The sequence below is a fragment of the Cornus florida genome, unplaced genomic scaffold (assembly GCF_030987335.1).
Source record: "Cornus florida cultivar Cherokee Brave unplaced genomic scaffold, ASM3098733v1 CherokeeBrave_3.0.0_Hap2_Chr08, whole genome shotgun sequence".
Taxonomy (NCBI): domain Eukaryota; kingdom Viridiplantae; phylum Streptophyta; class Magnoliopsida; order Cornales; family Cornaceae; genus Cornus; species Cornus florida.
Window position 1 is genome coordinate 3715186 of NW_026775578.1, and position 60930 is coordinate 3776115.

General features: G+C 35.2%; 4 protein-coding genes, 1 long non-coding RNA gene and 1 pseudogene across 5 annotated transcripts in view; 3 read left to right on the forward strand and 3 right to left on the reverse strand.

Moving 5' to 3' along the window:
* Nucleotides 1-657: 657 nt before the first annotated feature.
* Nucleotides 658-3571, forward strand: LOC132268959 (small ribosomal subunit protein uS13z/uS13y/uS13x-like). The gene is made up of 4 exons (XM_059769902.1): nucleotides 658-802; nucleotides 934-1094; nucleotides 2272-2460; nucleotides 3262-3571. Exons 1-4 carry the CDS (start codon nucleotides 800-802, stop codon nucleotides 3365-3367), a joined length of 459 nt encoding a protein of 152 aa, XP_059625885.1. The 5' UTR covers nucleotides 658-799; the 3' UTR covers nucleotides 3368-3571.
* A 4710-nt stretch (nucleotides 3572-8281) lies between these two features.
* Nucleotides 8282-9506, reverse strand: LOC132268960 (transcription repressor OFP12-like). Its single transcript, XM_059769903.1, has one exon. The coding sequence runs from the start codon at nucleotides 9194-9196 to the stop codon at nucleotides 8459-8461; it is 738 nt and encodes a 245-aa protein (XP_059625886.1). The 5' UTR covers nucleotides 9197-9506; the 3' UTR covers nucleotides 8282-8458.
* Nucleotides 9507-14552: 5046 nt separating this feature from the next.
* Nucleotides 14553-24229, reverse strand: LOC132268338 (late embryogenesis abundant protein D-34-like; annotated as a pseudogene).
* A 4796-nt stretch (nucleotides 24230-29025) lies between these two features.
* LOC132268573 (cellular nucleic acid-binding protein homolog) lies at nucleotides 29026-29409 on the forward strand. Its single transcript, XM_059769404.1, has one exon. The coding sequence runs from the start codon at nucleotides 29026-29028 to the stop codon at nucleotides 29407-29409; it is 384 nt and encodes a 127-aa protein (XP_059625387.1).
* Nucleotides 29410-41473: 12064 nt separating this feature from the next.
* On the reverse strand, nucleotides 41474-42360 carry LOC132268961 (uncharacterized). Its single transcript, XM_059769904.1, has one exon. The coding sequence runs from the start codon at nucleotides 42091-42093 to the stop codon at nucleotides 41581-41583; it is 513 nt and encodes a 170-aa protein (XP_059625887.1). The 5' UTR covers nucleotides 42094-42360; the 3' UTR covers nucleotides 41474-41580.
* Nucleotides 42361-58722: 16362 nt separating this feature from the next.
* The window catches only part of LOC132268962 (uncharacterized), a 2734-nt gene continuing 526 nt past the window's right edge, over nucleotides 58723-60930 (forward strand). Inside the window, exons 1-2 of the long non-coding RNA XR_009469398.1 lie at nucleotides 58723-58861; nucleotides 59054-60930. The exon at nucleotides 59054-60930 is cut by the window's right edge and continues 141 nt beyond it. This is a non-coding gene — a long non-coding RNA (uncharacterized LOC132268962). The remainder of the gene's footprint in view (nucleotides 58862-59053) is intronic.

Here is a 60930-nt window from a genome sequence, read left to right on the forward strand (position 1 = left end):
AAATATTTTTTTTTTTGTCATTGAAAAGTTACTCTTAAAGGATATGAAACTATTATTTTAAATATTGTAAAATCATGTAATTTTAATGGAGTGTCGTCGTGATCTTGATCCTTACGGGCCTCTTGAATCTTCTCTTTTCCTATATTTTTTTTTTGTTTTTGTGTGTAATGTGGCTTTACTCTTGTTTTCTTTATTATTAATAGGAATTCTCTTATTAAGACCCTATGAATAGATTAAAACTTCATATTCATACTAGAACCACAATGATTCAATAAAAATCCTAAACTAATCCCAAGGATTCCCTAAGTAAGAACCATTGGATCATCACTTATTACATGAATAGATACAATGACTAAAAATTCAAAGAAATATTTGTCTTTTCGTCAAAATAAGCATATCCTCATGTTTCAGAGTGCAACTAAATAAAAAAACTTTTTTAAATCAAGAATGTAAACATTATAACAACATAAAATCGAATATTTTCTATATTTTAAGCAATATCTTATATGATTTTTACAGATTTTATATTTCATTGTTTATATGTGAAATTTTATTTTACAAAAAATGGAATATTTTATTTTACTACGTTGTTAATATATATATATATATTAAATTCTTTACTACGAGTCCAAGAATAATTTTTTTCAGGCCCAAATCTTCAAGGCTTGGGCTGAAATAGATACCCAGAGGATACGCCCATAAATATAGCTTATACATCACCCTAAGATTAGGGTTTAGTTTTCTCTCTTCTGCCGCAGTTAGAAGCCATCTCTCACTGAGAACGAGCTTCATCGAAGACATGGTCAGCCAGTTGAAAATTTCTCTCTTTTTTTTCAATTCATATTCTCTCTCTCTTTCTACATACATATATATATATGCACAGACTTTGATTTTCTAGTAATCTATCTTGTTTCTGTTGTTGGATATTTGCAGTCGCTGGTGGCCGGTGAAGAGTTTCAGCACATTCTTCGTGTGCAGAACACGAATGTCGATGGCAAACAGAAGATTATGTTTGCACTCACCTCCATCAAAGGTATCGGCCGTCGTTTCGCCAACATCGTCTGCAAGAAAGCCGATATCGACATGAACAAAAGGTTTCTCTCTCCTTTTTAATTTTACCCCATACGATTCTATCTTAAGGTTTTTACCGATTTATCTTATGTACTCTTAGTCCTTGATTCTATTATTTATGTCATTTTATGATTGTGACCGACCTGCTAATTGTATGTTGTGACGCATTAATCCTGGATTTTTTACTCTAAACCTCTCCTTAGTGTTCAGTTAAATATTATTTTTCTATTTCTATTTCTATTTCTTGATCTTTACCATTTGGTTTTGTTGATTTTTGTGCTTGTGCTCAATTTTTGTCATGTTTTGATTTTGATTATCAATCATATGTTCTGATTCTGTGATAATTTTCGCTTAGATTTAGTTTCTATAATTTTAATGGCAAAAGAAGTTGAGCTAGTAACTGTAAGGAAAACACAAGTCGAAAAGAAGCTTATGAAAACAGAAACTATATATATGATTCACTAGTAGAAGCTGTTTATGTGGTCCATAATGGGGTTTAGGCCTTTAATTTGGTTTTCTTGGTAAGAATGAAGGAAAAACAATTCAAGTAAGCTGTCTCCTTTTCTGAGCCATTCTATCAAATATAGGCGGATGTTGTGATGTCAATCTTTGGCTACCTTAAAATGGAGAACATATTGAGTGATCCGGTATATCATGTGATTGGTATGCCCACCCAAGCAACAAGCTCCATTCATTGGGATTGATCCCACTTAGATAGAATAACTGCTCTCAACAAATAAAAATGGTGGATGTTTATTGCGTGGGCATAACAATGACGACTCACCAACAATCTACTACTTCAAATGGCCTACGTTTTTTCACCAGAATTTGCCAGATTACTGCCATATTTTGCAGTTTCTCATTCATGATGGGGTGTTCTACGTGGTCCACCTTCCAAGGCTATGTAAGAAAACAAAATGGACTTTATCCCACCCTCTAAAAAAAAAATGCAATGGAGCCATTCTATTCTGCTGAGTTGTCTAAAGTCATTCTTTCTTCTTCTTATGCATATAGGTTCTCAATTTAAGTGTTTTTTTTATTTATTATTATTTTAAATATGATAATAAATCTTTTCCCTGGCCCCCTTGTTATTTTATGTTTTTTTAGTTATTGTATAGTGGATAATCTGAAGTAGTAGCAAGCATGGTATTGTCTGGATTCATATGATTTTTCTAATTTTATCTACATTAATTCTTGTAGGGCTGGTGAACTTTCAGCAGCAGAAATCGATGGCCTGATGACCATTGTTGCAAATCCTCGCCAGTTTAAAATCCCTGATTGGTTTCTGAACAGGAAGAAGGATTATAAGGATGGAAAGTATTCTCAGGTCACATCCAATGCCCTGGACATGAAGCTGAGGGATGATCTTGAGCGGTTGAAAAAGATCAGGTTTGCTTCTTTTTATTATTTTTTTGTCTCAACATAAAATTTTGTGGCTATAGTTAGATGGGTTTTTCTTTTTTTCTCAATATTCTAATATGACATAACTTTTAAAAAATAAAATACCCATGTAGCATAGAAATGGACACCAAAAAAATAGCTCACCTAGGTAGCAAAGAAATGGACATCTTGCACGAACACAATACAAAACGAATGCTTCAGAATAACGATTGTATCCTCAAGGAATAGGATATGACATGGTGTGAGTAGAAGAATATATAAATATAATTTTTAATGTGTATGCATTTATTATTTAAAAAATTAAAGAATTTTAATTATTTCTAATTTTAAAATATGAATTGAATTATGGAATAATGATTGTGTCCTTAAGTGTTTGCTGTAGACTTGATTTGTGGTCTACATACGTACAGTGTCATATTTTCTTTATGGAAGAAAGATTGGACTATACGGAGTGTGTTCATCTTGTTTCTAAGATTATCGAAGGTGTTTCCTTCTAAGACATGTTTCTGCTACATAAATTTTCTGGTATGTCTTGGTCAAGTGTTCAAAATAATGAAAGTAGTTTTGATATTATGGCCCTGTTAACGAGGTGTCCAGTAGGTGTCTTTTAATGTTATGCTAAGTGCAGTGTCTAATGTGTGTTCTCTGTGATCATGTCACCTTCACAGAAGTGTATGTGCTTCTTAGGTGTCAAGCAAGTAACGTGAAGTCTTGTCATTGAATTTGTATTGTTTCTTCAGATTATTTGCTAGTGTAGTCTTGACTGCTTATTGTTTCACATTGGGACAGGAACCACCGTGGTCTACGTCACTACTGGGGTCTTCGAGTTCGTGGGCAGCACACCAAGACTACTGGCCGCAGGGGAAAGACTGTTGGTGTTTCTAAGAAGCGATAATCTGGTTTCCCATTTATGTTGTTCTTGCTACTAGTTTCATTGTGCTTCAAACTTTTATCAAATTTTAGTATGTCTTGATAATTTGGCCCGTTGCTTTATTGTATCTCTTTACCGATTTTGGTTTTTCTATGCAACTCATCAATATTTTCTGTTTTGACAATATTACGACTTCTGGGCAATTTATTAGTGTTCTATTTTCTATAATTTGATTTGAAGAGTTTTGATATCTAGAGCACTTAAGATATCGAGTATTCAGAAGAGTTGATGACATGTTATTATGGGTTTTTCTTGATTCGTTACATTTTGTAGTGTTGTGCGGCATCTGCTCTCTGTAAGCTTGAGCATATCTATCTTACAATTGTGTCATTAACTTTCAAGCTTTAATTCTTTTTATTTGATATTTGAAATGGTATTTTCATAGATTCTATTTCTCTACATGATGATATAATAGACTGAACGGGGCTGTTCAGAATGAATTGAATGATTTTACCAGTTTTGTAGATTCACCTAGTTTTTGGGTTAGTAGTTGCTTGTTCTCTTGAATTTTGTAGCTTCTTTCTATTTATGCAGTTGTGAGTCATGCTATTTAGGTGAGTATAATTATTTCCTGTAATGGAATTGTTTGTTAATAACCATTTTCGGGGTCTGGGGTTGGACAGATATTTGAGCCATGCCATTTTTGTTTTGTCAGAGTTAGCCCTCCTGGAGTATGATTCTTTCTTTTTTTTTTTTTTTTTTTGGGGGTTTCAGGTCACAGTTTGAAGTAGTATATATATATTTTGCAGACTTTAAATAGTGCTCGTAATTGATGACATATACTATAGAGGGGGTGTTATTTTGTCATTCTTTGTTTGTTTGCTTAACTGCTCAAATTGATGTAGATACATCTTCTTCTTTTTTTTTTACTGGATCATATGCGATTTACATTTCACCTTGCTGGATTCCTTTTTCTCCCTATAAATGCACAGGTGGGAATAGGCTTCTTTTCCAAATGAATTGCCTTTTGATTGCTTTGCTGTTCTTTATTTCACTTTTACGTTTGTAGTTTTTGGCCTTAACATTACATCTGTAAATGCTGTGGATGGGCGGTGCTATCTAAAGCCAGATTTGGGTCAAGTTGCTTCCTAGAAGGCCTTTGCTTTGCCGGTGTAGGTGTAGTGAGTTAAACCTGTATTTTTCAATTTTAGGCTCATTTTGCAACCCAGACCTGGTTTTGGAAATGCAATAGTTGCCTGACTCGGGGTATTTAAAAGTAGAAAGAGATATAATGTTGTGGATTTGGTGGTGTTATTTCTATCTATGGTTGCTCCTGTAGTCCTGTTTTGTGTGATTACTTGTTGTCGAGTTGAGAATTGAAGCCAAGAATGCATACCAGAAATCGAAGCCAGAGATCCAAAGGATTACCCAAGATCACCATTGAGGGAGAAAATAGACAGATGGAAGTTGCAGGAGCAAGAGAAGGATGACAGATGGGAGAGACTGCTATGTTAAAGCTTATATAGAGTTGTACCAGAGATAAAAGGTAGAATGGAAAATAACACATAATCACATCATATAGAGCAGTATAGAAGTGGATCCTTTGAAGAATTATTGTAAAAGTCACCGCTCTTGCTCATGAAAGTAATAAGTAATAATTTGAGGGGAGGGGATGGGGTTTGGTTGGTGAAGGACACAACGAACAGTAGAAACCCTAGATCCGTGTGGAGGTTGATGCCTTAATGGTGGGGTGCATTGGGGAGAGAGATCCACATCCTCTCCTGCATATATATATATATATTAGTTTTCTTGTACGTATTTATCTATAGCTTGAGAACAAAAGAGATCATAGCTTGGTCTCTTTTTACAAACACATATATATAATACTCTTGCTAGATGCCGCTGAGGATTTGAGTTCATGTCTAATATATTTTTGGTAAGAATTTAAGCACCCAATATTACTGATATGTGGAAAAAGATATAAAGGAAAGAATCTCAAAGGAGAATTCAATTTTTTTAAAAGCTGACAAGCAAAGTACGTACCTATATATTACAAAAATTTCAAAAAATCATTACAGAAATATGTTTAATCTGACAATGTATGTTATTTAGTACATAATGCCCAGGACAAGTGGTACATTATGAACTAAACAGTATCACGAATGAATTGTATATATGAGTTACGCTTTAGAGTATGAAACTTGCCGTGGCTCCATCGTTTTGAGTTGATGTACTATCTATATGAACAGCTTGCTCCACAATGACCTTTTATATATTATGTATTTGGTAAATTAGGCATATCTCACATGGGTACTTTGACTTCCTTGAGACTATAAAAAGTAAATTATTTCCTTATATATATTATAATATATTATAAATTTTTTTAAAAAGTAATTATTATATCTCATCTCTCTTATTACTTTCTTTGCCCTTTCTACCGGTTAGTCTCTCCTAACAAAATCTTATAAATAAATATAAAAATCTTATAAATAAGGATAACTTGGTCATTTTATGAATTTTTTTTTACAAATTTTGATGAAAAGGGGATTGTTGAGCATACATCCAAATTAAATTTTAAGAGGGATGTAATAAATATTAAATATTGTCATATTTGTCCAAACCACACCGAAGGTCAATAATTTACCCAATAAGCATCAACTTGGATCTTTAAGCATCATTAAGCATCAACTTGGATCTTTAATATCAATTTTTGTGCCCAAACAAGTCATCACTGATCAGTGGCATGATTCTTATATGTGACTTATCCCAAGTCGTCTATATAACTCTTAATATTTATTCAAAAAAAAAAAAAAAAAAAAGACAAAATCAAGATTCCACCGATCTTGTCTGTGGTGGGCTTATTTTAATTGTTGAGTTGATCCAAAGTTTGGCCTCATCTTAATCCAGATATTGTCTGGACTCAAAGATGCTGTCCAATCAAATATAGATAAAACAGTATATTTTATATGTACACACATATAACTACAAAAATCATCAATTTATTTATTTTTATTGTACAGTATAGGTTGGTCAATAATCAAAATTATTATAGTTGTCGATGTATGACTGGCCCGAACTGCCATGAGTTTACGCAACTTGTTTCAGTGTTTCTAAGAAACAATAAGCCCACAGGTTTTGTTGTTTGGTGGTGTTTTTTAAATGTGAATTGTAATTGTCTTTGGGATGGAGCCATAAAAGAAGCTACTGAAAAAGTAAGAGGGATATGCAAAAAGAGACAAATATAAAGAGTGCTGCAATATTTTATTCAATTTAAAGTGATTACCACTACCGGAGAAATTAAATTAAAGACGACTACGAGACTTGGCCGAATCTTCTATTTCTATTGTAGCGTCTTTTTTTTTTTTTTTTTTTTTTTTTTCTTTTTTTTTTTTTTTTTTTTGGGTGATGATAGAGAAACTGAATAAAAATACCAAATAAACACCGAATAATGACCTATCTAGGTCACGTTTTAGGCTACCAACTTTCCAAAAAAAATAACTTAGCTGATAAATATAAAGACAAATCTATCTTCAACGTTTAGCCTTAACTTCATTTTATACCCATTACTTTCTCTCTCTACCAGATTACGATTACTTAGAAATTTTATTCACTTTTTCTATTCCAAAATTTAGCCATATGTATCTCTCTCAAATTCTCATCATTTTCTCTCTCCAAGATTTGAATAAGAAATTACTTTGAAAATTCTATTTTAACTTTTCCTCTCTCTAAAAATGTATATACATGTCTCTCTCTCAAATTTTATTCAGTTTCTTTTTAAAATTTGTGTCTGAATTATCTCCTCTAAAATTCTTTTGAACTTTTTCTGCCTAAAAATTTTCAGATCTGGCTCTCAAATTCTCTTTACCTTTTCTCTTTAAGATTTGGATTTGACTTTCTTTTTCATTTCCATGTATTTGTTTTCCCCACCATTCATTTGTTTTTCGTCTCACATCTACCCCTAAAAACCTTCAAATTTGTCTCCATGACTTTATTAGGCTTTCTCCTGTACCTCTCTTTCTTCCATAAACCCTAATATCCAAACTTTATTAAAATGGGTTTATTGTTGATTGGTGACTTGTTAACTTGATAAGAAACAAGACAATAGAAAAAGAATAAGTTCTTAAAAAGAAAGAAAAACTTAAAGAGTCTGGAAAATGGTGGCCTCTATAGAAGATGGAGGAGAGAGAATTTGAAAAGAGAGAAAAATTGAAGAGTGTGAAAAATGGTGGCCTCTACGGGAAGATGGAGGAGAGAGAAATTGAAGAGTCTGGAAAAAAGATAAGTATAAAATCTAGAGAGAGACTAGTCATAATTACAGTAAGAAAAGGAAGGAAGAATATATGACATGGCAAAAAAATGTCAAGTTTCGGTGTTAATTCGGCAATTACTGTATCATTTTTCAATTGTAGCCCTTTATACTATAACATTTTTCAAGTACTTAACATTTATTTTATATTTTCACATATTCTAAACAGCCATTTTTCTTGTTAAAATGAAACAACCATCCTAATTATAAGCAATTGGCAAAAGAAAAAAATGAAATAGATTCTTGATAAAATGTTTATTTGCAATTATTTTAGTAAAAAATGCACCAATATATGGTATTAATGACTTGGAGTAAAGTTTCCTAGTTTAGGAATTATCAAACATTAATCCATAAAATCATCTTGAATGCAACATTACTTGTTACTATGAACAACAAAAATATTAAACTTGCACGCAATGCCCTAAAGAATAGATAGATCATTGGTTTCCTGTCACAATATGGGTCACACTCCACCCAATCATGGCTGGATACACACACACACACACACACACACACACATATATTCAAGAAAACACAACTCAAGAGCGAAATACTAGTGTCAGTGGAAATAGCAAATAGCTAGCCTACTTGGAAATGCATGTATAGGTTCAAATTAAACGAGGACCAGAAGGTACTGTCAAGGATAAGATGAAATTATAATTGAGGACAGAAGGGGACCAAAATTGAATATCCCCACATCTTTTTATAATTTCCAAATATATATATTTTTATATATTTTAGAAATTAAAAGAAGAAAAAAAGATTTGGTGATCATAAATCTAACCAGCTAGCACTACTGCTTTAATTTATTATATTACATGGTTAGAACCTCCGCCGGCCAAGTCAGATTCCCGGTCACCACCAGCTGGCTGCTGCGACGTCATAAGACTAACAAGAAGGTCTGCGAAAGCTCCGACGATGAACTTGTGAGTGCTCTTGGGGTTCAGCGCAAGATAGCACAGCAGAAGCTCATGCAAGTAGTCCCAATTGGCTCTAACGTCCATCAACTCACGCGCCTCCACCATCTCCTGCATAGATCGCCGGAAGTCCTTATATGGGTCCGGCGAGTACGTGGGGATGGCAATGCTACCGCGGACAAGTGCGTCACATCCCGGCGGGTCACCCGGCGATGACGACGAAGAGGCGGCGGATGAGTCGATGATGGAGTTGGAGCGGCCAGGAGAGGAGAAGAAGAAGCGGTGGGAGGCGAAGACGGCGGCGAAGTCGGGGGTCGGGGAGTCGGCGTCAGATTCCGATGAGGAGTGGTCTTCGGATGAGTGGGTGAGGAGGGACTTGGAGTTGGAGGTGGAATCGAAGTTGAGTTCGTAGAGAGAGTTGAAGTTCTTGACAAGATCAATTGATGATGATGTGTTGGTGGTGGTGGTGGTGTACTTATCATGATCAGAAGTGGAGTTTGGTAATGGACGGTTGTGATCATCTTCTAGGGTTAATGGGGCAGGAGATGATGATGATGATGATTTTGGTGATGTTGGGCATTTGATCTTTGGGAAGCAGAGATGTAGGTTTCTCCCAATAGTGCTCGCCATCTCCCTAGCTAGCTCCTCCTGTAACTGATCTGATATGCTGAAAAGCTGTGTGTGTGTGTGTGTGTGAGAGAGAGAGAGAGAGAGGGCAAGTTATATTCAACTTGAAAGGTTAAACTATATTTATATGCACATGTTTAGAGAGAGAGAGATAGAGGGATGTAAACTATGACTGAGGATGGCAACCCATGGTGGTTATGTGTGTTAATTAACTTGTAGAGAGAGAGAGAGAGAGAGAGAGAGCAGCATCACCTACACCTACACCTACATGTATATTCAAGGGAGAGAGAGAGTCCCGTCATCGTTGATGGTGCTGTTTTTGTAGTTTGCAGTTTGTACTATGGATTCAACGGCGACTGGACACACTAGACAGGCGTAAAAGACTGTCAAAAGTTAAAATAAATTTTAATAATAATGACTTTGTTGATCCCCACGCTCACTACTTATGTGATCACATCACGTACAATCATCTACATCCGCATGTTGTGCGCGGTTGCTTTGCACGCAAGGTAAGTGCGCGTGAAGAGAAGGTTTAGATGGTCATTGTTTAGGATTTAAGCAAAGTGCACATGCAAAGGCCTGGGTTGCTGCATGCATAATATATAAGATATTTGAATTGTGTGTGTGTGTGTGTGTGAGAAATACAGACTTAATTTGAGTGGTCATGATATGAGAAAGTGAAAGATGGGATGGACATGATTGTCTCTACCACTTTTACCAGTCCTTGCTTGGGTCCCACTACTTTCACATCTTTGTGTACCAGGGGATTTTGATTCTTCAAGAATCACTTCATTGTTTTTCGCTAAAGAAGATATGTAATAATTAGATACTTACACCAATCAGCTAACAAAACTCATTTCGACTTTATGGCTAAATAATGCTGCACATTTTTTTTTTTTTTTTTACACACTCATTAAACAGATAATTCCATTTTTGACATCCTCTAAATCCTCATATCATAAAGGCAAAAAAAAAAAGAAAAAAAAGAAAAAAAAGAGTAAAAATATATAGAGTTTGCTTAGCTTGTAACTGAATTGTTTTCAATAATTTAGAAAATAAAAAACAATTTTCAAAGAATAATAAAAGAAAGTTATCTAAAAATAGACCTTTTTAAAATTGAATTTTTTGAAAACCGAGCCAAACAGAGTTTTCTATACAGTTTTTTTTTATTTTAAGTTTTCTGAAAAAGTAAAATTATTCTCAAAGTTACAAATCAAGCAAGGTCATAGTAGGTATTTTCTTACTTTCCATGATCTCCGTGGCAACTTTATGCCACATGTACACGAAAAGACTACCATAAAGTCATTTCTCATATACTTGGAATGATATACATATTTTGTCCGAGTTATTGGAATAATATTTTCTTCTAATTTATAAGAATTATTTTTTAAAATTATTTTTCTTTTTTACTTGTTTTAAATATTATAAAAAGATACTAATATAATTACACATTATCACTTCAAAGGAGGATATTCCTCCTTATATATGGAGGGGAAAGTATTCTTCATGTTCTTTTATCTTATAGAAATATACTACTTCCATTTCATATTTCGAAAATTTTGACTCGTAATTACTTTTTATTTTTGAGTCATTTGAGGTCATTTTTAGTCATATTCTTTTTATATATTCATATATTATCTATATCTCAAATTAAATGTCTATTTCAATAACTTTGACTCACAAAAATTATAAGTCATAATTTTGTAATGAACAATTAATATGAAATGAAGGTAATATATATATATACTTGAACCAAATTGTCTTGTAAACGAATTATTATAGATCCTATCATTACAGAATAGGAAGACTCTAAACAAAATTTGATTTTAATTTGTGTATTTGAATAAGGCATTTCACCTTAAAAATTGGCTTTACTTAGTTGCATGGCATTTCTATTTGTAGAAAAGCTTATGATTTACGTTGAAATGGAAGAAAATGGTAAGAAAAAACAAGGATGGTCCAACCAATTAACATTATTACTACGTTACAGGGGCAACAACAATCACATCACATCACATGATGGGTAGCCTAACCGTATACCAATGCAACTACCATTTTGCTTCGCTTCATATTAGAACTATGTCTATCAATATTATTAATTTCATACCACTCCACTTGTTAAATCATGTGCTTTATTCCCAATAAATCTAAACAATCTTTTCTTTTGTTATACGCTAACATTTTTGTAACAGTAAAACGAAAAACACCTTAATTTTTTCTTTTTTTTGTTTTTATCCTGAGAAGAAAAGCAACGAACCACGTAAAATAGCAAATAACAAAAACTAGTAATAACAAAACTAATACCTTTTATAGTCAAGATCACATTCTTGCTGATATATATAAAAAAATAAAACTAAAAATAAAATCAAGACAAATTATTTATTTTGTCTATAACATCCTGTTATTCAGTTATTCTCATATTTTAGACCATTATTTTGTAATATACATATAAATTAATTATTTAATTTGTCCACAACATATATATATTTATATATATATATATACATATCTTTCATCATGGTATTCTTCAACCCAAATGACAAGAACAGGACATTGTTTTCTTTTGACCTGCGGGCAATTGATCATTGACAATGGCCAACAATTAATTTGAAACAACCATTTACTTACAACATTGCCAATCCAGGAGAAACAAATGAGGTTACTGTCTAGGCATTTCATTATTGTGATGCCATACATATATACAAGGGTTTGATATATATAACTAGAAGAAAAAAAAATGTCGACCATATATTGTTTCAAAACTGGTGGTAACAAAATAAAGTTCGTTAATTGAAGTTAGTGTCACGTGGTGTCAATTGCAAGGACCATGTATTTTATAAGTATATTATGTCCACATGGCACTCCGTGAGACAACAGATAAAGTAACTTGTGAGAGATCAACATCAACTGCATTGATTCTTATTATATCTCTGCATCATTGTCCTCCTCCAATTAATTAAGCCCCTTTCTTTTTATTTATTTCAACCAAAAAAAAAATAGCCCTAAAAATCACCAGACCATCCTACCATATCTGAAAAAACTCATAAAATACATGTCTGGAATTTGGTGAAAATTTGGCCCTATCATTTTATTTTTTTATTTTTATTTTAAAAAAGCATTTTCATGTGCATTATTCTAAATTGATATTTGCAAAATAATGAAAATATGTGTGATACTAATTTTAAGATATTTGGAATAACATTGACATTTTTGAATCAATCACATTCATAAAAATGCCTTTAACCAGTTTTAGCTAGCATATATTGTCTTGTGCATTATTCTGATAGTATCTTTAATTTTCAGTCCAGCTCCATTAATAATGGCGATGATAATAATATATATTTATATATAGCAACAATTTATTATATAATGCCTTGTTGTTTCAAGTACAGCGGTCCACATAATTAATTATCAATAATAGAAGAAGATCCAGAAGTTCGATCGTAAGGTTACAATGGGACAGGAAGAGTTCTTTTATTTGGATAAATTACAGTGGTACAAGAGGTTTATCTAAACGTTTGTCGGACTCATTTTAGTATACTAGTCATTTCTGCATTAAATACATGTATGTATGTATTGGTCTTATATGCATTTTTCAAAAATTCCTTTCTAACCAACATTCCACAGAGTGAAGCTGTGCACAATGAAGAGGGAGAAATTATTATATGGTCGGTGATTTCTGTTAATTATACATTTTTATACAATTAAATATATTTATTAATTTATAATTCACCTTAATCATGTAATAATTTCTCGAAACTCACACCTTATAAATTAAAGACTAAAAAGGCTTTCTTTTTACACTTTCGATGGGTAGGAAGTTGCGGTACAAATCAGTACCCCAAACAAACAATTAGGAAATTATTTGATAGGAAATCTTAGATCATAGCTGTTCAAGTTGTCTTTGTTGGGGAGTCTATGAACATACACTTACCAGCCAAGCTGTTTGCAGCACTATGGGACACTGACACTAGTCACACTACCCCTTCAATAATAGTCTCTCTCTATGTTTTGAAGACAATGATTCATAATATATTTAATTTAAAATACAACACTCTACTTTCATTATAACTGGGCTAGTATGATAAGCACTTTACTAGTATAATAACCGGGCTACTTTATTTTTAGAGTGAAATGCTTTGACATCTTTGAGGTTTTTTTTTATTGCTCGTAAATTATACTTGTGCAAAAATTACCCTGACACCCCTATTCAAAGTTAACATCGGTTTGTTTTTTTTGACCTTTATAATTATATCTTTCTTTATTTAATCAAATGCATGTTGAGGGACGACAATGGGTTTGGGACGGAGATCTTATTCCTCAAGCCTTTTTTCTATTTAATTTTTTAACTCCCAAAACTTATTAGGTTTTTCAAAACCGCCCCTATTTCCGTTCTCATTTACATAATTGGTTCATCAAAATCACGGGACCCGCCAGGATGGAGATTTTTGCCATCCCTACTCGTGACTCTTTTTTTAATAAAATTTAAGACAAGAAACGAAATGATAGTTAGAGTTTTTTCCTATATGTATGTATGTGTATATATATATATACTTAACTTATTTTAGTAATATATTATAATATGTAAAGATAATTTATAACATATTTCGGGCATAACAACCATCTCCCGATAATTTATAACATATTTCGGGTGAAACAATCATCTCCCAAAACTGTTTCAAAATTCGCCTCATTTTTTAAAGAACCAGCCGGTAAAGTTCCACTTTATTAGCATGTGACTCAGATTTTCAATACTTAAGAAATCTATATATTTTAACTTTTTAAGTTAACATATCCATATGCAAACTTATGTATACTCTGTCACAAACTGAATACCCTCATCTACCGTATATTTATCCAAATTCCACTAGCTCGATTCTACAAATTTATGCTTATCAACGCAGATACACTTACATCTGTATCGAAAGTTACTTACTTAAATTTGGGAAATAGTTTTATAATTTATAGATTTTTACAAATACATATCATTTTTACACTGTAGCATATATTAATATTCAAAATTTACTCAATTCTAATTTGTTATCAAATTTTTTATAACTACCTGCATAGTCAAAATTAATTGAAATTAAATTGGTAAAACCCTAACCTTGTGTTTCTCTTTTACAATCAATTGATTATATTAATGACCAGAACCATTTCAAAAGTTGGGGAAATTTATCTTCAACCTGACAATATCATTTTTCCCACAATTAATTGACAAGATGCATGCAAACAAGTCCGTAAATTTTTTCTGTAAATTGCTCAAATATCCTAATTAATCTGTGTTTGGTAGTACTAACTACTAAATTGACAATTTAAATTTAAAATTAGAAAAAAATTAACAGAAAAAATCAGGACATACGCAAAACACAACTACGTACCATAACATATATGAAGATATATTACATCTCGCATGCATACATGATACTAGACTATGAATATATATATATGTGTGATATATCTTTATTAGTAGCCGCAACTTCACTTCCAATTCTAATTCATGATCCACGTAACTCTGTTTTGGTCTACTTGTCTTGATTAAGCCTCGCTGCCGAGGCAACAGACGCAGCCACACCACCAGGATATGTAGCCATGTCCGGATTATTCCTAATCTCTGCACCAATCACCCCTTCCGCATCTTGTCGCGTCGCCGGCTTGTCCGCCGGCAGCCTAGTGGTAGCATCCTGTTACAAATTATTTAAAATACCCACCGTCAAAACACAAAAATTTAATTTGTGAACAAGAGATGGTGCACGATTAATGATATATACACATATATAGTTACATATCATAAGAGTTGATTTATTACCCCCAAAACATCACTGAGCTTGGTCTTGTTGTGGTCCGACATGGTCCGAGCATTGAGTATGGCAGCCGACTGGGCTGATGCGGCTACGCCCCTTGGGATTGTTCCGGTGAGACCGGTTGCTCTCAGGTCAGCTGCTTGTATAGCAGCAGCGTCGCTCTGGTCCACCGGTTTGTTGCCTGCTGAAAGAGCAGAGGTCTCCAGAGCTTTGCCAATTGTAATTAGGGTGGGGTCAAGAGGAGCCGACACCGGAGATTGTTGGGATTTATATGCCCTGGCATAGCAAATTCCTGTTTGGATTAATTGACATATGTTCCTAACGTTTCTGAAATATTTATGTTTTATACAATTGGTCAATTCAATGTATTATATTTCGATTCACTATGAAATTGATAGTGTCCCTGTAATTACAATAAATATTTATATATATGTATGTGATGTCAATCAATGCATGATATATAAATAGTAATTATAAATTGTTCATAGTCGGTAATTATGGATGGACTCATAATTAATTAAGACTTGAACTGGATCCGCGTTAGGTTGAGATATATTGCGAGAGCCGTCGTATGCAATTACTCCCTATCACCGTCATGGCATTTGACTCTTAAGCATGAGAAAAGTATAGACTCTTTTATTAATTAATAATTACTTTAATTTGTTCGGCGGATTCTTCGGGATCCTTAGACCGACACTTTGGGTAGTTATGTAATTAATAGTTAGAGGGTTATATTTTCAATATTTGCATCATTGCTACTTGTATTTATTTTGTATTGATTATGGTTGATCACAAAGTAAATTCGAAGGCCTTCGTATGATTTTAGACAAAATGATTTATTATATATTTATTTATTAAATTATTATTTTTGTCGAACAAATGTTTTATTGTGATCGAGCCAGAAATAATTAAAGGTACCAAAATAAATATATTAATTAAGTAGTCAGATTGATGGCATTATTTATCCGATAACTAATTATGTATAGAGGGGTCAGAGTGCAACATTGACTTAGAGGTTATTTATTATTTAATTGGAGTTCAATTAATTTCTTTTAGTGGAGTAGAAATTAATTTATGAATTAATTTAATTGGGTCCATGGACCGGGCCAATCATTAATTCATTGTAGCCAATAAAATAATAGGCCCAATGGATTCTCACTCATAGCCCAACTTGATATTGGAATCATATTAGATTTGAGACATGTGAATTAGAGATTGAGAAGGATTAGTTGTTTCCTTTTCTTTACCTTTATGTTGCCTATAAATATACATGGTCTATGTATATTTTAGGGGGATTTTTGATGAGAAGAAAAAAGGAATAAATTTTTTCTCTCTAGAAAATTAGGGTTTATGTTCTCATCTAATGGAGGCTCCCACAAGCCTAGTTTTCCAAGGTCATTCATGGAGGCATATGAGTGATTCCTAAAGGCAAAACAATTACCAAGAAGATGGAGATCCAAGGAGAATGCGTCTAGCAAAAGGGATTTACAATAAGTGAGAACATTCACTTTAGAGGAGAGATCTAAAGTTTACTCAAACCTTAATGTAAGTATTCAATCTTTTAATTGAATGATACATCATGTTTTATTTTTGCATAAAACTTGTCTCTACGTAATGAATCAAGATCTATGAATCAAAATCACTCGAAAAGTTTTTAAAACTAGCGCGTTTCCCAACAGTGGTATCAGAGTATGATTTGAGCCATTACTAGAGATCATGTTTTTATCAAAATTCATCATTCATGGATCCAATTTTGATATGCATATATATTTATTTATTGATGTATGTTGATGTATGATTTAATATGTTGATATATATTGATACATGATGATGTATAAATAATTGTGAATGAATGATGATGTATGGTTGGGCCATGGATGAAGCTTATAGGTTAAATTAATGTAATTTTACCTTTGGATGAATGTAATTAAGGCTTTGATTTAGCCGTTTGAAAGTTCAATGATGTAATTTATTTTTCCCATTGTATTTCAAGTTGTAAATATTTTTAAAGCCATGTAATATTTATCAAAGGATGCTATGAAACTTCAAGAAAGTCCAAGAGGGTTAAGTTAGGCTTCAGGAATTTTCTGGGATTTTTTAGAAATTTTCTGGAATTTTAAGGGCCTAAATTTAATTTCTGAAAATTTTTATTAATTTTTCTGGAATTTTCGGCCATTTTCCGGCGACCGGAGCAATGCCGGCGGCGAGGGACAACGCCGGAAGATGGACGTATAATCCAGTGTAGCAGCACCCATGGTGTACTGAAGAGGACAGCCAATGGAAAAGCGCGTGAAGTACACGCGCTGACAAGGTTAGCATTCTGGCACGTGAGATACACGCGCCAGACAAAGTCAACCATCCGGCGAGTGAGGAACACGCGCCGGACAAAGGAACCTTCCCCACGCGCGTGCCGGCGCGTGGCAGCGCGTGGCGTGCACTGAATCATCTTTCCAGCACGTGGAAGCGCGTGGCACGCGCTGGGACTCTCCAGAGGCGCGTGGGAGCGCGTGAATGACCTTCCAGGTACATTTCAAGCCTCGTTTTGCTTCTCCTAGCGCGTATCAACCTCTTGCGGGTGTTTTCCTGCTGATGGAAGACCATCATGCAGTTATTAGAGCAATTAAATGTTAAAAGCTAATTCCATTGGCCATTTTATTTGCTTTATCTGTCATTTATTTATTTATGCGATGTATGAAATGCATGGAATATATAATTGTTAATTAATTATTATTCATGCATTGGATCCATGATATTTATTTAAATGGCTTGATTTATATTAGTTAAATTATGAAAATTAATTGGATTTGATTACTAATTAATTAGAGGGCACTTATTGGGAAACGAAAAATTATTTTTGTAAATTATTTTTGAAGTGTGCCTCAAATTAAATATTAGTGAATCATTTAAAGTCCAAATATTTTCTAAATTTAATTGGATTAAAATCAAGACGTTTTGCATGCATCATATCATGTATTTGAATAAAATGAAAACCCTAATTATGAATGATTAAAAATTGAGTCGGAGCGGGGATTTTTATACATTACCCCATGGCCTTCGTTATTAAAACCATTGTAATTAGATCTTCAAAAATAAGGCCACACGCATGATTTGAAGAGTCTTAATATTACAAGAATGGTTATCTCATAAAAATAATAATATTAAATGTTCATTGTAATTAGATCTTTAAAAATAAGGCCCTACGCATGATTTAAAGAGTTTAGATTATAATGACAAGATATTTAATGTTTTATTTTTCATTAGAGCATTAATAACGTTATACACTCAATCTAAAATCAATAGTGTTAGCTCCCCAACGGAGTGGTCTATACTAGGTGATTTTAGAAAGGCTAAACATAATCGGAAATCATTTCATATAGATAGACAAGGCATTGTCTTAAGAGATATGGAAATGATGGGATTTGCCTGCCAATAGCAATAATGAACTTCGCCAACCGAATAAATTATTGGCATATTGGTTATTCGATTTTTCATACAGTGGTTAAGGGACCCACATATTATTATTTTAATGGAAGTTCTCGCCTAATAGCAAATGAATCTCAATAATAGTAATAATGAACTCCTCCAACAGGATAAGTTATTGACATATTGATTGGTTGATTTATTATGCTACAGAGTTGAGGGACACGCATTAATTAAAAGGGATTGTTCACCAATAATAATACTGATCTCTTGTTCGATTGAGATTTATTGTATTATGTGGTTAACAAGCTCATTTTAATTTTAAATATGCATGACAGTATTAATAATTCACCTTGCATATTCTATGAATGCATTTATATTCAGACTAATTATGTCTAATCCATTTTATCTGCTTGCTAATTTCAATGTATGTGGACTTCATTTATAATGACTAGAAAAGGAATTTAGATATTTTATTCACAACGTGGTGGTACAAATGTATTTACTACTCCTAAAACCTAATCCTTTTACTTTAAGATACCCAAGAGAACATTAATGCTTTGAATAAGTGAAATAAGATAAATGAGATGAATTGGTGCAATATTCTAGAGTTTACCTCGAATACGCTCCAAAGCTAACATTTACATTATTTTATTTTCTTCAAGCATCATGTTAAATGTCAATAAGATGTTTTGGTGAGATTAGATAGAGAGTATGCTAAAGTACTATATCAGACTTGAACAGCATCAAGATAGCCTAAGGAACTCCAGTATGAAATTGAATTTTGGAAAATGATTGTTTATTATTTAAAATTAGCTGGAGATCAATAGGGCTGACTTGGGTGCTAAGTTTCAAGTTGACATGATTATTGCCTTGTTACCAAACTTGTTCGACTCTGTTAGAGTGAACTAAATAAGGAATCAGTTTGAGTTCACACTCGCTGATATTCTTATAGAATTGGTAACAGATGAAGGGATAATCAAGAGTTTGGGCGTTCCTATCAATCTAACCTAGTATATACCATCTTCTTCTAGGCCCAAGTGGACGGGCAAAGCAAAGAAGAAGGATGATAATAGGATTAGGTTAGCACAAAACATAGGTATCTAAAAGGTTAAAGGGAATAAGGCAGTGTATGTTGAGGGCGAATGAAACTGTTTCTTTTGCCGTTAACTAAAACACTATAGGACAAACTGTCTAAGCAATGACGTGGCATAGGAAAATATATATTTAATCATTGAGTTATGTTATGTGGTTGCATCTATAGATTCCTGATGGATAGATTCTGGAGCCACTAAATATATTTGCAATTCATCGTAAGGATTTCTGGAATCCAGAAGCCTTGATGATATGGATATATATTTATTTTTTGACCTGATGCCAAGGTTGTAGTTAGGTCAGTGGGAGTATTACATCTGAAATTAGAGAGTATGAGGATATTAGTATTAGAGAACTATCTTTATGCACAGAAGTTAGATGCAATCTAATTTTTGTTTCACTTGTGGTTTATAAAAACTGTGTTGTTATTTTGTAAAATTGGTTTTATAAAATTGAATAGATATGCTATTACTTCTGGTGCATTGAAAGATGGCTAATATACTATAATCACAAACTCTTAAGATTTGCAGGATGTAAAAACTAATGTTGCATCTTCTAGATTGAATGTTAAGAGAAAAAATGTTATTCCTGACTCAATGTATTTTTAATGTCTATTTTTGGGTTGTTATCAATCAAAATAAGATTCAAAGATTGGTCAATGAAGGTTAATTACCTAGTGAGGCAGGGGAGCCTAAACCAAACTTGTGAACCCTGTTTTGAAGGATAGATAACTCTTAGGGCTTAATCAGCCAGATGAAATAGACATAAAGGACAATTGGAGTCGGTACACACTGACACGTGTGGTCTTATGAACATCCAAGCAAGATTACTCACGTTTTGGATAAGTTTATCTGATGCAACACAAGTCTTAAACTCTTGGTATTTTCTGAGAAGGTTAAGACTGATGTGGAACACATATTAGGTAAACTTATCAAGACACTTCGATCTGATCGAGGATATGAGTATTTCTTGGGATAGTGCAAAGACTATATAGTCAATGAGGGTGTTATGTACCAGTTTTCCGCAATTGACGCTAAATGCATTTAGGTGTCAAATAAGAATAACAGAATTCCACTTAACATGGTTAGATCTATGATCAGTTATGCTATATTATCTCTTTCATTTAAGAGTTTAGCGTTAATGACATCGATGCGCATTATGAACTGCATTCTATCTTAGTCTGTCTCAAGGATACCGTTGAGCTGTGTTTTTTTTTACTAAATATTAGTTTGAATCATATACACATATGGGGTAGTCTTGCACATGTGCCCTTGATATGGACAAGTAAGTTGGAAGCAGATCATAGGCATGCTAGATTTGACAACTACTCTAAATGTCACTAGGATGGATTATTTTATGATCTCAAAGATAAAAGTTGATTGTTTTCACTCGCTGTTTATCTATAGGAGGATCATATTATGAATTACATACCTAGTAGCATAATGTTAGAGAATATGGTATGAATACCAGATGTACCACATGTGAACACACTTATTATAGAGATTGAGAATAATAAATGAATTCCCTATTGATGCGTTAGCATCATCTAGTACACAGATTCCTGCGTTGGTGCATTAAGGTAGTGGGAGGATTATCATCCAATTCGACAGAATCATGTTTTTAGGTAAGACCATTATGGACATCCCTGTTAAACATGAGTTGGACCCAGTAAGCTACACGGAAGCGTGAACCGATGTGGATACAGATCGTTTTGGTGAGTTACTATGAAATCAGAGTTGGAATCTATGTATTCTAATAAATTCTGGGATCTTGTAGAACTTTCTAGTAGGGTGATTCCTATGGAAGGCAAGTTAATCTACAAATAGATACCAGAAGATTTCTTAGTGAATAAATCATGAGTGTACAAGGGAATGTCATTATTTTTCTAATTCTATATAAATTGATGACATCCTACTCATTTAGAATGATGTGAAAATTTTGTCATTAATAAAGAGGTAGTTGTTCAATTACTTTTAAATGAAGGATTTTCAGGATGTAAGCTAGATTCCTAGGATCAAGCTTTTGCAAGATCAGGTTAAAAGGAAAATAGGCTTATCTTAATAATCCTACATTGATAAAGTTTTGACCAGGTTTGGTATGCATAACTCAAAGAATGAGTTCTTACTTTATTGATATGGATGGCTCTCTCTAGTAAGTAGTTTTTCAAGACTATCAAAGGAGATTGAGCAAATGAGACTGGAACAATATGTTTCGGCATATGAGAGTCTCATATATGCCATGGTCTATACCAAACAGGACATCCGCTACATAGTAGGGATAGTCAGTAGAGATCAGTCCAATACTGGACTTGACAACTGGTCTATTGTGAAAAATATCATTAAGTACCTAAGGAGAATCAATGATATCATACTCATTTATGGATGTGATGATATGGTCCTAGTCAGGTATGCTCGTTCTGATTTTCAATCAGAAGTAGATACTATGAGGTTCATGACTTAGTGTATGTTCACTTAATGGAAGGGAAATCAGTTGGTAGATTGTCAAGCAGATTTCAACTGTTGACTCAAACCTGCAGGTGGAATATATTGCAGCCTTAAAGGTGGCAATATAAGCCTATTGGTTTGATCTCACTGATTTAAAGGTTGTGGAGTATACTAGCCTGCCTATCGAGCTATATTGCGACAATAGTGCAGAAGTAGTCCAAACCAATGACCCAAGGTTCCATAGATGAACAAAATACACTGATAGGAAGTATCATGTTCTACATGATATTATCCGGCAAGAAAATATACTTGTAGCTAGAACATTGCATTGGAACACAACTTTGTTGATCCATTATCAAAGGTGTCATTGATCAATAATTTTGATCATCATCTGGATAACATTGGAGTTAGGTGCAATTTGAATTGGCTATGAGGGCAAGTGGGAGCTGTTGGGATTTATATGCCCTGGCATAGCAAATTCCTGTTTGGATTAATTGACATATGTTCCTGACGTTTCTGAAATATTTATGTTTTATACAATTGGTGAATTTAATGTATTATATTTCGATTCACTATGAAATTGATAGTGTCTCTGTAATTACAATAAATATTTATATATATGTATGTGATGGCAATCAATGCATGATATATAAATAGTAATTATAAATTGTTCATAGTCGGTAATTATGGATGGACTCATAATTAATTAAGACTTGAACTGGATCCGCGTTAGGTTGAGATATATTGCGAGAGCCATCGTATGCAATTACTCTCTATCACCGTCATGGCATTTGACTCTTAAGCATGAGAAAAGTATAGACTCTTTTATTAATTAATAATTACTTTAATTTGTTCGGCGGATTCTTCAGGATCCTTAGACCGACACTTTGGGTAGTTATGTAATTAATAGTTAGAGGGTTATATTTTCAATATTTGCATCATTGCTACTTGTATTTATTTTGTATTGATTATGGTTGATCACAAAGTAAATTCGAAGGCCTTCGTATGATTTTAGACAAAATGATTTATTATATATTTATTTATTAAATTATTATTTTTGTCGAACAAATGTTTTATTGTGATCGAGCCAGAAATAATTAAAGATACCAAAATAAATATATTAATTAAGTAGTCGGATTGATGGCATTATTTATCCGATAACTAATTATGTATAGAGGGGTCAAAGTGCAACATTGACTTAGAGGTTATTTATTGTTTAATTGGAGTTCAATTAATTTCTTTTAGTGGAGTAGAAATTAATTTATCAATTAATTTAATTGGGTCCATGGACCAGGCCAATCATTAATTCATTGTAGCCAATAAAATAATAGGCCCAATGGATTCTCACTCATAGCCCAACTTGATATTGGAATCATATTAGATTTGAGACATGTGAATTAGAGATTGAGAAGGATTAGTTGTTTCCTTTTCTTTACCTTTATGTTGCCTATAAATATACATGGTCTATGTATATTTTAGGGGAATTTTTGATGAGAAGAAAAAAGGAATAAATTTTTTCTCTCTAGAAAATTAGGGTTTATGTTCTCATCTAATGGAGGCTCCCACAAGCCTAGTTTTCCAAGGTCATTCATGGAGGCATATGAGTGATTCCTAAAGGCAAAACAATTACCAAGAAGATGGAGATCCAAGGAGAATGCATCTAGCAAAAGGGATCTACAATAAGTGAGAACATTCACTTTAGAGGAGAGATCTAAGGTTTACTCAAACCTTGATGTAAGTATTCAATCTTTTAATTGAATGATACATCATGTTTTATTTTTGCATAAAACTTGTCTCTACGTAATGAATCAAGATCTATGAATCAAAATCCCTCGAAAAGTTTTTAAAACTGGTTCAACGTATTCTCCCACTACCTGTTCATAAAACACAAGAATTAATGCTAGGTACGTGTTATATATATATATATATAAGGTTTGTAATTAAACCTGTCCTCCAACAGCCTCGGTGATGACACGGACACTGGCTACCTCCGTTTATTTTATGATGACCCCTTCGGTTCTGTCAACACTAGTGTCGTCGTGACTGACAACACCAGCGTTCTCGTTCTTTCTTGCAGCAGATTGCATGACAGCGGCAAGGCCACCCTTTTGGGTCTTTCCGAGCACTAAGTTTTCAGCCGACTGCATGGTGGCCGCATCTTGGGGTGCGACCGGTTCGGAAGCGAGTTCACCAGAGACTGAGAAGACATCACCATATTTGATGGGTTGTTGGTCGGCCTGAGCTTGAGGTCTTCTTGGCTGTTGCTGGCTCATTTTGGATTATTGACTAATACTGAATGAATTAACAGAGCGATGCAGAATAGAAATTAACAAGAAGATGAAGAGACTTAATTGGAGTTGGATCGCAATGTGGGAATGCATATATATATATATATATATATATATATATATATATATATATATAAGTGCAATTGCGAGAGCAGATAAGTTTTCAATAGGATGGTACGTGTTATTAGTGTCATATGTGTTGCATGAAAAAATGAGACACTTGGGTGCTATAATGTTACAGGTGGCGAAGTTGTTGATTTTAGACATTACTATATTTTGGGTAATGTCCCCCATCTAGTGCTTGATTACACGTGTTGTTTGAAGAAAGGGGCGCTTGGATTTTATTTTACAGATGGTAGTTCTTCTCATGCCAAGCTAGCTAGCTGTGACCTCTCATCACTCACACTCCTAACCTGAGCTCACCTGAAGTTTTGTAGAGCTCCTGGTTTTTATCCCATTTAATCATTTATGCTGTGTTTGGTGTGTAGTAAAATAATAAAGGGTTGACCAGAGATACTTTTTGCTGATATCATAAAAAAGGTAAACGATAAATGCCCAAATTACCCTCCAATGATCATGTTTGGCTAAATTGTACCTATCACATTTTATATGGATATGAAATTACACATAATTTAGAATTACACTATGCTTGTAACCAAACAAGGTTATATTATATATTATATATATATAAACGGCAGTTTCCAAAATAAATAAATATATATATATACATCCACCTCTTCACCGATGACGGTGCCGAATCCCCATGCTGTACCCCTTTCAATGCCGGGAATAAATGATTCTCAATGGCTCTGGTTTAGAAGGGTGGATCAGATCAGATCCTCTGTGAGCACGAGCATGGTTCGCGACTTCTCTCGCTGGAGGCGTTGATGGCTCTACGGCCGGGCATGAGATTTCGGCGACGGAGGAGTTGGCGGCGAAGACTAATTCGACGATTGTGAATTCGTTCAAGAAGATTTCTCTCTTAGTTCTTCCACGAAGAGAATCGTATGCCGGATTCTCTACTCCTCCTGGTCTTTAACATGATTGGAGACGTCAAAGCCCTAGGTCGATGCAGCGTTGTTTCGCAGCGCTTCCACAGCTTGGTACCTCAGGTGGAGAACATGGTGGTCCGCGTTGATTGCGTCATCTCCAACGACGACGCTTCCTCTGCATCTGGGTCGTCAGATAAATCACGCGGTGCGTTCTCCAACCTTTTCCGGCTTGTATTCGGTGGAATCGTGAAACCCCTCCAAGCCCTTGGTCAATTCTGGGCCCAAAAAGGTCGAACTCTGGTTCGTCCTCCCTCGCTGTTGGCCGTGGGTTCGCGGTTGGCGTCGATGACGATATTGACCAGGGTGGGGTGACCCACCATTCGCCTACCCGAGTGTTGAAGAATTTTAACGAGATCAAATTTCTCAAAATTGAGCTTCCTAGTGGTGAATTGGGCATAGATAACGGTGCTTTGTTAAAATGGAGGTGCTCGGCGACGACGAGCTTGCCGGCGAGCCAAACCCAATTTTTTCAACAAGTTTTATCGACCCAAAACGGAATAGAGCTACATCAACCTAGACCCAACATCGAGCTCAAAGAAACCACTCCCTCATGTTTGCGGCATTTGCCCAATTGCCGGATTCCTTGCTCACATTATCATAGTGTCGTCGTCATTTGGTCCGTCGGTAAGTTCAGTCCGGCTTTAGGCAACTAAGTACTGTAATATTTGTGATATATATATATATATAATGTTAAAAGAAATAAAGCAAGTGGGCCCCACCCATGTTATAAACACACAAAAGGCCATAAGGCCATTATACGAATCCACTATTTTCTCTCTCTCTCTTGCTGCAACCAGTCTGCTCTCGGCAGTTTCAATTTTTTTTTTTTTTTTGCAACTTCAAACCTTGATCTTGCTTTTTCCTTTGGGAATTTGGTAGAACATTGTGAAGCAAAGTTGTTGAGCTCGTCGAGGCTGTCAATTTGATAGGAGCCAATCATCATTTGGTGCACTCTAGGGAGTTCAAAATTCTAGGGTTCTTGGGCTCAAATTGGAGGTTTTCATCAATTTGCGGTAGGGGTATTCTAATCTACAATTTCTTGGCCTTTGGTGAATTTTTTCCCTTAAATTTGATTATAAGCATGCTAAATTTTAATTACTTAGCTTGTTGTTGTTGTAGTTATATGTAATTACAATGATAATTGTGTTCCATGTATTATTTGAGTTCATATGCATGTCTATTTTCATTACGGTAAATGAGCATGCTTAGTGTTCGATGTGGTATGTGTTCCATGATTATTTATTTATTTATTTATTGTCTTGAAGAAAAAAAAAATGGGTGCTATGGTTATAAATAAATAAATAAAGGAAATGAATGTTTAGAAATTTTCATTAAATTGTGATGATGATGTAAATGGAAATATGTGAAAACATATAGTTAAATTGATGATTTAAAGCATGAAGCATTCATGCATCCATTGGGAAAGAGAAAGGGGGAAAAATTTTTGTTAGAATAAATAAAATTGTTTTGGGAAAAATATTTTCTAAAAATGTTGCGAAAACCGGACGCCTAGGAGGCGCCTAGTGGTCCGTGATGTTAGTGTAGTCTAAAAAGGAATGTAATTGAGTTAACTAGGCCGGATGCGACACCTTGGAGGTGCCTTGTGGTCGTGGATAGTTAACCAACCTTCCTTTCGTGACGTCTTGGAGGTGCCTTGGGTCGGATTACATTAACGGTTTGGTTGTTGAAACGGAATTGTTTCGGAAACGGGGAGTGGCATAGGCATGACATTGCACTTCATGGTACATGTGGAAAATTTGTGATTAGATGTTATTTATACTATGTTTGTCGTTATGATTAAGATTATGTTTTTCCCATGGTATGACCCCGTCCCTTTTTATCAATTCTTTGTATGGGATTCACGAGGATATAAGAAGTGTGTATTAGACACTTCCTACTGAGTTTATGCTCATTCCATTTTTTTTAAACATTTTTCAGGACACGGAAAAGAAGTGGTGGACGACGATCCACTACTGGTTTAGACTAGCTAGGAGATCTATTTTATTTTGCTATCTTTTGTTATATTTTGTATTAAAACTTTAATATATATTTTGTAAACGTAATTTTAAATATTTTGTGAAACTTTAGTTTAGTTGATATAATGTTGTAAGTTATGGACTTTATAATTTTAGCTACAATTATGGACTGTAACTTGAAGTGACGGATGTGTCTCTTGTTTGGATGAGATGGAGGAACGAGACTTTTGTATGTATGTAACCATTTTGGAAATATAGTATAATATCTGAATTGTGCGTTGGGACAGGATAAGTTAGATTTAAGGCCCAGTGAGGCCATTGCATTTATTTTTGTATTTCAACAGGTTGTTGAGGGACATTTTCTACGGACGTCGTGCCAAAATTTTTATAGATTTTTATTATTATTTTGGTATCTTTTCGGGTCGTTACAAATTTGGTATTAGAGCGATGGTTCGAATACCATTAGGACGACGGGTAGAGGCTTACTTAGGATTGCATGGGGAGTTGAGTTATTTACTTATTTGCTTAATTACTTACGTGATTGTATACTTATATGCTTATGTGTTAAGGTGCTTAATTATTTGAAAGGCACGCTTAATTGTTTAATTGCTTAGATGAGTACGTGCTAAGTGCTTAGTATTGTTGCATATTATTAGCATGATCATGTTTCTCATTAGTTGGGTATTCTGGGAGCAAGGAAGGTGTTTATGTGTTTCCATTTTTGTCAAGTCATTCATATGAGGATTCCGTTCTCGTGCGTATTTTAGTGTCATCGTTATTGATCCGTTTCCTTTTTCTTATAGCGTCATGCCACTACGAAGGGATCCTTGGGAAAGTTCTAGCTCCAATCCCGTGGAAAGGGATCAGGAGCAAGTTGAGGAAGATATCTTATTGCGTGATTTGGTCCCACCAAGAGAGGGACAAGCGAGGGGGGACCGTTGACCCACCTTTTTAGATAAATAGGGAGCAGATGAGGTTAGCCGTTCAGGCGGCTATTTTTGATACGTATTGACCGACATGTGCGTCATCGTCACAGTTTGTGCCACCACCACCACCACCTCCAAAGAAAAATGAGTTAGATAGTACTCTTTACCACATTGCTAAGTTTGTGAAGTTGATCCCAACTCTGTTTGAGGGCGGTCCAGATCCGCTTGTTGCCGATAGTTTCATGGATAGGGTGGAGAAGCATATTAATGCCATGAATTTGGCAACGGACAAGTTGAAGATTATATTGGCTACTTACAATTTTGTGGGCGATGCTGAGATTTGGTGGAAGACCATTTCTCACACCCATAATCTGGATACTATGACATATGCTACTTTTAAGAAGTTGTACTATGAGAAGTACTTTCCGGTGCCTAAGCGGAGGGAACTAAAGAAGGAGTTTGATGGGTTGAAGCAAGGAAGCATGACAGTTACAGAGTATGAGAATAAGTTTACATCGCTTTTGAGGTTTGCACCGGGAATTGCTAATGATGAGGAAGGAAAAATAGAGAAGTTTGTTCATGGTCTTAATCTCACCATCAGGCCAATTGTAGCTGCCTCAGAACCGACAGAGTATGCAAAAGCAGTGCGAAAGGCCTTAGTAGTTGAGGCTGAAAGCAAGGACAGTAAGGCTATGAGGGAATCTTACAAGCACAACAAGGGTATGAGTGCTTTATCCGAGGGTTAATCAAGTAAGAAGCAGAAGCATAAACAGTCAGGGTTCAGAGGACAGCAGCCAGTCAGATCCGCCCTCACAGCTTCAGTGTCCATGGGGTCTTCTACACCGAATGTTACTTGTTTTAGATACGGACACCTGGGACATTACAAGTCCCAATGCACTCAGACACAGGTAGCTCAGATGATTTGTTTCAAGTGTAGGCAGCCAGGGTATCAAAAGTCTCAGTGTACTCAGATTCAGGTGGCATCTGGTGGATGTTTCGGGTATGGCCAGCAGGGCCATAGGGTGAAAGATTGTCCACAGCGGGGCAATGGTTTGGGCAGAGGTGGAGGTTCACAGCAGAGGCAGATGCAGTCTGCCACAGTTCAGTCAAGGTTTCGACCACTACCACCACCTCAGCCGTCTCGGCCAGCTATGTCAGCCCAGAATTCTCGACCTGGTAGAGGAGCTTCTTCGAGTGCACTCATTCAGTAGTCTGGTTATCAGGCAGGCGGTTCTCAGGGGCAAAGGACCCAGGGTAGCGTGTTTGCATTTACTCCAGCCGAGCCACCATCCAGTCCTTCAGTTGTCAGGGGTATGTTTCTTGTGTCCCATTCTTGGGTTCCGGTGCTTCTTATTCATTCATTTCTTCATCATTCACATGGGCATTGGGTTTGGAGGTTAGTCAGTTAGACAAACCGTTCTGTGTTGACACACCTATTGGGGATTCAATCATTCTTAGTAGAGTTTGTAGGAGTTGTTCCATCACGATTGCCGGACGTGTTATTGAGTTCGATCTCATTCTTCTCGAGATGACGGGATTTGACGTCATTCTTGGGTTGGATTGGTTGTCTTCCTTCAGAGCTGTTATTAATTGTTTCAAGAGTAGAGTTTCAGTGTGTACCCCGGATGGGGATTGTTTCTGTTTTGTGGGAGATCGGTGCGATCCTCTCACTCATTCATTTTATGGTGTTAGGGGTCGGGATCGGCAGACATTCTTCTTGGCTAGTCTTCTCGCCGATGATGACGTTGAGATTTATGGGGTTGATTATCCAGCGGTTGTGCGGAATTTTCTGGATATGTTTCCGTAGGACTTGACTAAGTTACCTCCACACCGAGAGGTGGAATTTGCTATTGATTTGATGCCTGGTACCACGCCAATCTCTATGGCACCGTATCGTATGGCACAGATTGAATTAGAAGAATTGAAAAAGCAACTTGACGATTTGATAGTGAAAGGCTTCATACGACCGAGTGTGTCACCGTGGGGTGCACCAGTCTTGTTCGCTAAGAAGAAAGATGGTTCTTTAAGGTTGTGCATTGATTACCGGAAGTTGAATCATGCCACTGTCAAGAATAGATGATTTGTTTGATCAGTTGAGGGGAGTCAGTTGTTTTTCGAAGATTGACTTGAGGTCAAGTTATTATCAGTTGCGGGTTAGAGAGGAGGATATTCCAAAGACCGCCTTCCGTACGCGGTATGGACATTACAAGTTTCTTGTTATACCTTTTGGCTTGACTAATGCACCAACGACATTCATGGATCTAATAAACTTTGTCTTCCACGATTACTTGGATCAGTTTGTGGTAGTTTTCGTGGATGATATTCTTGTGTATTCACGGACTCGGGAGGAGCACGAGGTCCATTTGAGTATAGTGTTGCAGATTTTGTGGGAGCACCGTTTATACGCCAAATATGAAAAGTGTGAGTTTTGGCGACAAAAGGTGAAATTTTTAGGACATGTTGTCTCGGAAGGTGGGGTTTCAATTGATCCTTCAAAGATAGAGGCAGTTTTGAGTTGGGAGCAACCCAAGAATGTCTTTGAGATCCGGAGTTTCCTTGGCTTAGCGAGTTATTATCGGAGATTTGTGAAGGATTTTTCCCGTTTGGCAACTCCTATGACCAGATTGACCCGGAAAGGGATCAAGTTTACATGGAATGAGGCTTGTGAGTTATCCTTTCAAGCGTTGAAAACAAGGTTGACTACGGCTCCGGTATTGGTGATACCTGAGCGTGGCTTGGGTTATGTGATCTATTGTGATGCCTCACGAAATGGTTTGGGTTGTGTACTGATGCAAGATGATAGAGTAGTGGCGTATGGGTCTTGCCAGTTGAAGACTCACGAGCTTAACTACCCTACTCATGACTTAAAGTTAGCGGCAGTCGTGTTTGCTTTGAAGTGTTGGAGACACTATTTGTATGGTGAGAGATTTGAGGTGTTTTCGGATCACAAAAGTCTCAAGTACCTTTTCTCCCAAAAGGACTTGAACAACAGACAGAGGCGATAGGTTGAGTTTTTGGAAGATTACAACTTTGGTCTACAGTATCATCCGGGTAAGGCAAATGTGGTAGCTGATACTTTAAGCCGGAAATCTCGTGGGACTTTGGCTAGTTTAGCCATTCGGAAATGGAAGATACTGGAAGATTTGGCTGAAATGGGATTGTATTGCTTTGATGATGATGATGATGGCAGTGAGTCAGCATTCTTGTTTAGTCTAGTGGCTCAACCCACTCTTGTTAGACGGGTGATTGAGTCACAGAGACATGATTCAGATTTGGATGCCATTTACACTTTGATTTCCAGTGGCGAGACCGTGAAGGATTGGACCTTAAATACAGATGGAGGTCTATGGTTTAGGGGTTTATTGGTTATTCCCACAGTTTGTCGTGAGGACGTCTTATCGGAGTTTCACACTTCCTGCTTTGCAGTTTATCCGGGTGGTACCAAAATGTATCACAATCTGAGACGTCAGTATTGGTGGAATGGAATGAAGAAGGATGTTACACAGTTTATAGCTAAGTGCCTTACCTGTCAGCAGGTGAAGGCCGAGCACCAGAGACCAGCTGGTTTATTGCAGCCATTGCCGGTAGCGCAGTGGAAATGGGAGGAGATTGCAATGGACTTTGTGACAGGTCTTCCTAGGTCACGGAGGGAAAATGAAGCCGTATGGGTCATTATCGATAGATTGACTAAGACGGCTCACTTCTTGCCTGTTAAGGCAACAGCTGATGCAGAGGTGCTTGGTGTGCTTTATGTGAAAGAGATTATAAGATTGCACAGAATTCCAGTGGCTATTGTTTCAGATAGGGATGCCAAGTTCACCTCGAAGTTCTAAGAAGGACTTCAAGCAGCGTTTAGCTCAGTGTTGTACCTTAGTACGGCATTCCATCCACAAACGGACGACCAGTCGGAGCGTACCATCCAGATCTTAGAGGATATGCTTCGGGCCTTTGTATTTGACTTGGGTGGTAGTTGAGAGGATTACCTTCCACTTATTGAGTTTGCCTACAATAACAGTTATCAGGCGAGTATTCAAATGGCTCCATTTGAGGCGTTGTATGGTAGACCTTGTAGGTCTCCTGTCTGTTGGACTGAGGTGGGCGAGACAGCTGCCTTAGGACCCGACATTGTACTCGAGACTGCCGAGAAGATTAAGCTGATCAGACAGAGATTGCTTACAGCTCAGAGTCGACAGAAGAGCTATGTAGATAGGCGGAGACGACCGTTATCCTTTGAGGTGGGAGACAACGTTTTTCTTCTGGTTTCTCCAAAGAAGGGGTTGATGAGGTTCGGGAAGAGAGGCAAGTTGTTGCCACGATTCATTGAACCTTTTGAGATCTTGGACCATGTAGGAGAGGTTACTTACAGATTAACATTACCACCGCAGATGGATAGGGTCCATAATGTTTTCCATGTATCGATGTTACGAAAGTACGAGTCGGATCCGTCTCACATTTTGAGTTGGGTTGATGTGGACATTGATGAGAATGTTTCCTACGAGGAGGGACCAATTCAGATCCTTGACACATAACAGAAGGCGTTGAAGAAAAAGACGATACCGTTGGTAAAGGTTCTTTGGAGGCATCATGGAGTTGAGAAGGCTACTTGGGAGCTCGAACAGGAGGTTCGCTCCAAGTATCCAGTGTTAGTTTCTTCCTCAGGTATGGCTTGATTTCGGGGACGAAATCTTTTAAAGTTGGGGAGAATGTAATATTTGTGAGATATATATGTGTGTGTGTGTGTGTGTGTGTGTGTGTGTGTGTGTGTGTGTAATGTTAAAAGAACTAAAGCAAGTGGGCCCCACCCATGTTATAAACACACAAAAGGCCATAAGGTCATTATACGAATCCATTATTTTCTCTCTCTCTCTTGCTGTAACCAGTCTGCTCTCGGCAGTTTCAATTTTTTTTTTTTCTTTTTGCAACTTCAAACCTAGATCTTGCTTTTTCCTTTGGGAATTTGGTAGAACATTGTGAAGCAAAGTTGTTGAGCTCGTCGAGGCCGTCAATTTGATAGGAGCCAATCATCATTTGGTGCACTCTAGGGGTTCAAAATTCTAAGGTTCTTGGCCTCAAATTGGGGGTTTTCATCAATTTGAGGTATGGATGTTCTAATCTACAATTTCTTGGCCTTTGGTGAATTTTTCCCCTTAAATTTGATCCTAAGCATGCTAAATTTTAATTACTTAGCTTGTTGTTGTTGTAGTTATATGTAATTACAATGATAATTGTGTTCCATGTATTATTTGAGTTCATATGCATGTCTATTTTCATTACGGTAAATGAGCATGCTTAGTGTTCGATGTGTTGTATGTTCTATGATTATTTAGTTATTGTCTTGAAGAAAAAAAAAAATGGGTGCTATGGTTATAAATAAATAAAGGAAATGAATGTTTAGAAATTTTTATTAAATTGTGATGATGATGTAAATGAAAATGTGTGAAAACATATAGTTAAATTGATGATTTGAAGCATGAAGCATTCATGCATCCATTGGGAAAGAGAAAGGGGGAAAAATATTTGTTAGAACAAATAAAATTGTTTTGGGAAAAATATTTTCTAAAAGTGTTGCGAAAACCGGACGCCTAAGAGGCGCCTAGTGGTCCGTGATGTTAGTGTAGTCTAGAAAGGAATGTAGTTGAGTTAACTAAGCCGGATGCGATGCCTTGGAGGTGCCTTGTGGTCGTGGATAGTTAACTAACCTTCTTTTCATGACGCCTTGGAGGTGCCTTGGGTCGAATTACATTAACGGTTTGGTTGTTGAAACGGAATTGTTTCGGAAACGGGGAGTGGCATAAGCATGGCATTGCACTTCATGATACATGTGGGAAATTTGTGATTGGATGTTATTTATACTATGTTTGTCGTTGTGATTAAGATTATGTTTTCCCCATGGTATGACCCCGTCCCTTTTTATCCATTCTTTATGTGGGATTCACGGGGATATAAGGAGTGTGTCTTAGACACTTCCTACTGAGCTTATGCTCATCCCATTTTTTTTAACATTTTTCAGGATATGGAAAAGAGGTGGCGGACGGCGATCCACCACTGGTTTAGACTAGCTTGGAGATCTATTTTATTTTGCTATTTTTTGCTATCTTTTGTATTAGAACTTTAATATATATTTTGTAAATGTAATCTTAAATATTTTGTGAAACTTTAGTTTAGTTGATATAATATTGTAAGTTATGGACTTTAAAATTTTAGTTACAATTATGGACTGTAACTTGAAGTAACGGATGTGCCCCTTGATTGGATGAGATGGATGAATGGGACTTTTGTATGTATGTAACCATTTTGAAAATATAGTATAATATCTGAATTGTGCGTTGGGACATGATAAGTTAGATTTAAGGCCCAGTGAGGCCATTATATTTATTTTTGTATTTCAATAGGTTGTTGAAGGATATTTTCTGCGGAGGTTATGCCAAAATTTTTATAAATTTTTATTATTATTTTGGTATCTTTTCGGGTCGTTACAAGTACGCTTTCATATAGTATTGGAATTAGGGAAAATAATAATTTCACTGTTTGGTTCAAGAGATAGGTAACGTTTGGTGGGAGTTTGATGTTTGGTTAAGCTTATATGGGATAAGGACAAAAAGGGCATATTAGTCATGCCACTCATTTATTTGGCTTTGTCAGCCGACAATGTCTGACAGGGGGTCTAATTGAAATTTTGCAAACGTGGGGGGGTCTCCTTAAAGTTTGGACATACCTCAGGGGGTGTAACTGAAGTTAACCCAATAATAAAATGAGAATGGAATGAAATGGAATGAAATGATCATTCTTATTTTATTGTTTGATTGTAAATATGAAATGTGTAGGAATGGAATGATAATAACCATTCTAGTTTTTGATTGGATCAATTTTAAATTTAGAATGAATTTAATTTCAAATTGAGTTTTTCAAAATATCCCTGTTAGAAAAAAATAAATTAATTAACAAAATGACATTCTTCTATAATTTTTTAAAAATAAATGGTGGTAATGACGGTGGTGGAGGTGGAAAGCGGTAGTGGTGTAGGTGGTGGTGTTGGAAGGTAGAGGCGGTGTTGGTGAAAGGCAGCAGTGGTGGAAGGCGATGGCAAGAGTGTTAGTGGTGGTTGAAGGAGATAGTGGTATAGGTGGCGGTGGTGGAAGCCAATAGAGGTGACTGTGGTGGTGTTGGAAGGCGGTAGAGGTGGCGGTATTAGAAGGTGGTGGTGATGGTAGGTGGCGGTGGCGATGGCAGTGGTGGAAGGCGAAGGCGGTAGTGGCGGTGGGAGCAAGTGGCGGCAGCGATGGTGGCAGAAGGTGGTGGTGGCGGTGGAAGGCGGTGGTGGTGGTGTAAGATAGTGGCGGTGGTGGCAGAGGTGGTGGAAGACGGTGGCGGCAGAGTTGGTGAAAGGCGGTGGCGATGGTGGTGGTGAAAGGTGGTAGCAATGGAAGGTGGTAGTGGTGGTGGTAGGGATGGCAATGGGGCAGAGCGGGGCGGGGATCTCATTCCCCATCCCCGCCCCCATCCCCGACCCCGGCCCCGATTAACATATATTATTTAAAAAAAAAAAAACATAATTTTTCTTATTTCCATATATATAATAAATCTAATTTAGTAATAAATTATTAAATGTAAAGGTATATTAGTAATTTAATACTTAATCGGAGCGGGGCTGTGCTGGGCTAGGCGGGGTGGGGCAGACTTACCCTATCCCCGCCCCCGGCCCAGGCTCCAACGGGTTTTCAAAATTTACCCCCATCCCCATCCCCGTCCTCGTTTACATAAAAGGTTCCCCATTCCCGCTATAAACGGGGCAGGGACCCGACGGGGATAGGAAATTTGCCATTCTAGGTGGTGGCGGTGGAAGGTGGTAGTGGTGGTGGTGGAAGGTGATGGCTGTGGTAGTAGAGGTGGTGAAAGGCGATGGCGGCGGCAGTAGTTGGGCAAAGGTGTCAGTGGTGAAAGACGGTGGCGGTAGTGAAAAGCAGTGGATGATGGTGAAAATCGGTGGCGGTGGTGGAAGGCCGTGGTAGTGGTGGTGAAAGGCAGAGGTGGTTATGGTGGAAGATCGTGGTGATTTTTAAACTTGAAACATGAAGGTTTTTTGGAAAGTTGATTTTTTTAAAAAAAATTTACTGATGGAATTGATATTTCATAGGTTTAGTTGTGAATGAATTTTCATTTCCAGAAATCAATTTTTATTTCAATGAAATCACCATTCCCAATTTCCCATTCTAAATTGTATACCAAATAAAAAAAAATATATAATTAAAATAAGTATTTCATTTCATTCTTATACACCAAACACAACATTACAGATAAAAAAATAATTAAAATAAGTATTTCATTTCATTCTTATACACCAAACACAACATTACAGATTCACTCATTTATTCATCGAGGACAACAATATTCATAACAACTATGTCATTCCATAAACAGATTGAACAATTGTAATTTTCCAAAGCAATGAATCTTACGTAAAGACTAATAATACTCTATCGGATCCAATCAATCGAAAAATGGCAATGCCACCTAGGGCTGCAAGTTGGGCTAACCCAACCCAGCCCAGTCTCAACCCAACCTCAACCCGAATAACATGGGTTATAGTCAAAACCCAGCCCGAATATTTTCGGACCGGTCGGGTCGGGTTGACGGGTTGAGTTTTTAAAATTTATTTATATATATTTTTTTCAAAAATATATATATTATATAAATATATATATCTATATATACAGATATATCTATATATTAGAAAAAAACAAATAAAATTTAGGGCAAATCATTTCAGCCTCCCCAATCGTCCAGTCTCATTCTCAACTCTCTCTCTCTCCTCTCTCTCTGCAACTTCAAACTACAAAATCTACAAGAATCAAAAGTTCAAAACCCATATATTTCAGATCTATGTGCAAGAATCAAAAGTTCAAAACCCATATATTTCAGATCATTTCAGATTGTTCAAAAAATCAAAACCCATATGTTTCAGTTTCCATCACCGGCTGTTCCAGTTCGGGTTCGCCGTTCGCAAGTTTCAGCCTCTGTCTCTCAACTCTCAAGCTTGCCCCCCTTTCTCTCTGCAATTACTAACTTGTATGTATGGGTTTTGTTTTAATTGTTGGAAGTGACGGCGGCGGCGGCAGATCGGCTGAGGGACGGCGGCAGAGAGAGAGAGAGAAAGAGAAAGAAAAAAAAAAAATTCGGGCAGAAAGAGAAAGAAGAGAGAAGAGAGAGAAAAAAAATTTCGTGAAAGAGGGGGAAAAGAGAAAGAAGAGAGAGAGAGGAGAGAGGAGAAAAAAAAAAAAAAAAAAAAAAAAAATTGGGTTTTGGGTTGGATTCGGGTTGAGCCCGAGCCTAACCCGAATTGTCTGGGTTTTGATTAAACCCAACCCGAACATAAACCCGATTTATGAATTATGTGTTCAAATTTCAAAATTTTTAGGTTGGGGTTGGGCTGGGCTGGGCTAGCCCGCCCAGCTTGCAGCCCTAATGCCACCTCACTCCTTTATTTATTATGCCTATCTCTATCTCCGTATCTGTCTTCTTTGTTCTTCCTCTTTGTTTCTTCTCTATTTCTATCTCTATCTCTACATCTATATCTATAACTATATAGATATAATCTTTGGATAATATTTTTTTATAGAAGGTTAAACTTCAGACAACACGATTTAATTCTCTCTTTGGGAAAAGAATCAAAATCAAATGGATTTGATTTTTTTTTTTTTTTTTTTTCTTTAAATCTTCGCAAGGTTTAAAGTGAAGATACAGTACAAATGGTAAAACGGTGAAGAGATTGCAAGGAAGAAGATAACTAATTTGATAGTATGATTGAAAAATTTGTGAAAAAAATATACAAAGAAACCCTAGAAATCGAAGGATTGCCTTATATAATTGATTGAAACCGTAATTAATTTACGATTTTATATCTGTATCTCCATCTCTCTTGCCTCTTTATATATGCCTATTTGTCTCCATCTTTATCTATATCTATACCTCTATCTCTAAAAATCTGCTTGAGAGAACAAGAGAACATATATTGATGGTATGATTCAACAATTTGTGAAGAAAAGGTACAAACAAACCTTAAAAATGAAATTAGAAATCCAAATTAATTTAGAATTCAACATTAGACGGAGTGGAAAAAGGTATAAAGAAACCTAATATCCTCCCTTGACTTTGAAAAAAAAAAAGGAAGCATTGCCACATCAGTTTTTCGGCCCTCTTAATTGTACAGAGTATCATTGCTCTATTTCTGTTCCTCTCAAGTCTCAAGGCTTTAAGCGCTCATGCTCACTGAGATCTTGAACCTCTACAAGCCAAACAATTAATTTTGGTATAATATGTGATTACGCGTCATCATTACCTTACTTATGTAATAATTTTATATTTTTAATCAGGAAGCAACAATAAGAACTTTTTTAGATATCTATTGTAAACTCACTCAACACATAATTCTGCTCCTTGGAACACTTGGTTGGATTAATTTGTATTGGTAGCTTGGGATACATCTTTTGTTCTATTTTGGTTCTTTTGCTCCTGAACCACTATTCTATGTACATATTACACTCTTTTATACAAATTGCTTCAATTTCCCGCAAGATTAAAAAATAAAAAATAAAAAAAATAAAACACAGAATTATGCTTAAAGAGGCCACAAGCTTCGTGATGCAGTCTTCAAAACTAAACAAAGACACCATGTGAACTCCGGTTTTAAAAAAAAAAAAAAAAGAAAAAAAGAAAAAGAAAAAAGAAAAAAAGGACACAATACCTTCTATTGTCGAATTGTTCCATTAACATAAAAACTAGGAAATATTTTAGTAATTATCTTAAAGATTTAAGGGCAAGAAGGCAACATTGAGCAAGGCAAACAAACAATAATCATCCTAAAAGTGGACAATTCAAACCGACATATAGCCAAAGTGGAGTGTAGCAGTAAGTCCCAATTGCCTTGCCTCCATCAAGAAAGTCGAGGAGGAGGGAGTGGCCCAACACATGCACACATTCATGATTGACAGCAAAACCCAAGTGGTAGAAATCAATCTTTAGGATAGATGTGGAATATTTTCCTAACATTGAAATGCCCACTCCACTGCTTTCAATGACTACCAAAACCATGATAAGTCATTCCCCTACTAAGCGCTGAGGAGCATATGTAATAACAAAAACCCTAGACCCCACTTCTTTCATCACACCAATTCTTTAGCCATATGCTCCATTAAAATCCCGCCAAGGTAAAAAAAAAAGGAAAAAAAAAAAGGATAATGATAAATATAAAGGGAAAAAAAGGAAATACTGGACAAAGTTAGGAATTATAATCAACTATTCCAGCTGCCACATCTACAATATCCCCAAGGAATTTGATTTCAATATTCACAATTATCCTTTTATAAAAAGGAACTAAAACCAGCTCTCTGTTACATTTCCTAAACCATGCAACACTGCTGATAATGAAGCTAATAAGAAGATGGGGCTCATTCACGTGGGGTTTCAATCAAACTTTCTGTGTATTGTCAATTCAAAGCCCAGTAACAAAACAAAAGTACTCGACATTATGTGGCGCACATGCAATGGGCCTCAAAGTCAGGCAATTGTCATAAACAAGATCCAACTTCACATTGTTTGATCAATTGCCAAGGGAGATGTCAACAGAAAAGTGTATCAATCATTGTTAAAACTCAAAATCTCTCCACTAAAATGATACCTGTTGAGAGCATCTTCATTTTTGTATAAGCTGGTAAAGATCCATGGTGCTCCTGGACAACAAGGAACAGACCCACAAGAAATCAGCCTAAACATGAATTCCCAATCCAGTTGCGACTTGTGAATTCCCCAACTCAGAAATAAGCAGCACAGATGACTCAAAAAGAAACATCGACAAGCCTTAAACAATTCTGAAGACATGTTCCACATTTTTTCAACTGTGCCCATAATTTAAAAAAAAATTTAACTTCAAACATGTCACTGACAATCTTTTAACATTTCTCTAAATAGACGGGAACGTATGACTTTCTTTATCTTGAAAAATAAATAACAAAATTCATGCGACCAACCCTATTCATTTAAGAAAACGGCATGCATTGTAAACTGAATTCAAACTAAATATTTTCACAAAACTTACTGAAAAGTCTAATCATTTTTTTAAACATACAATAAGAGAAAATTTCATTCCAAATAAGTACACTGTACATGGCAGGAAGAGAAGACACAACATGGTCACGTACTTACACAAGCCACATATGACATGTTATTATACCTTTGGCAATTGCAGTCACAGATTATAAATTTAGAAGTTATACTAAATTATCATAGAACACTTGCTGAGCTCATATCCTAACATCAATATGGGACATCACACATTTTCGCCATTCTAATGTTCAATAGACTTAATCAATATGGATGAAGCAGTACGGTTCACTATAATCTCCTGAATTCAACTTAAAGCATTTAGTGCCACCATCTTAAAGTTAAAGACAATATGCATTCGAAAGTATAAGCTAATGGCAGATGATTATGTGCAAATAGGAAGGAATCCAAGAAGAGGGCACCAGGAAGAGAACATTTTTTTTCAAGTAAAAATGTAATAGTAAGATTTTCATTTTTGTTTATCAATCTTGTTTTCTCATCATTTTGTACTCCCACTTCTTTGTTCTTTTTAAACACTGTTAATGTATTTTCTTCTTCTTAAACTAGCATAAATCTTTATAGGTTTTCTTTTTCCTCACCTAAATCCATGAAAAAATACCTTCAGAAAGCATTTGGTTCAGTAAACATGGCTGCCAATAATTTTAAGAGAAATTGTAGCATCCAGGAACGAGAAGCAATAACCAGAATAATAAAAGGCATAAATTCATATTGCATAACAAACATACCAAAGATGTAGACATCCATAGGTTCAACAATCAAAGAACCCTTATCGAGCACTCTTTTAAGGCACGATTACTTAGACACAGAGCATCCACTACAGTTGAAAGCTTGTGGAACTGTTTAGAATTTGAATACATTCATCTGAGGGAAGATAAAAAACAGAACAAAAAAGGCAAGGAATAGTTAACCAAAAGAGCAAACACAGATATGCTTTTGCACTCAAAAGTGCCCATCACACCTACAACAACAGCAATATATAAACCAATACTGGTATTTCTTCACCATTTTATAACCATACACAACTCCATCAGCCCTGTAAACTATATTGAACAATATACATATAATCAAACAAACATATATACAAATATATGCATCATAACTAACAAAATCTAAAACATTACTTCAACTATTCGATTAAGACTTGAGAACCAATAAAAATAAATAAAGAAAGACAAAAGGAAATTCTTGATTCCGTGGTCAAATTCAACTACAATTGAACCTAATAAAAGAACAAACATGAATTGAAAGCAACGGAGGCGTATTTATTACTGTACAAGAACCAGCCGTCCCGCTCCGATGTTGCCATTCCCTTCCCCCCAAACATCTTCTTGATTCCGATTTCCATTATCATCACCATCGGAATCCACAAAATTCCCATTTTTGGGCACCGTCACGACGAGCTCTCCATGGATATACTCGGCGGTGGCGAACTCCGGCAGCGTGGACGCCGGAAGCCGAAACCGCCAGTAATCGATCTCCAATTCATCCATTGACAAATCAAGAACGTTGGTTCCTCTGATCACAATCTTTGTGACCCCGGGATAGATCTCAATTGTGTGGGCCCTGATGTCTTCGCCGATATCGTCGGTGGTAACAACGAATCGGAAGAAATCGGAGGCTTCTTCGACCAAAACGTCGGCGTCTGAGTGGAAAGGAAGCTCGAGGACCTTGGCGAATATGTGAGGGAGTCTTCGGAGCTTCCTTTGCCTGCAAGCGAGTGAACCGATATCGTATAGCAACGTGATGTTCCGATTATTTGGCGCTGGATGAATCTTCATGTCTCGAAGAAGTGACAACGAAAAACCCTAACAAGATCAAATCTGATTGTCGAATAAACGGTTCAATAGATTGGGACTTTCTGCAAACCCTAACCCTAATTGAAGAAAAGAAATGGTGTGTGTATAGTTGTTACTAAGATTTAGAGGGAGAAGTTTTTGATTGAATGGATCAAAAGTATGGACATTAAATTGAGTAGAGAGAGAGGGCAAGGGTGTCAGTGAAGTTCGTTGGTTTGATTGGTTTTGGAGGAGGTAAGAGAAGAGGGAATCGTTGCGATATAAAAGCGTTGGAAATTTTTTTCTGCCCTCAACTTTCTACATAAATTACCATGTCTACCCTTGTCAATTTGGGTTCAATATGCGTTGCGTATTTCACTTGAATTCTTGGCAGCCTTCAACTTTTCATCCCATGCATACCATAAAAAAAGTGATGTAATATATTTTAACTTCTTCTTCTTGTTTTTTTTTTTCTTTTCACTTGATCTTTTATTAAAATAATATTAAAATTTTTTTTGGAGTTTCATGAAACAATCATGAAATGCAAGAGTGATTTATATTTTATTCTTTTTTAAAGAAAAACAAACAGAGAGTATGAGTGCACAAATATAGTGTGTGAATATTACTATTAAGAAAGTAATGGACACTTCATTTAAGGATATCAATAGGCAACATGGCTCAAACACGATTAAAAGTGTAGTGAAATTTAAAACTTTTATAAAAAATTTTTAAACACAATTGAGACACCGCATGAATAAAACAATAATATATTTTAGATACAAGCAAGACACAACGTATAAATTTTCTAATTTTAAAAATTATGATTCAATGTAATTTAAAATATATTATTGTTAGTTAAGTACGAAAATAATATAAAATTTTTAAAAAATAAAAATAATAAACATCTGACTATTTCATAGTATACAAAAATGGTGTGTTATTTTGGTCCGTATTTATTCATGCCAAAAATTTGAGTCTTAATTTCTGAGATTTGTCTAATCTCAAAATCTAGGATGAGAGTTCAAATCTCTAATATAAGAACAAAAAAAATGTGTATGAGTATATTTTTTTGAAGGTAAAATAAATATAATAATCTATTTGATTTGGATAAAAAAAGCATTATTTCACCAAATCAAAGTAGTTTTCTAATTGGATGGCAAAGACGTACAAACTCTGTTTATTGGGAAGTAAGCCAAGTTTGGTTTGCACCAATCTTAAAAACACAAAAGTGGATGTGTATCACTTCTAAAATCATTCTATCACATAATTAAGCAGAAATCTAAAATGATTCATGGAGTCACCCACCGAACAAACAATATTTTTTAAGGTTGGTGTAAAATTAATGGAGTCACCCACTAAACATTATTCATGACATTTAATCTCAAATTCATAAATTGACATTAAATAGATCAATCATGCCAATAAAAAGCATTAAGAGGTAATAAAATGTCATCCCAAGTCTTCAGACATACGCGTGAGTGAGACTTGTTTTGTCTCCAAATCTCGAGGTCAAGTCTACGTAAAATTTTAATTAATAAAAATCAAATTTCATTCGGAACAGAGGAGGAAAATACCTGAATCCTTCAACGTAATTTATGTGATGCGTAGGAAAGCATTCAAAACTAGACTTTCGCTTTCTCATGTTTTTCTTGACGCGGTTTTTTATTGTTACTTGGCCGACGATATCCATGATTATTTTGATTGTTTGTGGGGGACATTGGAGGGGTCGTGTGCATCATCTTGTGTACCAAATTAGGTCGTTTTAGTCCACACATACACGGAGATCAATGTAATTTATGGGTTGGAACCGCAATATCGATCACGGTTGCCATCGTGATCACAAAATCAGTGTAAATTAATCAATACAGATCGCATATCAACCGATACGTCGCATGTCGAACGATACGACGAACCATAGAGCCTGCATTGGTGCTTAGATATATCAATGTAAGTCGTGTGTTGGAGCTGAATGGGTGCTTTGAATTTAAGATTAGAAAATTGAACCTACAATGTATTTGGGCCTTTGAAAAGATGGAATCAAACACATTTGGCAAACGTTCTACTGAACCCTCTATGATGTAAAAACCCATACCATACGGGCCAGATGCCGCTCCTGGAAACTGGGCCTTAACTAACTCTCATTCAAGTTTTCCAAATTCTTTTGCTACCCATTGCCCGTGGTCCATGGGCCTACAAAGCACATTGGACTATATTCCATAAAAGACTCTACACAAATAGGCCTCACTCCGGTCCATATAAATTACCTAGACCCACTGGATGTGTTTTACTCTGAATGTAGCCCTCTTTTTAGTTGAATAAATTGTATTGATTTTGACAGGAAAAGAAAAAAAAATCCGGAACAGGTTTGGAGAAAAATGGTTTCCAATATTTCACTTGGTAGTCATATTAGAACAATTTCAAAATTTATTTATTTCCTGATGAAAACCCATTCATCAAAGTTGTCATATATACGTGTATTGAAATCAATTTTCATGTTATTTAAAAAGTTTTTAGTTTAGTCCACTTGATTTGATTTTTTTTTTTTAACACTCACTTGATTTGATCTAAGTCATCGGATTTTAGTGCATGAATTAAACAATGATTTCATGATGGGACATTACAAGTGACGCTTTGATAGATTTGAACAGGTGAAAGCTGTGTAAAGAACTAAAGATAAATGATATATATATAAGAATTGTGTACATATAGAGTATCTAGCATTTTGATTAAAAAAAGTTAATATTATTTGTTAAATTGTTTTCAGTACACGTAATGGCCTTCCATTTGGAGCAACATGCAACCCCTTTATCAAGATATTATCAAGCAATATCTACATTCTACCTAACATTTTTTTTTTTTTTGCTACAATTTTTTTTTAAAGGGTCTACAATGTGTCTACTTTGCTGCCATGAGAAAAAGTTGTGACATTAACTCATTATATCTTGTCCGATATAAGTATATTTAATATAATAAGAGTAATAAAATATTTGTCAATGCCAACCTTAACTGGTAGTACACAATTACCTTCTTATTACTTACTCTATGACAATAAATAAATAGTAGTTTTTTTTTATAAAATGGATAAATTATTTCACTTATTTTGTTGTACAAACAAAAATGATCTCACTTCTTTTGCCTTGTGAAATCAAGTCATTTGAGATCCTTCCTCGAAAATAATGAAAGAATTTCAAAAAAAAAAAAATTTCTTTTCTCTTTGTTATTTGTTGACCCCTTAATATTTATTAGATACCTCTAAAAAAAGATTACTAATAAAATTAGAAACATAAAAAAAAAAAGACTAAACAGTTAGTAAAAGTAACAATATATATATAGAATGTAACGTTCAATAAATGAAGTAAAATATGACTGTATAAATGTTACACTTCAAAATAAAGAGTTAATCAAAGTAACTGTTTCGGTGATTTAATTCAATTTTACAAGAAGGCAGGAGATAAATGATAATGTCGAAGTAAAATTGTAGGATAAGAAATAATAATAATAATAATGTATTCATGTTATATAGGGAGAAAATTTTATGGTCCTCAAACATCACGTAGATGATAATTAGGAACTGTCAAAATAAAATAACTATCTATGTGCAGTATTGCATTTAAAACAAAAACATGGCAAAAATGCAAAAAAAAATCCCTTCAAATATAAAAAATTAGTATTTTAATCCCCTCAATTACAAAAGTGAGTAAATCAGTACCACAACTATAAAAAACGTATAAATTGCCCCCTACCAGTCACTTTCGGTAACTTTCCGGCCAATTTTCCCTTCAATTTGACTGTTGTAACCCTTTGCTTATAGATATATATATATATATATATATATATATATATATATATATATATATATATATATATATTACAGAGGCTTGGGGTATGCCATATATATATACACGTTGCCGCCACTGCCATGCGAGAATGATATTGCTAGCTCCGAGAATGATTGGCCGCCGATGAGCATAAGTATAATACCCCTAATTTTAAAAGGATAGTCTCGATATTATTTTAAATATTTTAATTGTATTTTTATTTATTTACTTGATTATTTGGTTATTTGATTACGTGTTTAATTGAATTGGTTAATTAAATATTTTATTTGCTTAAATGTTTTATTTGACTTAACTGATTAATTAAAAGTATGTGCTCGAATGCTATTTGAATTAGCTGATTTAATTAATGTATTATTTATTTGTAATTAATTATAGATTAAATAATTAAATATTTCTTTTGTTATAATTTATTTTATGATTATATTTAGTAGTAATGGGCCAACCAATTGGGTTCCATGGACTACTTGGATAAGGGGTTTGATAGGTACGAATAATTACCCATGGGTAATTATATGTGTGTGTGTGTGTGTGTGTGTGTGTGTGTGTATAAAAAAGATAATTTATTAATTAATATTATGGTAACATTAGTATTAATAAATAATCTGATGTATGTTTTTTTTATATATATTTATATAATAAGGATATACATAGATTATATACGTAACATATTTTTAATTACATTTTTAATATTTTAATTTTATTTATTTTCTTTATTAAGTTGACTTGGATTGGGAAAATGATTTGGGTTATTTTGGTTGTCTATAAATATATATATAAGTATAGGGTTATAAAGGGGGCTAGAAATTAAATCATGTAGTATATTTTGGAGGAAAAAAACAGAGAGTTTAGAGAAAGAAAGAAATAAGAGAAAGAGGAAGAAGGAGGTTATGATTTTTATCAAATCCCTAAATGCAAGTTCTTATTCTACACTTCTCCCTTTGATCTGTAAACTATATATCTCTAGTATAATTTTAGGGTTGTTTAAAGAACAATTAAAACTGGAATTTATAATTTAATTGATCTAGAACATAAATTTTATAAATTATGTTCACGGTTGTTTGTGCTGTGTGAATTGATAAATTCATGAGTTATATTTGATTTCTTTGTGGATTTTTATATGTTATAATGATGTAATTTCATACTTGTGTGTTGATGGGACTTGGAAACATGCCTTAGAACCCTTAAACAGTGAAGAACGGATTTACAGTAGGATTTCTGTGTTGAATCGCGTAAACAGTGTTCGATCCGCTGTTACAGTGCTCTAGCCTTGGAAGTAAAGCTCAAGCCATTGACGAAAAGCTCGAGCCTTGAAAGAAAAACTCAAGCTATAGGTGAAAAGCTCAAGCTATTGATGCAAAGCTCGAGCTATTGATAAAAAACTTGAGCCATGGATAAAATGTTAGAGCCATTAGAATAAAAGCTTGAGCCTTACCTGAGAGTTTTCGTAAACATCGTGTAAATTGACCTTAATTTATTTTAAAGGGTCCCGAACATTTAATAGGGATTAGGTATGAGTTTAAATAAATTTTAAATAGACTTGATCATAATGATACATGCTATTTGAATGTTTTAAAGAATGAATGGATTTAATCTTTTTAATTTGTTCTAATAATTGATATTAAATGTTTAACATGAATTGTATTTGGAGAATGCTTACTTGACTGTGAAATAAAATATCAGCATGTTTAAGATTCAGTTTGTGTGGGATACATGATGTAGAAAGCTTAAAGAAATTATAAGTCGTCCCTATTTTGTGATAGCATGATATTCTGTTATTATGTTAATTTCTGGATTATTTGATGTATTACTTTATTTGTTATATCAATTATTAGTTTGTATGGATGTAGTGCGCTGGTATGGGATGGTAGCATTGTAGGGACGGATTAACTTACTTATCAGTTAAGTCCTACCTATCTTTATATAAGGGAATGGATTAACTAAAATGTTAAGTCCTACTTATATTCATGTCAGGTCAACTGAATAAGTTGGATGATACATCGTGATTTATTTTATATTGGATAGGATGGATGTTATATACATATATATGTGCCATGATATGAGCTTGAGTCTTAGGATCAGTGGTTAGGGTGCGTATATTGCTAGGGATGTGTAGATAGATATAGTGTAGTTATGTGCACTAATAGGTCTAGGTACTCATGCCCATTATATGTGCGTTTTGCATGTTGCCTACTATTCAGGTTGAGGCAACCCTATAATCTAGTGAGGTTCATTTAGTGTGTATATGTATTTATGGACCATATAGTTATTGCATGGGTTAGTTATAGATGTATAGTTTCTTCGGTCTCTGTTTGGGTTGTCGTAGAAAGAACTTGTTCGTGAGCCTGACTCACTATTTTTTTTCAGGTGTTCGTCAGTGTCAGACATAGAGCCAGTTCGTACTAAGCAGAGACAGTCCACATCATTCTTCCTATTCTACGTCGGATTCTTCTTCATGTTTAAGTTTCAGATTATATTTCATTTCAGTTATTTCAGTTGGGATATTATTAAGGGTCCACTAAATGGATTCCCGAGTTGTAATGATATTGGAGGTTTTGGATATTTCATTTGGAGGATTATTTATTTCTTAATTTAAAGATTTATTATTTAGTTTCTTTCCACTTATTTATTTATTCTTAATTCATTTTGTATTTTGTATTCGATTAAATACTTTAATTGTTTGATATCTCTTGGATCTGTACTCAGATTTGATCACCCGTGGCTCTAGAATCGAGGGGTATCACAATGAGTGTCCTCAATTCATCTTTAACGTCTCTCTACAAGTCTCCATTAATGAATTCACCAATCTTTCTTTAATACCCAAAACCCTAATCCCCAAATCGAATCACCATGGCAGGCATTCGTTGTGTGGTTCTATGGGCTAACAGATTGGGAGCCACCGAACATGAAAACATAGTGGGAGCAACAGTTGTGGGAGTGGGGATAGTAGTGAGGATGATAGTGGTGGTGGGATGTCAATGCTGGGTGTTGTGGGTAGGGATGGCGATGGTGGTTACGAGAATAGGGATGGTATTGCTGCCCCGCCGTCGGTAGCGGTGGTGTGCGGCGACTGCCAGTTATAGTGTTTGAATTAGAACCCTTATCAATGGCTCGTCATGATTAGTCTAATAACACTAATGAGCAAGTGTTGCCTTTGTCTTCTTATTACAATTACAATAATCTTTCACTGGAATTAAATCTGATACGATCAATCCTCAAGTTTTAGTCATGACAAGGTGGTAGTTTCTAGTAGCGGTGGGTATGTTGTTTCAGGCATTATTGGTGGTAGTGGTGGCAGTTCGACTTCGAATCATGTGTCAAAAAGTTCGGTTCTTCTCGTGTCGTTCACCGGTTATGCTTCGATTCTCAAGGGTTCAAAGTTCTTAAAGCCTGCACAACAATTGCTTGAAGAGCTATGTGATGGGTCGGGAAATTTATGCTGCTGAAAAGATTACGCCCAACTCATCTGTGATGAATCCTTCGACAAGAAGTTTTGGAGAAGCTATAACTACTGATGATTTAATTAGTAGTTTCAAAGATGGGGGTGAGCATCGGAGGAAGAAATCAAGGCTAATAATTTCAATGCTTGATGAGGTATGTTTCTCTAATTTATCACTACAATCCTCATTTGCATTTTACGAGAAGTGAAAATTATGGTAATGGTGGGGCATTAGTCGCTGGTTATAGCGCCACTGGAGTAACCTGATCTAAGCATAGAGAAACTGGAGAGGATTACATTTTGGAAATTACATAAATGCCTACAAATTAATGATGTGGCAGATATTAATGATGGTTTTTTGGTCCAAAAATAATGAGAAAAATATGAATTTATAAAATTACTGTTTAATTATTTTTTAAGTTAGCCAATTTTGGGAAAAATATGTGTATATTACATGAGGGGGGGATTGAGGGTATTTATTTAATTTTTTTATTTTATTTATTTTTTTACCTTTTTTAAAATGTTATTTATAAGGGGTACTTTTGTAAATGCACATTGAAGTCAGCTGGAAAGCTACCAGAAGTGACTGCTAGGGGCAATTTGCATGTTTTTGATAGTTGTGATATTGACTTGCTCACTTTTGTAATTCAAGAAGAAAAAAGCTGATTTTTGATAGTTATGAGGAGTATTTTGCTTTTTTACCTAAAAACATTTCTTTCATTAATTAAGAGGCTGTTTGGTAAGTGTTTTGTTTTGTTTTAGGCCTGTTACAGTAGTCCCTTTCAAGCCCAAAACATATTTGGTTGGGCTTATTGTGTTTGAAATAGTTGTAAAACAATTTCAAATTTGGGCCCAAAATATGAAACACCATTTTGGTGTTTCGGTTTTATTTAGGGTAAAAATCACTGTAGCAAAGAAGCAAAACGACTCGTTTTACTGTAGCAGAAGAAGCAAAAGAATGACGTATAGGAAAAAGTTGCAACAATCTAGGGTTCGCGTTTGCTGCGTTTGCTCGACGATTCTTGGTAGACAACTGAAGGACATAGAAATCCAAGGTTCCATTGCTGTTTTCAGCCGATTCCTTCAACAATCTTCGACGATCTCAACAGGTTTGGACTTTGTTTGAATATCTGAGGTTGTTTTTTTTTTTTTTTTTTTTGCAGTTGCAAATCTATATATAAAGAAGCATAAATTTTCAGCTCTCTTTTAATTTACTAATCTTTAATCAATGACTGCAATGGAGAAAGTTATTTTTTGCGAACTACATTAGAAATTTGTTGTATATGATTGAATCAAACATTCAGCACCTAATCTTTTGATGACTTTCAATGAATTGTCCTTTGTTAAATGTTTCTGAGTTTCTTGAATTTCCAATAATTTTGTTTGATTTTTTTTTTTTTTTGATTATTTTGCTTGAAATTTTGTTGATCATAAATCTTTTTGTCAAATTAATGTTCTTGTATTAGATAGATGCCAATTGAACGGATGGCTCTCACTAAATGCCCATTCACCCTTGCAATATCTTGAGTTTTGTCTAACATGTTGTTTGTGTAAGAGAATGCATGCATTTGTTCTCTAATTCATTTATGGGAGTGGTTTGGTAGACACCAATACTATGTCTTATCACTGGAGGTGCATCATTTGGTTTTCTGAGTTTCCCGATAAAGGAATATAAATGACCCTTTGTGGATTTGCAGTAGCTTCACTATCGCATGGTTCTTGACAAAAACCAAATCAAAGCTTGTCGCATGGTTTTAGTTTCGTGCCAAAGCTTGACAAAGACCCAATTAAAGCTTTCCATTTGATAGTTGATTTTTGGCCAACTATGACTAATATGGTCTAGATTTTTTATTTTTTATTTTACTTGCATTTCCCCCAATTTCATTTCCTCCCTGCCATAAAACAACATGACTTTGAAATCACTTAAAGTTTGTTCATTTAAAATTGTTCCTAAATTTGAATATGAATTTATGGGTTTCCTAATTGTTCTTTTTTTACCATGGGAGGGTGTCCTCATCGGCTTCGGAGCAGGACTATTCCCTTGTGCCAAGTGGAAAAAGCTTTGTAGGTTTTTTCAATTGATCTTGCTGCATTTAACCTCATCTAATTTGGCAATTGTGATTCAGATTATTTATTGGCAGAAATAACAAAGTGCACATTGTATGTCGACAATGTAAAAGCTACTGTATGAGAATGAGTAACGCATGCTTAAGGAAAATTGTAATTCAGTGAGACAATCTAGAAAAAAAAAAAAAAAAAAAAAAAAAAAAAAAAAAAAAAAAAAAAAGAAAAGTGGTTTTAAGTGTCCAATATCTCTTTAAAGTTTTGAAAATTGTTGATTGACAAGAATAATAGAAAGAGTTGGCCAATTTCACAGCCTAAGGCTATGTTTAGAAAAAAAAATAAAGAAGAAGAAGAAAAGAAAAGAAAGAAAGTGGTTTTAAGTGTCCAATGTCTCTCTAAACATATCCTTAAAGTTCAACTTGGCTCCAGTTAGAATTTTGATTGATGGATTCAGATTTAATAGTTAGCATTTGTATCTTAGAAATTTTGACTATAATAGCGTAATAGTTCCTCCATACCCTTTTTGGAAGATATATTCCATGCATTTTTTAAAAGAGGTACACATAGACTCCTAGGAAACTCAATAGGGCTGAGTAAGGTGACAGCACTACATATAGCATTCAAAGCTTTAGTATGATAACTTTTTTGAAATAATTTATTAATACATTTATATTATTGGGTTGAACATGCATATGGACTTGATATGAGGAACTGATTTAAGCATGCATATGGACTGGATGGTTCCCTATTACCTTTTGTGTTGTCTTGAGTTATTGAAGTAATATATATTATTTTTGTTGTTATTAATTATAGTGTTATTATTCTGTTAGATGGATATGAATGTTGAGAATGTTGAACAATGTGGTGATTATTTCACAATTGAAGAATAAGGGGTGGCTGAAGTTACGAAAGATGGAAAATTGTTATGGGATGACTCACTCACTGAAAAATTCTGTAATATTATGGAGGAACAAGTTAGGGTTGGTAATAGTATTGACACAACATTTAATCCAAATGGTTGGACTACTATGGTAAAAGAAATGTCAGTTCAAATAGGGAAAAAATTTAACAAAACCTAACTTCGGAATAAGTTTAACCAATTGAGGAAAATTTATGTCGAGTTTAAGAAATTGTTATCGGAGACTGGCGTGGGATATAACCATTAGACGGGTATGATTATAGTTGAGGATTAGAGATGGGACAGGTTGAGTAAGGTTAGTAATTTAATTATTAGTCCTAAATAAATAATAAAATATCGTATATTCTTTGTTATGAGGTTAATATTGTAACAAAATTTGTAGGTTATTATGGGTGCAAATAAGTTTCGCAGACATAGATATAAGCATTTTGACAAGATGTCGACCATAGTTGGGGACATATATGCAACAGGGATGCATGCCCACCCCTCCATTACAACACCCCTCGCAATCATTTTGCCCACTCCCAATGATGACGATGATGAGGAAGAGGGTTGTCACGTCAGTCCCCCACCTTTACGTCAAGGTAAGAAAGCCAAAAGAGATAGTTTATCTCCCAGTATGGTTGCACTCTTGTCAAACATGGATGAGAATTTTACGAGGAGAATTGAGAGAATGGATGCTGCAATAGAGAAAACAATTAAAGCATCTTTTACTTCTACTCGTGTATCTTCATGTGAGAAAGGAGATGATGAAGTTTTCTCTCCCTCTAAAAAGGATAGAGATAATGAAATGTTTGACGCCTGCATGCTCTTTGTACAAAAAATACCTGGAATTGAGATGGTCCAATTCGCTAAGGTATTGAAGTTATTACATGATTCTGAGAAGTGGCAGAAATTTTTTCTTTCGCTACCTGAGGAGATGAGAATTGGTTGGGCACTGAATGTTTGAGTATTTTTTTATGGATGATTGTGTTTTGTTGTTTATTTAACTTATTACTATCTCACATTTGGATGACTGTAATAACTAAGTACTTTTATTTCTTGGATGACTGTACTGCTATTATTTAAATGTTTTTTTTTATTAAGTTAAATATTTTGCTTATTAACTTAAATACTTTGTTCATTACTTATATGTTAACCTTATTAACTCAAATGCTTTATTTATTATTTAAATGTTTTATTTATTATTTAATTGTTTTGCTTATTAACTTAAATGCTTTGATTGTATTAAATATTTAAATAGGACAATGGATATCTAGAACCATATAAGAAGAAGAATTTAATTTTATGACGATGAGGAGGACAATGAGAGTGTCTTAATATTTGCTGCTCTTTTAGAAGAACAGAACTTCTATCAAAAGAGGCGTTGTAGGGATTTCATTTTATAAGGGGAAACGTATGTTATGAAGATTTTAAACTGCCACAGAGAAAGATGTTACGAAAATTTGAGGATGTATCCTGAAGTTTTCAGAACATTATGTAGTACACTGAAAGGTATAGGGTTGAAGGATTTTAAATTTTTAACTGTTTATGAACAAGTGACATTTTTTTTTGCTCACTTTATCTCATAATCAAAGGAATCGTGTTGTAGCAGAGAGATCTCCACTGAAACCATTTCCAAACACTTCCATGCTGTGTTGTATGCAGTATGCTAGTTGGGCACCCATATCATTGCCCCTCCTGATTTTTCTGTGATTCGGAATAAGATTAGAGAGTCTTATAGGTTTTACCCTTACTTCAAGAATTGCGGGTGAGCTATAAATGGAACCCATATTCCTGCAACTCTGCCAACAGGTACACAACTTTCATTTCGTGGTAGAAAGGGTTATACCACATAAAATGTAATGGTTGTATGTGACTTTGACATGAGGTTCACATATATGCTAGCTGGGTGGGAAGGCTCCGCTAATGATTCGAGAATCCTAAAGGAGTGTATTGAGAATGAGGCAATAAACTTTCCAGCTCCACCAATAGGTAATATTATCTTATAAATTCACTTAATATATGATTAGTTTTTCATACTGTATATATCTTTATGTATTCTAAACATGGTAGGTAAGTATTATTTGGTGAACTCAGGGTATGCTAATAAGCCTGGTTATTTGGCCCCATTTCAAGGTCATACTTACCACTTTCAGGAATACCGTAGGACTAGACAACCTCGTGGTCGGGAGGAAGTGTTCAGTCATAGGCATTCATCTTTGAGAAATATAATTAAGCGATACTTTGGGTTGTTGAAGATAAGATTCACTATTTTGAGGGCAATGCCTCCTTATAAGTTTTCAACACAAGTATTGATTTTAATGGCTTGTTGCACATTGAATAACTTCATCAGAAATCAGCATCAGCCTTATGATTTATTTGATGGTAACGATCCTCTTCAAAGTGATAGTGAAGATGATGAGATTGTTGATGTGCCTTTGGCTCAGTTTCGAGAAATGGATCAGTTACGTAATACTATTGCTGATCGAATTTGGAATCTCTTTAGCACTCTTGATCCTTCTGAGAGTGATGGTATATTTTTTCTTTTATATGTAATATATTTGTTGCTATTGTGAGCTTGTAATATATATATGTAATATACATCATTTTTTCTGTTACTATTACCGGTTGATATTATTGTTAATATATTTCAACTTAAATGCTCTTATTGCAGATATGAAGTATGTTGGTACTCTCTTCAAAGCTACATGTATTGTTATGAAGATGATGTGTTGTTGCCATTGTCATCCACTTTATGAACTTATTATCAATTTTTAGTGACAACTATGTATTGTTAATGCTTTGTTCCAAACATCTTATGTAGAACTTAAATTTGTTTAATTTGTTGGTTGAATATTTAAGCACTTGTAAATGATATACACTCTATTCCAATTATGTTTTCAGTTAGGTTTGTTTTTATTTTTTATGTTGTATTGGACTATACAGGTAACGGGATAATAAAATTGAATTGCAAAGAACTTGTAAATAGGTTATTGCAAATATTTTTTTGCAAATGTTGACTCTCGTGTAGTATAGTAAAATGAGAGTAGAGATGTTTTTATTTTTAATGTTGTGTTGGACTATACAGGTAAAATGATAATAAAATTGAAGTAGGTATTGCAAACAACTTGTAAATAAGTTATTACAAAAATTTATATATATATATATATATATATATATATATATATAAAAATTATAAATATATATGTTTGTGGTTTCAAATTTCTCCATATCTATTAAAAATATGATAACTGGTAAATTACACTGACACCCCCTAAGGTTGGGTCATATTTCAACTAGATGAAAATTTTAGTTTTAACTTTCACTTACATCCCAACTTACTTTTACACTTTTGATACATGTGAATTAACTATTTTACCCTCAATTGTTTAATACAAAATATTTGTAATCTTAAATGACAAAAAAGCCCCTATATAAATATATGTCCTATCCCGAGCTACTACAGCGACCGCTGCACCTCCTGTTTCGGCTACCGCCGCCCCTTCATTACTGTCGATGCCGTTCTTGTCTATATTATCGTCTTTATCATTAGCTCACAGCCATTCTGCACAGTCGTCCACGTTGAGCTGATTTAGATTTTGAATTAAATGTTCTCTTTTCGACTATTCTTACTTTGTGAAATTAGATTTACAGCAAATGGAATCTGGGTGTAGTGTTTCAGAGTTTTCGTATACCTATTGACGAATTACAGTTTTGTGTGCAGTGTGATGAAACTTTTTTGGCACTTTACAATTTTGTGACCCTTTTAACATGATGCAGCTGTCTGATGACACTGATAAATAATTGGTTCTGATAATAAAGGTAAGTTACAGTAATTAATAAGATGATATTGTATTCATAAAGTTCAGTTTACAGTAAATAAAGTTTAGTTTACACTGATAAATAATGTGTTCTGAAACATGGTCCAGGGACCCATGCCTTCCTCGACGACCATACAAACACACGACACTACCAAAGATGGCATCGAACTGCCGTCCATCATCGCCATCACCGATCTATTAACCAAGCATTCCCATTCAAGCTCACTGCCATTCTGCACAGTCGTCCACGTTGAGCTGCTCAATCCGTTGCCTTCAAAACCATGTCATCATCTTCACCATTATCGACCCATTATCACCACAGATCTACTTCGCTTCGAACTGCTGTCCATCATCACTAGACCCATTTCGCCGCTGTGCACTCCATGTTTATCGGTGAAGACATTTCCGCAGCCCACCGGTAAGTTTTTCCGGCTGCAAGATGGTCGTAACGGTGGAGAGAGTTTGGACGGAGTGTTCCCACTGCCATTCCGTATCGTTATCCACGTTGAGATGCTCAATCCGTCGCCGTCAAAACCATGCCATCATCTTCACCATCGCTGGCCCATCAACCACCAACCATCTCCGTCGCTTCGAACTGTTGTCCATCATCACCATAGACCCACTTCGCCGACGTGCACTCCATGCTCACCTGTGAAGACAGTTGTGCCGGTAAGTTTGCTAGACACGTTAATCGTCTACTCATGGTCATAGCCTCATATTCTCGCCGTTCCATGTCGCCTTGCAATCACGTCATCCATCATCACTAACGCCGGAGCAAACCCACCCCAATTCGGCGATTGCCAACAGCCACCCATCACAGCTCGCCTTTGCGGAACAAACCCACCTCTTACTGGTTCATTCCTTGGCTGCTGTTCCTTAAATTTCAGCATCATCAGTGCCGACATTTCAAGCTTCCCGCCGAGCAGCTCATTCCACCAATAAACTCTGCCCATAGGATTCATTTTGTGTTTTGGGGACATTTTGGTCATTTCAAATGGGTCTGTTGGGTAGTTAAGTCATTTTATATATGAAATAAAATCAATACAAAATCAAAAGGGTTTTATAGTTATTTTATACCTAAAAGTAACTCAGACATCACTTTAAATTGATATTTGGGGTGTAAGTGAAATACTAAATCACTCTTTCAAATATAAGTGAAAATTAAAACCAAAATCTTCATATAGGTGTAAAATGACTTAACCTCAGGGGGTCTGAATATAATTTACTCTTATAAATATACTTAAAATTTAAAAAAAAAAATTAAAAATAATGATAATCAAATATGTTTTTTTGTTTCTGTTTTATTTTTTTTGGCAATAGTTGGATTGACCAAATATATTTTGTTTTCAAAATTTTTGAAGCGCATAACTTTACCAAACATGTTTTGCATGTTTTTGTTTTCGATATTTTCATAACAAAACATCGTTTCCAAACGAGTTTTCGAATTTTTTTCAAAACACTCATACAACAAAATTACTGTTTTTGTTTTAATCAAAATTAAAACGCTAAAAACAAAACGCATGACAAACGGACCCTAAAATAGTGTCTCGTCCTAATTTTTGAACAATAAATATGATATTAATGACAAAAGGCACGCAAAGGAGAAATAAATAATATTATTATATATAGGGGTAGATTTGGAAATAAAGTAAAGTGTCGTTTGGAATATCTTTCGGTCGTATGAGCACAAAGTGGGACCAAAACATTTATCTTTATAAAAAAGCATTTATCTTTTTCAACTCCCCAAGCAAAGAACCCCACCTTAGCTTTCTTCTTCTTTTATTTATTTGACGCGGAATTAAAAAACTGACACCTTAGCTTTCCTCACCGACTTTCCCCATCGCTGGCCGGGAGAAGCGGGTCTAAGTTCCCTCAAAACCGACACCTGTAGGTAACAGCTCTTGCGATAGTCCCTCCATAACCTTTTTATCTCTATCCTCTGTGCCCAAGTGGCGTAGAACAAACTCTCCTCTATTGAATGACCTGACCTCCATAGGTCCGACATCTTTGATTCTTTCCAAATTACAAAACTGCCCTGGGGCCCATGACATCAAACTCAGGAAATCATGTATGGAAGAAGGACACCACCAAGAAGTGAACTGACTAAAATACCATCACCTTGTTTATTTTCAACTATTTTAAATTAAATTGGTCAATTTTTCACAACCATGAGCTTTCTACAATTCTATTATTCTTTAATTTAATTAGATCACCAATCTAACGCAGGGCTTGGATGGGAGTCATTTGTTAAATTAGAAGATAAGAAGTAAATTTCAAATTAAATTGAGAGTTTTTATATTTTGTCAGCTCAGTTCAAAACTCTTACACCAGTAACGAATAATTTTAAAGTATTTAAATCAATAGTGAACATCAATTAGAGATAATAATATCGATTGAAAACTTTTATAATTTTTTATTTTTATATAATTAATTTATATAAAGTTGTGATTTTCATTTTTGGCTTCAACTTCATTTTTTGGTAAATAATTTTTATATAATCAACTTCATTTAAGTTTTGCGGACCTATGATGACATTAAAATACAATTTTGAGTCATTTCAGATCCGGAGATTCTGGTTTTCAAAAGCTCAGTGGGCTATACTTGCAATGGCATGGTTAGAAATAGAGAAGCAAAATTCTCTAACCCCAAAAAATCTTGTAACTCTTGTAGATCTAGTAATCGTTTTGCTGCAACTTTCTCGCCTCTACAGGTAATTTTCTTTCTCTATCTTTCTCTGAGAAAATGAAATCGAATATCATATTGAAATGTTTTGCTACACTAGTATCTATAAATTAGGGTTTCAGTTCACTTCTTACAATACTGTAATTTGGTTGTTCTACTGTGATTGATTTGGTTTTTGTCTGATCTGTTTTCATTTCTATGGATCCGGTTGTTGAATCAGCGGTTTGGTTTTCATTTCGCAAGGTTTGGTGGTTGTCGTTGATCTATATGCTCCATGTATGGTTCGGAAATGTCAGCCTGCTCAGGTTTTGGTGGTTATGGAGAAGATCTAAATGCTACTATCCGCTTTTTTGTAGCAGTTCGTCGCTAGTGACTCGATTTTTTGAAGTTTAGAGCCTTTGATCTGAGTTATCAAAGTTGTAGATCTTCAAGGTTGATGTTCTAAAATCGGCCTTACTTGTACGATTTATCCTAGTTGACCCGGTGATTTAACTCGATGGAGACGCTTGTTGTTGTTGATCAGCATCGAAATCAATGCTACAGTAGAAGCAGTCGTCACGGTCCTGCTAGATTCGGGTCGTTTGGATCCCCAACTTCCAAAAATTTCAAAGAGATCAATTGCCGAACTTTCCAATCCGGAGCAGGTATACTCCCAACCCCTTTGAAGGCTTGTGCTACTCCTGTAATCGAACGAACATCTTCTTCTTTTTCTTCTTCACCCAAAACACCATCACCATCTGTTAATTCTCACTTCGATGATACCAAAAATTTGAAGAGAACTGTTAAAAGTAGTGCTATTCCAATTCCTATTAGGATCAATTATGAGTCTAACAATGAAGGGTCCTTGAATGATGAATTTTCTTTCTCTGAGCTTTGGGCCGGACCTGCATATTCAAACTCTCCGCCACCAAGTTCTTTACCCATTCCCAAATTTTCAATGCGACCAAAACGGACAGTTTCTCTTGACTTGCCTGCTTCGCCCTCTGATATCAATTTCCATCCAATTGCCAAGTCTGCACCTCCTTCTCCTACCAGGGAACATAACCATTCTCGTAGAGATTTATTTCACAGTGCTGACTCTGCGACTATGGCTCTCCGTCGCATTCTCAATCTTGATAACTCTGAGGATTGAAGTACTAGGAGTGTTGGGCTCCTGTAAATAAAGAACCTACTGTGCAAACTGGGTTAGTGTTAGATTGTATATAGAGTGAGTGGACAAGTCAGTAGCGCGACTCTTTAAAATTTCGTTTTGTGGTATGTTGCCATGGTGGTACCAGTGTAGTGATGGCTGGTAGGTTAACAGTCTCCCGATATTGTGATGTGAAACGATGTGGGTTTCCCCTATGGACGTTCTTCACAGAATGTGATTTGGGTTCTCTGACACGGATAGCGGCTGGCCTTAAATAATTTGGAAGCCAAAGGGGAATTAATACATGGGAATTTGCTATTGAAGTGACTGGTTGCCTGCAATCCTTTGCTGTTGTTTGAAAAATTGATTACTCAATTATCCATTTGGGGTTGAAGGGAACTACAATCTAGATGATCGTCTAAGTTATGATACATGTCTTTTAACTATGGTAGTCTCCTCACAGTCACAGGATAGTTGATATTCACTTCCTTCATTCTAACTTAGATGTAGGCTTTTCGTTTCCAATACTTTGTATATACTGTAGAATTCTCACTTGATTAGTCATACAACATCTGTAGGATTTTATTTTATTCTAGTCATCTTTATTTCCTTGATCTCAAATCGGAGTGTTCTCCCATTTTATCATTCCATCTTAGATTTTTGTCTTTCTTTGATACTTTTCGTTCAGTGTTGCCTGAAATGGCTACCCAGATGATTTTTCGGTTTCTTCAACTCTCTTGCTCGGTCCATTGTTGCCTGAATTGGCTGCTCCATCTCTTCCTTTTCTTGTTATTCTCATCAGTATTTCTTCTATTTTACTTTTCTTTATTTAGGATTTAGTATCTAACCTGAAGACATTCGCTCTGCAAGAGCGTTTGTGTTCCCCTTCACCAACTTTTCTGTTTTTAAGAGGGAAAGGTGGGAAGGGGAAGTGAAAGTATTTGTTCCCTGCTTCTGCTCTTTAATGT

Excerpts from the sequence above, each read along its gene's own strand:
- LOC132268960 (XM_059769903.1), bottom strand. The coding sequence starts at position 9,196 with ATGGCGAGCACTATTGGGAGAAACCTACATCTCTGCTTCCCAAAGATC.
- LOC132268961 (XM_059769904.1), bottom strand. The coding sequence starts at position 42,093 with ATGAAGATTCATCCAGCGCCAAATAATCGGAACATCACGTTGCTATAC.
- LOC132268959 (XM_059769902.1), top strand. Across the intron at positions 1,095-2,271 it reads GATATCGACATGAACAAAAG|GGCTGGTGAACTTTCAGCAG; the intron begins GTTTCTCTCTCC and ends TAATTCTTGTAG. Across the intron at positions 2,461-3,261 it reads GAGCGGTTGAAAAAGATCAG|GAACCACCGTGGTCTACGTC; the intron begins GTTTGCTTCTTT and ends ACATTGGGACAG.
- LOC132268573 (XM_059769404.1), top strand. The coding sequence starts at position 29,026 with ATGGGGTCTTCTACACCGAATGTTACTTGTTTTAGATACGGACACCTG.